Source organism: Thamnophis elegans, chromosome 6 (assembly GCF_009769535.1).
Source record: "Thamnophis elegans isolate rThaEle1 chromosome 6, rThaEle1.pri, whole genome shotgun sequence".
In the NCBI taxonomy this organism is placed as follows: domain Eukaryota; kingdom Metazoa; phylum Chordata; class Lepidosauria; order Squamata; family Colubridae; genus Thamnophis; species Thamnophis elegans.
Window position 1 is genome coordinate 45,635,920 of NC_045546.1, and position 72,089 is coordinate 45,708,008.

At 36.4% G+C, this 72,089-nt stretch overlaps 1 protein-coding gene across 1 annotated transcript; it reads right to left on the minus strand.

The window, feature by feature from the left end:
- Nucleotides 1–1,491: 1,491 nt before the first annotated feature.
- On the minus strand, nt 1,492–43,404 carry SAMSN1 (SAM domain, SH3 domain and nuclear localization signals 1). Its single transcript, XM_032220069.1, has 8 exons — nt 43,243–43,404; nt 21,227–21,298; nt 20,007–20,159; nt 16,456–16,588; nt 13,279–13,430; nt 11,445–11,651; nt 8,747–8,897; nt 1,492–1,849 (listed from the first exon to the last, which is right to left on the minus strand). The coding sequence occupies exons 1-8, from the start codon at nt 43,297–43,299 to the stop codon at nt 1,650–1,652; spliced, it is 1,125 nt and encodes a 374-aa protein (XP_032075960.1). The 5' UTR covers nt 43,300–43,404; the 3' UTR covers nt 1,492–1,649.
- Between the last annotated feature and the right edge of the window lie 28,685 nt (nt 43,405–72,089).

Below are 72,089 nucleotides of genomic sequence, written 5' to 3' on the forward strand. Positions count from 1 at the left end.
ACCCTTCCTTCTGAACAAATCACAATATATTATTTGCAGAGCTATTTATAATTTATGTTTGTTTGAACATTGCAATTATGTCAATAGGGTTAGTCATATCAACTCTGTTGGATTTGATGATGGTGTGGCCAGCATCTGCATTTGATCCTAATGCAGGTCTCCTTAGCTGTAAGTATTAATATAGTTCATTTTTTGAAAGAAAATTGAGACAAACTAGATTCAAAGAACTTTAGGCAAATTCATTAACCAAATTAGATGACCTGCTTTTTAAAGTTCTACGATTACAGAACTTAAACAGATTTCCCAGCAGGAAAAGCTAGGCTATTTTATAGTGTCCTTTGGGGGGGAAAATTACAATTTAGTGATATTATTTTATTCTGAACTATGGTGTTGTGGAAACTTTTGAAAATTCTACATATTATCAAGAAATAAAAAAAACATATTGATCAAACAACAAAGCAATATTCTGTTCCCAATTAAAGTATAAATAGCTAGACTCACTTTGTCATACTTTAGACCAGGGCTGTCAAACTCCCAGCCCACATGCCAGTTATGTCACATGCTGGCCACACCCACACCTGGCTTAGTGAAGGGGGGAAAGTCCTGATACATCGTGTGACACCACTGTGATGATGTGAGTTTGACACCCTTGCTTTAGACACATTATGCAAAGATCCAGAAATAAATATTGCTGGGAAAGATAAAAGAGGATGTTCAGGATCAGATGCTGAGCAGACAGATGTAGACAGATGATTCTAGAGAAGTCTATCTGTATGGTCACTAAAGTGTTGACACTGACTTCATGGCACATACTTAATTTATTTTGCAGGAGAATATTTATATATCATTATAAAATAAAGCTGATATGACATTACAGAGAAATGGACAATAATACAAACTTTTTCAAAAAATTCTTGATAATAAATATATATATCTAAATGTCTATTTGTATATCACACACATTGAAAAAAATTGAGAAAAGAAAATTACTTGCTGCTAATAATTAATCATCTACATTGTATGAAAAATGAAAAATAATGAAAAATATATGGGGAAAAATAAACATATGGACAAAGTATCAGGATCCAGAATTAAATGTCATAAATAATGTAATTTATATAGATATATATTCATTTACCTTAAAGCAATATAAACTGTTTTAACTGATTATACATCATTCTTCACAGTGGATTAATTAAAATAGGCATAGCAATATTTCTATGAAAAAAATAGCTTGTTACATGTTAATTGTATTTGGAAAAAGTACCATATAGAAATATAGCATTACATTAAAAGGATGGCTATATAGTTTTTTTTCAAATTAGATAGTAATTATATACATTTTTACAATATTTAAATATTTAAATTTTTATATAAACAATTGTAAAATAATGTTACTCATATTGTAGAAATATAATTTTATATGAATTCTGTATAAAATCCAATTAATATATTTTAAGAAAGTTGCAAATAATAATACAGGACATTTATATTATTTGTTTGCAAAATCTGATAAAAAGGTAAAATGAAATAATCTCAAAATTAATAATGTATACTATGATTATTGTATACTTGTACAAACAAATCATTTCAGTGCATTTCTTGAAACTTTCAAATAAGTAATAATAAGCTGGAAATGTAATCAAGTTTCAATCTGATTCAGCGATAGAAATTTTCTGGATGATGTCAGACAGATTTTCTGCATCCAGATCTTCTTTACTATTGTCTGACATTTCTGGTGAGATATAGCAACCAGAATCTCTTGGACAGTCATTTAACTGTAGTTTGTTAGGGCTGAGGTTAGGTTTTAACATCTGTGGCATTGGTTCTGTTTCCTGGTCTTGCTCATCTAAAAAATAAAAAACAACTAATCAGCCAAAGATTAAAAATTACTTCAACAAGACTTGAGAAAAAGCATAAAGTAGTATACAAAGTTCTTCCACTTGTGAAATGAAAATTTCTTATTGAATCACAGTTAGAACAAAGAGGAGCTGATATCAGTCATGAAACATATTGCTAATATTCATTTTTCAAGCCAACTTGATTCATAAAGCTTTTTTAAAAAAATTAAGCAAAGGGCACTTTTTAAAAGTCATGTGTTTATAAAGCAACATACACATGATAAAAATACATCTACCAGTATGTTTTCTTTTACAAATTGTAATTGCATGTGGGAATGATCTATATCCGTAATGGCGAACCTATGGCATGCGTGCCACAGGTGGCATGTGGAGCCATATCTGTGGGTACGTGAGGATTGCCCTACTCAGCTCCAGCATGCATGAGTGTGCTGGCCAGCTGATTTTTGCTGGCCCACCTACGCTATCCTTGCCTTCCCAGGAATCTCCATGCAATGCCAGGTAAGTACAGGGCTCATATGGAAAATCTGGGACTGCATTTTTTGCCTCCGGATGGCTTCTGGGGGGAGTGGAAGGCTGGTTTTGCCCTCCCCAAGATCTAGGGAAGCCTCTGGAGTCTGGGGAGGGAGAAAATTTTTGATTTTTAAGTCCTGGTATTTCGTGATTTTTTCATATTCCTTCTCGTCAACCCTGCTATCACCTGGTATTGCAATGTCTATGATTGTAACCTTATTTTTCTCAACCAGTGTGATGTCTGGTGTATTATGCACCAGTATTTGTATGCGAAAATCCCACAAGATCTTGACCATCTGATTTTTGGTGACTTTTTCAGGCTTATGTTCCCACCAGTTTGTTGCTGTTTTAATATTATAATTTTTGCACAAATTCCAATGGATCATTTGTGCTACTGAATTGTGCCACAATTTATAATCAGTCTGCGTGATTTTTTTACAGCAGCTGAGTATGTGATCAACAGTTTCATCAGCTTCTTTGCAAAGTCTGCATTTGGCAGAGGATTTTTCAATTTTGGCCTTAATGGCATTTGTGCGGATAGCTTGTTCTTGTGCAGCCAGGATTAGTGACTCTGTTTCTTTCTTTAATGTATCTGCTGTTAACGATAACCAAGTTTTTTCATTGTCCACTTTATCTTTTATTTTTCCCAGAAATTGGTCATACTTTGTTCTGCCAACTCTCCATTCTTCATTTTATCACATCTTTTCTCTATTCTGGTTTCGTCTGTTGGACCTTCAATAGATTTTTGTTCTTTACTTTGATGAATAGATGTTCTTGACTTTCTTTTAAATAATCAGCCAGTGCATGTTTTTCTTCTTCAACTATTTGATTCACTTGTAATAATCCTCTGCCACCTGATTTTCGGGGCAGGTATAGTCTATCAGTATCACTACGTGGATGTAACTGTGCATTGTCATTAGTTTCCCTGGTTTTTCAGTCTAAATGTCCAAATCAGCTTGTGTCCAGTTAACTATACCAGCTGTGTATCTTATAAACTGGTATTGCCCAGGTATTTATGGCCTTGAATGTATTTCCACCATTCAATTTAGATTTCAAAATTTTCCTAGCTCTGTTGGTGTACTCTCCCTGACAATAGTTTTTACTCTCCATGCTTGATGTTATCCAACTGCAGAATGCCTAAATATTTGTAGGCTTCATTTCATTGCATTAATTAGTTGGCCATTGGGCATTTTAATTCCCTCACATGCAGTGATTTTGCCCCTTTTTATGGATACAGTGGCGCATTTTTTCCATGCCAAACTGCATTGAAATATTGGTGCTGAATACTCGGACTGTGTTTGTCAGTGATTGGATTTCTATTTCTGACTTTCCATAGAGTTTCAAAATCATCCATATATAATAAATGAGAATTTTTTTCAGCTTCTTGGCTATTTGGTAGCCTAATTGCATTTTTTTTTAAAGATTACTGATAGTGGGATCATTGCGATGATGAAGAGAAGAGGTGAAAGTCAATCACCCTGGAAAATTCAGAGTTGTTGTTGTTGTTGTTATTATTATTATTATTATTATGTTAATCTTTGGTGAGATTCACAGCTTTTGGGGCTGGTTGGGAGCTCAACAGCTTGAGTCCTAACCAAGGACATGGGAACTGTTTTTTTAAAAAATAATGATGATGATGATGATGATGATGATGATGATGATGATGATGATGTTGTTGTTGTTGTTAATCTTTGGTGAGATTCACAGCCTTTGGAGCTGGCGGGTAGCTCAACAGCTCGAGTCCTAACCAAGGACCTAGGAACTGCTAAGGTAAAGTCAGAGGATGTAAGCTGTTCCAAGTAGGGTTGTTGTTGTTGTTGTTGTTGTTGTTGTTATTATTGAAGCACATTTATTAAACATAACATAATTTGTATTATTTTATAAATGTTAATGCAGCCATTATATTATTAAATAGTAATTATTTAAATACTAAAATAATTTTGCAGTATAATTATTTAAAATTATCTAAATAATGAATATTGCATTTTAATTCATGAATGAAAAAATAAAGTTAAAGGGCCACCTTGTTGTAAAGCCTGGAATGCAAGACGTGTAAAATATAGAAAATGTATTAATAGTTAATATAATGAATACAGTTAAATAAATCATGATGAGGATTGTTATAGTATCAGACATTTAAGGTATTGGAAATTAAGCTAAGGATAGATTAAATAATGAATATGATTGCAAATTTTAATTGTTGCCACAAAACATTTATACCCAGACACACTGTTTAATGGAAAATGGATTACTTACATCAAAATAAAATTTAAAAAAATTACATAAAAAAAAGAGACAGATTTGAAGATCAATGTCTCAGTTATATGGAATTTTCAAACATTGCTGGGAGAACCTCTGATCAAGAATCCTAGAACGTAAAGCTCACCAATAACTTTAAAGTTTACCTTAGGTAAATGTTTAAAAAGTAGTATAAAACTACCATATCATGCAATTAAAGTTTATCCCTAAATATTTAGTTCAAAGGTATATTTACCACTTTTGAAAAGAATTCCTCTACTAAATGGAGGAACATCCCTCCCCAAAAAAGAAAGGCTAGAGATAACAATATTCAGAGCAAAGTATAATGGTACTATCTAGAGTGAGACTTTTTTTTGCTTCCAAAGGTTGTCCAGCATGGTTGCACCTTCTGCTTGTTCCCCAATACTTTTGTTCTTATAAGAAAGCTATCAATGCACAATGTGACAAAGAGTTCTATTTTTTAGCCTGCTTGTCACAGAGCCTGATGGTGAATTGGGTTGAGAGAAGTGACTATCACTGTCACTGGGAATCACTGTAACAACCAGTTGGCCAATATGATCCAATTCTCTGTGAATCAATTGTGCTCTCAGGCTACAGTGTGGACTTTTCTACCGCAAGACTGCATTTCTCAAAGATGTGACACATTAATCTTCTCATATGGCTTCCTAACTGAACGTGTATTTTGATTTAAAGCATTTTACCACAAATGACAAATGTCAGTTTTAATCTGTAAAATATTAGTTAAAGACGCAGGATATAGAAATAGGTTTTCTTTTTTTTAAAAAAAATCACTACTAATTGTCACTGAATCAGCAGAATATACTATCTTATCAACTTGTAGATGTCATGTAATTTCCCTAAAGTAAAACAGCTTCATAAAAGATAAATGACTTTTGGTCAGAGTTATATAAGATAGCACTCACAGAGCCTATGATATGCATCATTTTGACATGTATATTCTGCACTACTTTAGTCTGTAGGATTAGGATGAGGATATTGAAGCAATATAAAGCTGATACATACATTCTGACACACCTTTATTATAAATATTCATTATATGCATTTTTTACCCTTGGTTTACCCTTGAAACTTATTTTTCTCCTTAAATGTGCAATTTTCTTATATGTAAGTATAATCGCTGCAGCCTTTCCAGACTCAATGAAGCTCTAAAAACTCAGGCTCCCTTACAGCTTATCTAAATAGGTCTATGATATAATCTTGTGATTGCAGATGTGATATATATGCCATATATTATAAGGTGATTCACTTGTTTTGGCATTGTTTAGTATGCAAACTTACAATTATGGACAATATAAAAATGATGACAGTATGCATTTCATGAAGCATGCATAATGTCGTAGATAAACCATTTTCCTGCAGAAGGTGAAAGGTTTTACATAGAATTAGTTAATAAACTTTATTATTGAAGTGCCATGAATTTCAGTAGGACATGTGCAAAGAACATTGTCATGGATATCAGAAGCTCTGCTTGACTGAATCACTAGAATGTGCAAAAATATGCTTCCCTGGTTGGGTTCACTTAGACACTTTAAAATGAATTCCAGTTGAAGCCTGGAGACACATTTATGCTAATGTATCAGTTTAGAACCACATTTTATGTTAATGTTTTAGCTTTAAAAGCTTTATAAATATAGTATTACTTCCTATGGAAGAACCTGTATTTTAACATTACAAATATTTATTTCTATTAATTTTTGTCATTTATTTTCGGTATAATCAGCATTAAAGTGATTGATTATATGAATTTATTATCTCTGCAGTGAAATGACTGAAATCTAAGAGTCTAAACATTTGTACACAGAGAAAATCCATGTCATAATTAGACCATATGTCTATTGCAGATTCTTTTTCAAGCAAAACAAACAGAAGCCTCAACATTTTTGAGAACACTGTCCTATCCAGTTTTATAGGAGATCATTTATATATTGAGGGAAGGTTAAGTTTAATTTTGAGTATTTCAGTATTTTTTCTAACTGATAACTAGCCCTGTTATGAAATTATGCTTCTGATTCCTAAGCAGTACACATAATCAATTTTAATTAGAACCATCATTTTTAGCAGCCAGAATTATAAATATTGACCTTGGAAAGTTGATTTCAAATGCAATCTTTAGTTACACCAAAGATGTTCAGGATTTCACCCAATTTTCCACTTGATTTGACTTCAGTGCTGCGATTTTGCAAAGGTCATGCAGAATTAGTTATTCTGCTAAATGTTAACCCCAGGAATACATTGCCTTGCCTTTCTTTCATTACAAATAATTTAGTAAACAACCTATTATGCATTTTCACATACTTTTCTTTTCTAGTCATCTCCATTACCTTGTTTATTTATTTATAAAATGGCAGATTCCATTACTAATTTATAAAGTAGAAAAACTACTATTCTACAGCAATCTGGAAGGCCACTATGCCATTGAGAACTTCATTTTTTAAAATCTGAATACATGTCTCCTGCTACATGTACAATGTCAGCAAAATAACATAAAACATACATATCTCTGATGCAAGATTTGCCCCAGGGCTTTAAAACTACAATCTCCTCATGAAACAATAACCATCAAAATTCTAGCTCCAGGAAGTTTAGAAATAAACACCAACAAAACAAACTGACTTTTCAATCTTGAAATTCATGGAGAATTATACCAAACTAATGTCTTTCTCTCAAGCAGCAGTCATCACTTTATTTCATGCCCATATATATTATCCCTGTAAATTTTGGAGCCTAGGAAGTTAACATTGGTTATTACTTCTATGTATATTTGGCAGCTCTCATTCCATGTGTGGCTGAAATCTACATAAAATCTTAAAGTTTTATTTGCAAAACTGTAAGCATTATATGCCCAGAATAATCGGGCTGCTGGGGCCTGCAGTATTCCTCCTCTGCCAGCACAGGTGGGACAGGCCAATCCTAGTGGGATGAGATGATCCTTCAAGTAGCCTGGACCTATGCCGTGAAGAGCTTTAAAGGTGATTACCACCATCTTGAATTGCACTTTGAATCAGACTGTGAGTCAGTGTAGCTTATGGAGCAAGGTGTTACATAGGCCAAATTTTCAGACCTCAACAATGGCAGTTCTCCATATATGGCTGAAATCTACATAAAATCTAAAACTTTTATTTGAAAAAAATTAAGCATTTTATGCTCATTTATGCATGAAAAAATATGTTTTTAAACTAGAAAGAAATGCCCATCTAAACCCAAGATCATGCAAATATTGTTGGTGTTGCATATGAGCACTATCTTTGCACTATTCTGTTAATAATTGGTTGATGATTTTCTTTACAAAGTAGACAATTTGATGGTTCTCTGCTGTTAAGTGGCATATTCCAGCCCATTTCAATTTGTTGATTCTCAAAGTATAAATATTCATTTTGACATTTCTGTTTTGATAAAATTAAAGCTGCCTTAGCTCACACTATAAATGATTATGTACATATTTTATTGCATCAAACTTTCCTATTGTCTTTGGGTAATCAGCAACTGAATGTCCTTTCAGTTTTAATTCAGCTATTTTATAAACACCTATATTACACATACTTATCTTCCGTACTTCCCTAGCAGCACATCGAATATCTTCCATCCTGTGACTTATCTTCAATAGCACATTGACATTGTCCTGAATATGTGTATCTGTATGGTTTTCTTAATAAAAATATTGGAGCAAATGTGCCATTTACATCAGCAGTGCATCCCGTGCTTATGATGGGCAATCAGGGTAACTCTGGGAGTGTACACTCTCAATATGATACTTCATAGTATTGTTGAGAAATACATATTCCTTCACCATTTCTAATGAATTATAGGAAGCTATTCTTTCATCAAGATAACTTTAGCAAGTCACAGAATAGCTCAATTAAAATAAAGAAGAAATTTGTAATTGATGCTAGTGACAAATGGATTTGATCTTTATAGTGATATTTAAATATTCTTTACATTATTTAAGTGATTTACACTGCCATTTACATATTTTAAAAATATTTTGTTTTTTCACTCTTAAAAATGGCAATATATTAAAGCCTTCTGAAGCACATCCACAACTGTGTAGCATATCCAACTTGCACCATTTTTTTTTACAGAAATGTAGCACATACTTTCAGAGTCCTGCAGATTCTCAACAGCTGAAAGTAGCCTCCTCCTGTCTTCTGGATCTTTGATGTTGAGTTCAATTAAATGCTTTTCATGTAGATCTTTCAAATCTTCTAATGTCTGATAACCATTTAACAAAAGGGTTGATAAATAGTCCTAGAGGGAAAACATTTAAAATTTAAATTGTAATAAAGATTGACATTTGCTTTCAGCAAGTGTAAGATGGCCAAAAGGGCAGAGAGAAGTGAGGGAGACAGGTGTGTGTATATGTGGGGGGGGGAGTTGAAACACATGCTGCAGTTGTAAATGCAGGTGGGCTGTTGCCAAGTACATGAATTTTGGTAATGTTACCACAGGAGTACAGCAATGGCCATAAGTTTGAGGACTGGTCATAACTACCATTAATTAAGTGCCTCATAATTTCAATCACTGAACAAACTAAAAGAGTACATCCTAATTTGAATACAAAACATGATCATCCTTGAAATAAAATTCATTGAAGTTGTGACATATCAGTGAAAATGTGTCAAAACCCATCAGTACTGTCCCGAGTATAAATAACACAATTATGATAAGGCTAGTAACTTACTCTATACCTTCTATATGTTATTTAAAAGAGTTATGTGAAAGCTTTAATTGACTGTAAAGGTAAATATCTATTGGGCCATTTATTGTTGACTACAACATATGGAAAATTAGATATAGAATATAAGAGAATATATGGTAAAGAATGTGAATTATCAAATGGAATGAAGGAAAAAAAATAAAAATGTAAACTGATTGTAAAAATGAGAAAAAATGGATATATTAGAATGAAGATGCTTTTCTAGATTGGAAATAATGAAGTCATGCAAGAAATTGAAGGTATAGGTATAGTTATGAATGACAGAATTAAAATATTTATCAAGATATAGAAATTCATATTATCTAGATTATGTATTATATGAAGCAGAAATGCAGAGATTGGTAATAGTTGCATACACAACACACAAACACAAATGCATGCAGACAGACAGACAGACAGACAGACAGACACAGAAAGATTATAAACAACAGATCCCACTTCTTCCCACCCTCTCTAATAATATATAAGATAAGCTTTATTATCATTGTTTATTTATTTATTTATTTATTTATATATATATATATATATATATATATATATATATATATATATATATATATATATATATATATATATATATTCATAGATTTTCACGGGTGTAGATATGCTGGTCTTGTTGTATTCGGGTCTTTTCCCGAATCGCCATCTTCAGGCTGGATTTTGGGATTAAGGGCACATATATATCTCACAAACACTATGGGAGGATGGGGGCTATATTATTATTCGATCAACCACCTCCATTCTGATGCTTGGGCCTCAAGCTAACTGGCAGACCCAGGTCTTTAGGCCCTTATGAAAGGTCAGGAGGGCTGGGATCAACCTCACACTGGGGGCAAGATGTTCCAGAGGGCAGGTACAATGGCAGAAAAGGCCCTTCTCCTGGACCCTACTAACCAAAATAATTAGGCTGACAGGTCCCACAACATGCCTTTTCTGACAATTTCATCCTTCTGACAAGGATGAAATTAGCCAATCCCAGTGGGATGAGCTGTCTCTCAAATAGCCTGGATCCATGCTATGGACTTCAAAGATGATTACCAACACCTTGCATTGCATTTGGAAGCAGACTAGTAATTAATGCAGCTTGCAGAGCAATGGTATTACATGGGCAATTGTTTGGGCCTCTAGAACTGTCTGTGCCAGCAGATACTACCCCAGCTGTAGCTCCTAAATGCTGGGTGGTCCCATGTAGAGCGCATTACATAAGCCAACTGTGAGATGACTAGAACCTGAATGACTGAGCACAGAGACTCACGATGCAGAAAAGGCTGAAACTTGTGCACAACCTAAATTTTTCAAAAGCTCTCCTAGCCACAATTGCAACCTGCTCTTTAGGCCAGAGTTGTGAATCCAGGAGAACCCCCAAGTTGCAGACTGGATATATCTGGAGTAGTGCTACCTATACAATCAAAGAAAACAAAGTCCCAGATGTTGGGATCCCATGCGCCCAAAGCCATTTGGTCTTGCCAGTGTTCAGTCAAAGCCTGTTGTCCTCTATCCAGGCTTCCATAGCCTCCAAGCACCGTAACAGGGCAGCAACAGCATCATTTGGATCACCAGCAGTTGAAATTGAATATCAAGTTAGGTATCACTGGCATATAAGTCTAAGTGCTATTGCTAAGTGCTATTGCTATATTGCAGATATCTGAACCCATGGTGACGGACCATCTCACCCAGATTTCATGTATTTACATTTAAAACTAACTATGTATTCATATGGAAAATGGATAACTGAAAAACATGATTGGTTTGATTATGATAAAAGATTGCGAATTGGTGAAGGATGCAAAGATGATAAGCAGATATAAATAAGGGATAGATTCTTATTTGGTAGAATCAAGAATTTTGGGGAAAATTAATATGTAGAAACCAGGTAATGCTACTTTGTTATTTACAGAACAATCAAACTGAATAAAATCCATGAATTCCAATTTAATTTGAAACAAAGTAATTCCAAAAGGTGAGAAATGCTGTATTAGTCTAAAGCAAGCCATGGACGTAGGCAGCAATTTAAACCTGGAAAACAAAACTAAAAGTGAAGAATAGCTCAAGTGCACACATTTCCAATTTTAGCTAACCTGGAGATGGATTTGCTCCAAGAATTCCTGAAGAGAATTAGGCTTGATCCTTTTACTGTTCTTGCGAGGTTTTATCTTTCTGGGTGCAGATTCCTCCTCCTTAATCAGATCTACATAAATAAATTTGAAGTTTCCGACCTTGTTGTTTAGCAGTCCAGTCCACATGCCCATTGGGGTTTTACAGATGATGTCAATTATATCTCCTTTCTATAAGAAGACCAAGAGGAAAATAGAAAACAAAGAATAATGTAACGAAATAACAGATGATTGTTGCTTAATATGGCTGAGCTTTTTCCTTTGAAAGAAGTATTACTTTAAAGGAATATGAACATGCAACTCAATACTTAATGTATATTTTCTATTTTTAAGTAGATCTGCCAACAACTTAACCAAGCCAACAGGGAGATAGGCAGTTAAGAAATAGGATAGATGGATGGATGGATGGATGGATGGATGGATGGATGGATGGATAGATAGATAGATAGATAGATAGATAGATAGATAGATAGATAGATAGATAGATAGATAGATGCTAGCTAGATATGATAGATTTTTTTTCATGTTAAACTGTATCCTGAAAGTTCAACATAATTAAAGCACAAGAGCATGGATGACTACAAAATTCATAATTCAATAGAAATTAATAAATTAACTGAAACGAACATAGACCCTCCATTTTAAAAGCACCAGGAAGCTTAACCTCTACAGGATGCTATAATTTTTATGCAGCGGAAGGGCTGCAGTTAAAAAAAAACACCCAATGAACTATTATAAGCTTTGCATTTTCCATAGTCAACATTAGTAATACAATGCGCAACTCACAATAGTGCACACAGTTGAATTAACTGCCTGCAAAATAAAGTGCATACTATACAGCCTACTCACCCACATCAACTTTAACTTTCCCAGTGCAAAAGAATTGAACAACTACAAACCAGCAGTAACTTACCACGGGCAGGCATTCAAGTATGAATACTAATCTTCCCCCACTCCCTTTGATATCCCCTTTTCACTCCTACATCATCCAATTCAGATCAAGCCAATAGATATATAATTAGAATGTTACTATGAGGGTTAGATTAATTTGGGGGAAAAGTCACAAAAACAGTAGTCCAATTGCAATGTTTGAAATAGCTGAAACACTGGAAAAACTCAGGTTTATAAAATGTTGGATCAACTTAGAAGCGAAACTTTAGAAATACACACTTTGATTCAAGATGGAAACATCTGAGTGGCTGCTTCAAGATCAAAATAATTTGTACAACCCTAGATAGGTGAGAAAAGAGATTGGTGGAAGACTAAGCAGAAAAAGAGAATTGCCATCTCCATATACAATTAAAAATGATTTTCAATGCAGACCAAAGTAGTTGAGTTAGCACATTATGTTGGTTTTGACTTGATCCAAGACATGAATTTATTCCATACTTAAAAACACTTGCATTTAATTATTACACTTTTGGAATGCCTGTGAGTTTTCCCTTCAGCCAGTTTCATATCACTGATAAGCTTAGGGGGAGGGCGGAATGCAATTTAGGCAGAAGTCTTTTTCCCCCAGGTTAAAATTATTACTTTGTTACTCCTACTCAGGAGTGAAACTCCTAATCACACTTTCCTTTGATGATGTCACAAATATAAGCATCATCTTGTTTTTGTTAATACTGTATGGAAAAGCTTTCACAGCGGTAGTAAAGTGAAGTAATATTATATAGCAGTGTCTTTGGAATCATCTGTGAACAGATACTAGCAAAGAAACTATAACAGAATTAGTAAATAGATCTATAAAAACTTAAAGCACAAAGTCATTAACATATGACATAGAATGAAGAAATCTTGCCTTGATTTTTAGAGAGTCTGAATCGTAAGGACTGGGAGTGAAGTCTGTGTGTACTCTGGCTCTGCCACAGAATGGTCCAACATAACTGATTTCTTCATCAAACCTTAGACTGTCTCTGTTGCTTGTTCCATCTGAACAACAAGTTACACCACCTGGAAGCAATAAAAATGATTAATTTTTGTGTAATGTCTAAGATGGGAACCATGTAAAATCAAAATACTGGTACTCCAAAGACAATTTTGAAGAGATAGAATTATATATAAACATCTCTACTACAGATAGAGTCAGCCTATTTGAGGGCTAAGCTGAGGGAGCTGCCTATTGTAGAGACAGTCTGCAAGTTCTATTTCTGCCTCTTTATGCCATGTGTTTACTATGACATCACCAGTGTTAACATTCATCTGCCAAACCAATAACCTTTTTTTTTTTTACAATGAATAGGAGATCCTGTGTTTTTCCCCAACTCAGATAATTTGAATGCTTCAAGGAAGTGAATATAATTTAATTTAATTACTAAGCATTGGTATAGTTCTATTGAATTGATGAGTCATAGTACTACTTAAGTTTGGCTAGATCATTTCCCATAATTTATTCATGCATATTTCAGACTAATTATTTCTGAGGCTATGTTAATACATAAACAATGTGGTCCTCAAAGTCTACAAATCAAAAACACAAATGTCATTAAAATGATCAAACTCTGACTTGGCCAAAAGTGATCTGAGGACTAGAGTGTAGATCTTCCTCAAGGCTGAAAACTAATTATATATATTTTAAATATATTATTTAAGCAATCAACTGCTGAATATTTCTTTTAAATTCAGCCATATGGGAATGAATTTTTACTGCACATGTTACTGAATACACTTTTAGACATAAGGACTGGAATGCACTGTAGAATGAAAGTTTTAGTTTCAAAGGTTCTATTTTTGGTTAACTAAATACTGTAGTGTTCCAGTCAAATGCTCTTTTGATAACAGTGATACTGTGAATATATTTTCTCCAAAACAGCATACATAGCAAGCAAATAATTATACCTGATAAGTATGGTTAAATATATCTGGGAGAAGTCTAAATGGACTTGCTTAATTATGATATTTCTGAAAACTGTACAAGGAAATGAAGTTGGGCAACAGGAATTAAATTCAGAAGTAGGGCAATGATAAAATAAACCTATGCTTTCTTTTGTGACAATAGGATTTTAAAAGAAACTACATCACTCACTGGGTCATCCTACTTTCCATAAATAATATAGGCTGGTACTGTTTCCCCTCTTTTCACAACACTTGTTGAAGATAAACTTGTTGAAGCCGCCTCCTTGGTTACATGCTGAACTGCCTACCAGTTTGCTTGGAGTAGGAGGAACAAAAGAATCAATGGACCTAGAGGTGGTATTCTGTGGTTCAGACTGTTGCCCGAACTGGTAGCGGAAATAGTGGCTGACCCAGTTCACCCGCCCCTGATCTATGGCATCCCATTTAGCCACTTTTTTTTTAGCCAAAGAGCATGTGCAGAATGCTGAGCACATGTGTGGATGTGGCACGTGTGCATGCTCACATTTGTGAACCGGTAGGGAAGGTAAGTGAATACCATCCCTGAATGGACTATCCTTGCTCCTTGCTGTGTGTGTGTGTGTGTGTGTGTGTGAATTTGTCAGTAAAATACATCTTAGTAAAATATCTACCAATTTTTGCTCTTTAATCATTGAGTCCCACCAGACAATAGCTCTTCCATAATTTTTATGTGTATTGACAATCAGATAGTTCAGGTCCTAACATGTACTTTTTATTGATATAATGAAAGAAAAAGAATTTTAAATACCATGCTCATAACTAGACCCCACCTCCAGAACTTACTTCCAATAAAATTTATAAGGATTGGTCTATTTAATTGAATTTATGTTTCCATCCACATAATATTTCGTGGCCAAGGAACCAGGAAGAATTAGCAAGGTGTTCTGTTCTTCAAATGTGTCACTTTCTTTTAGCCTTGTATTGTGGCCAAAAGTTTGTGTTTCATCAGTCAAAAGCACTTTGTTCCCAAACATTTCAAACTAATTCAGACATACTTTTGTAATGCAATTGAGTAAAGATTATATTCTGATAAGTTTTACATGCAGAATATTGCTATGTAAGCAATATTGTATTGCAGATGATTGGACAACAACTCCAGTGTCAGCTAAAATTTTGAGGAGCTTATTTGCCGATCTGTGAGTTCTAAATTGCCGATTTAGCCATTTTTGCACAGATTTTTTTCCTTGGTCTTCTGACTCTTGCCAAGTTTCATATAATTTCAATTTCTTAACACTATATTTCACTGCTGAAATAGCTACCTGGAAACCTTTTACAAGTAATCCTCAACTTACAGTATAGCTATTCATTTAGCAACAGCATGCATTTATGATGGTTGCCTCATCATGGGATCTTATGATTACCACCCTTCCTAGCAAGCTTTCGAGGAGCAAATGTAATAGTGAGCCCTGGATTCGATTCACTTAACAGTTGTAATGATTCACTTAATAATCATAGCAAATATGGTTGTAAAATTTGGTTGTAAATACTTTAACTGCCTTGCTTAGCAATGGAAATTATGGTTTAAATTCTGGCTGTAAATTGAGGACAACTGTACTTAATACCATTTATATCCTATATCTGCTTTGTAACAATACGGTGCTTCATTTTTAATTGTTCAGACACAACTGAGAGATTATGCATTTTTCTCACCTTTGGAACTATCTTCCCCTGACTAATTATAGGTCTAATAAATCAATCACATTTTGTGATATTATTAATGCTTTACTGTTGTAAAAAAAAAAAGTAGTAAATCTGAAGAATTTCCAAAGTACTACATTTGCCATATTTATTTTTTATTATGAACCTGTAATATATGTACAAAAATAGCAAATATGCATTGGTATTATATTATTAATATGCAGAGAGTATACAAACTTTTTTATTTATAAATACACTAAACAAACATAGATTGCCTGGAGGGCATAACTTTTGCATGGAAAAGATGGGAATATTTACTTCTAGAATTCTCTATGAGGCTGATCATCTACAATTTCTGGACTAGAAAAGGATTGTGTTATTTTCAGGAAAATTATTTGAATAAGGTTAACATTTTCAGTCAGTTACACATGCACATATACTTTCTATATAACTATTTTTCACTTACTTGAAGAACTTTGGCCGCTGTTAAGACTATAGAGGCTGTCCATGGAGTCACTTGCCTTTATAGAAACTGTGACTGATTCTCCTCCAGGGTCACTGTCCCTATTTGAAGTAGAAAAACTTTTCCCCCCTTCATTCTTAAGGACGAGAGAGAGAGAGAGGGGGGGGGAGGGAGGGAGGGAGGGAGAGAGAGAGAGAGAGAGTGGGAGAGAGGGAGAGAGAGGGAGAGAGAGGGAGAACATTTCTTTTAGATGTTGTTCTTCATTATACAATGTCCATTAATTGTTTTCAGACAAGGAAGCATTATAATAGCAAGACTTTATCTGGTCATTACTTACCATTTGATAAATAATTGTGTAACAATAGCTTCACAAGAATGTATAATGTATAATGTCAATTACTATTACTAACAGCTCTATTAACTCCTAAATAAAGCTGACCCATTTTTTTCTTAAATCTTAAAACAAATTGTTTTCTATGCATGAAAGTCTTAGTATACTTAAGATTTTCTATTGGAAATCACTGAATATATCTTTATTTTTCCCACAATAGGCTACATGAAGGATTTGTGAACATGCATTTTACTCACAGAGGGAACTTGGGTGTATTGTTTTCTGAATAAAAAACACTAGCATTATTTTCTTTCTCAGACATCATTGTGTCACTTACAGAAACAATTTCTTTCTTCACTCCTTCACAATGCATTTTTAGAACTGGTGTATATTTATATATTTTGTGTTACATATCTTTGCTTTAATGAATATTCAGTCTATTCTGTGTACCTTCTGCTAGACTTATTTTGAAAAATTCCTCGCAGCTACCTTCAGTATTTCCAACAAATCCTGCCCTTTCATTTTACAGACTTTCTCTGAACTGTTTCCATATTATTTTTTTAAATTTTGTTGAGCATTTGTTGAAGAACATTTCATTGAACATATTTTAAACTTTGTTTGATTGTATATGCCTAATATCTGTTTCAAATTTTAATTTGAACAAAGATATGGCTCATACTAGATGCATATATTGCTGAATAAATATATTAGACAATTCTGTAACTACCTCATGAGGAATAAGTAAGATTTCTCAACATAGAACTCTTCTGAAACTGTGGAGCACGTCCTTCTATTTTGCCCCATGTATAACGCAGACAGACCTAAGTTACTGTCTCTTCTTGAAATCGTCCTTTCTAGACCTAATGGTTGTAATTTGTTTGTATATTGCCTTGGAGATATCTTCTCATACATCACCTCTTAGGTTTCCAAATTTTTCTTAAGAGCTGTAACCATTAGAGCAGAATGCTGTAACTTCCCTTAGTTAAGCTCTTGGTGACTGATTGTTATGATGCTTTGATCAATTCTCTTATGTCTCTTTTGTAGTACTCGTGTTTTGGTCTGTGACCATAAATAATGTATGTATGTATGTATGTATGCATGCATGCATGTATGTATGTATGTATGTATATGTGTGTGTGTGTGTGTGTTTGCGTATGTGTGTGTGTGTTTGTGTGTGTGTGTGTTTTATTTTTTTATTTGTGCTGATAAATAAATAAAGGGAGACTAGTATAGATCTATTTCAAGCTATTTAGCTCTCTGGCTTAATGGCTAAGAGGTCTGCCTAATATGTAATATAGCCCAGGTTCGAATCCCAGTAAGGGTATGGCTAGCTGATGAGAGCTAAATAGCTTGAAATAGATCTATACTAGTCTCCCTTTATTTATTTATCAGCACAAATAAAAAAACACAAATATAACAAAGGCAACAGTAAAAATATTGGGTTTCTGTCGTGATGGACTCTTGTGACGAGCTGATTGACAGAGAATGGAAGCAGTTAGCTTCCTCCCATAATTGGGGCATACTAGGGGTTGTGACTTTAAATAAATAAATATATATATATATATATATATATATATATATATATATATATATATATATATATATATATATATATATATATATATATATACTTAAAGTCACAACCCCTGGTATGCCCAAGTATGGGAGGAAGGTCACACTTCCACTCTCTGTCATTAGGCTCGTCACAAGAGTCCATCCAGACAGAAACCCAATATTTTTTTACTGTTGCCTTTTGTGTTACATTTGTCTCTGTAGCTCAAATGGTTAACTCCCTGCCTGGGAGGCAATAGAGCATAGGTTCGATTCCCAAAAACTTGGGTATGGCTAGCTGATGAGAGCTAAATAGCTTGAAATAGATCTATACTAGTCTCCCTTTATTTATTTATCAGCATAAATATAACATATATATATATATATATATATATATATATATATATATATATATATATATATATATATATATATATATATATATATATATATATATATATATATATATATATGAATAAATATATTAGACAATTCTGTAACTACCTCATAAAAGGAATAAGTAAGATTTCTCAACATAGAACTCTTCTGAATATGCTCCGTATGCATTTTTCAGAAAATTTTCTAAATTCATACAGTACAGATGTAACAAGTAAGATGGCTGCTTTTACAAATATTTCCATGAAAGGAATTCCAGTGCAACTTTACCTTCACAATATAAAAAAGTGAGATTCTGGAGAAGGAGGAACAGAGGCAAGGAAAGCCTTAAGCACCTCTTTTGCTTCTCTATCTGTTAGAATTGTATCACTAGTTTTTTGCTGCATGCCTTTCCATCATGATATCCTTACACATAACCTCCTGAGTATTCATTAAAGCTGTAATTATGAGTTATCTAATTTCTGGAACAAATTACTTATATTTATAAATTTGGAGTCTGAAATTGGTCTTTTTGGATAACCTGGATAGGAAGGAGCATGTTTTTCTGTTTTATCTTTGAAAAAAGGAAAGCCCTGAGAGGAAGTTATGGTTTGCACAAAAAACAAAATTTTACTATACTCTCATAATATGATATTTTCATTGGTTCTTTGGAAGAACCAAACACATTTTCTCATGGAAAGCCAGAATTGTTGTTGCATGGCTGTGGTGTGAGAGTATCTATGGAATATAAATAGAGGAACATGCCTGCAAGGATCTAAGATTTAGTCAATGAGTTATCCACCGTTTTTTTTTTTTTTTTTTTTTGCTATAACACAATTACTTTGCTTTTTCAAATTTGGCCCAATAGAAGATATTTATTAATAATCTTAGCTAAAGACATTCCCAGTACCTAGCAGCAGAAAACTTAAAATTCAGGCACCTTATATTAACCCTTAAATTTCTTTTATGTGCCATATATTTAGATATGGAAAATTGCAAGTATGCAAGCAAACCACAACAAAATGATGGTTAAATAAAGTGTGTTTTCTGTCTTCTTCTTGCTTTGTCCTTTTTTGCTTGTTTGTTTGTTTCAATCTTTCTGAGTAGATGGTGTAGTGGAATTGTAAATATATGCAATTTGCATAATTAGAGTCATAGTTGCTGTAGTTGGCTAAATGCTCATTTTACGGAAAGATTAAATTAAAATTTATATATAATTTCCCAAGAACTTGCATAAAAAGGAACAAAATTGGAGCCTGAGTCTCAGGGTACAAAATAGTAAATTAAAAAAGTTTACCATTTCCTCTGAAAGCGCCCTAATGTACTTTTTACCCATCTTTTTCTTCATAGTCATGGAAATGGCTCGCATCTTTTTTCCAATGCTTCCTCCATTGTTGGGTTTGTTTTGTCTCAATTCTGTGGCATCACATGTGGCATACACTTCATCTAGCTATTTAAAAAGAGGGCAAGAAAGAAACACTTTTAATAATTATATATACACACACGTACTATTTGTATATATATATAGAACTGGTTGTATAGAGTGAATTGAAGCAGATCACTCATATGCGTCATAAGAATTCACATGACTAGCTATTGTTTCCCAGTGCAAATTGTAAGCTCTATTCAGATAATATATTTCCCCTCTCTAAATTATGCTGTGACACAGCCAGCTATCCATAAATAATTGCAATTGCCTGCAGTCAGAATTGTATATACACACAGGTTTCCACATGAACCAGAATCCTGTAATCTCAAGCTTTCCATTGTAATCAATTACATTGTATTTGTGAATGACGTGTTTACTCAGTGATGTCATAATGAAAATCATTTGCTGCATTCTACATGGCAACATATCACATGAAATAGAGCTCCACTTCTCTCATAGCAAAAGTTCCATCAGTAAGAATCTACAAATTCAGTCACAACTTTTCTACTAAAAAATAAATGTTTTGCTTCAGTGAGAGAAGAATGTAAAAGAGATTGCCAAAGTACAAAAATCTTCATAATGCCAGAGTAACCCCAGAGCCTACAAGAGAAATATAATGCATGACATTTGGTACAAGAGATTTGTTATCACACCAACCCTTCTTTTCACTTCTTTAGGGGACTTTGAACATTTTAAAAACATAAGATCTTGACCTCCTACTGAAAGAGGGATAAAATTTGGCAAAGTAGCAAAATGAACCAGGATTTGTTGGTTTTATTAAAATTCTTAGGTCATGTGTGACTGTAGCATTTCAAGATCCTCAAAGCAGCAAGCACTAGTATAATTAATTAATAATATCACAGGCCCTTTGATCTTCATGCACTCTGGTTTAACAATTTGCATTTTGATTGGGTAAGGTGGAGTGGGGGTTTATTTTTTTTCTACAACAAAATATTTTTCTCTTTTTAGAAGTCATAAACTTTAACCAAATGGAGCTAAGTTGATTATTTACAAACTATGTCTTCCATTATATATTGAAAACTCAAAGGGATGTGATATAAATGAATTAGATTGCACAATATACAAACCTCAGATGAATCATTTGGTTTTGATGTTGAGTGGTGTCTGCGATGGTCAAATTTTCCAAAGCTGCTTGACCTCTATAAAAAGGAAATCAATGCTTATAGATACTGGATGCTGTTGTTATCTTTAAAACCGATTCACTATAATCTGGAAAATTTATTTGTCATATATACAGGGATTACTAGCAAAAAAATCCCTTAGATAAAGTAACCAGACTTTTGCAGGAAGAGAAATTATCAGTTGAGAATACTGAATTGAACTGGGTGCAAATTGCTGAATTGAAGGTAATTTCAATCATATTCACCAAATGAACTAGTATACTGTATTGTAAGGCTATATTAACCATATAAATTATGCAATTACTAACAACAATATTGTTGTGCACCATCCAGATACACTTTTGGTGAAATGGGTGGCGATACAAGTTTCATAAGTAAACAAATCACACATTCATCTTATTGCCAAACATTGTTACAATTTTAGGCCAATAAACATAATCAAAATAATAGTGATTTTAAAGTAAGAATTATATATTTATTGTTTATATAATGAAAATCACAGCATACTTTACTGAATTTATCAATCATTTCTGTTTCATCTTGTATATCTTCTACGCTGATGCTGAAAGTGTTTTATGCTAGGGGCTTAGAGAGATTGTAGGCATTTCAGCCTTTATGTAACAGTAATAGTGATCTGTAGAATAGTATACAATTGATGCTTATTGTGCATTTTACAAAGTATCATCCTCGCAGAAATTTTACTTTAGAAAGTGTTTCAAACTACTCCTACATCACACATTTACTATATTTGTTAAGCCTAATTTCTTTTACATTCTTTAAAACTAAAAAAGTTGGAAGAATAATTGATAAGCAGTATAAAATTATAATTTCAAAATTATGTAGTTCACAATGATATATAGACCACACTTGCTAGTTTCAACTTTAGTGTGAGTCTTTATTCTAGTTCATAAACCACATTGATCTTTAATTTTCAGAAGGCTAAAAATAATTTTGCAAATGGGGCTGTGTTTCCTATATGATCTTTGCACATCTAACCGAAGGAACACGTTTCTTTAAAACAAACTGATTGTAAATTTGCTATTATTTATCATAAGCAGAGGTGGTATTCAGCCAGTTCTGTCATGTTCTGGAGAACCGGTAGCGGAAATTTTGAATAGTTCAGAGAACCGGCAAATAGGCTGGTCCTGCCCCCCTGCCCCTACTGCCTCCCCACTGATCTTCTTTTGTTGCCCTGAACAAGAGAACAGAGCTAGAAAGCAGGTTAGTGGCGTAGGAAGGGAATGGGGATTTTGCAGTAACCTTCCCCCAGGAATGGGGGGGGGGATGGGACATTTTGCAGTAACCTTCCCCTGCCATTCCCACAAAGCCATGCCCACAAAGCCATGCCCACAGAACTGGTAGTAAAAAATTTTTTGAATCCCATACTGATCATAAGTAGAAACACACAAACTTACCCAATACACATAAATAAGTTATCTGGAGAGTATTATTTTAATTCAAGGATTACAAAAACAAATTGCCTAAAGTCACTTAATTCCTTCATGAGTTAATATCAAATAGGATACAGATTTCTCACTAAATTGCTTGGACTTCACCTTTGTAATTGCAGTCCCAAACATCAGGAACATTGCATATAATTACAAATTGTGTGCCTGACATGCAATATAAAATGATGTAGTCTTTGTCTATTTGTGGACAAAGCTTCATATTAAGCTTGATATTCAGTTTGATGTATATTCATGTAAAAATAAATTCAGTTATATTTCCTGTCAAAGATACATATTTAGTATTCAGGATTTTCCCCCTAATTACACTTACTTGACTGGTTTTCTGAAAGCCAAGCTAACTATGAATCTGATGAGGTAGCAACCAGCAGTTCCTAGGTTGGAAAGAATTTTACAGAAATATGCCTGTAGTTCAGCTCAAGGCCACCAAGTGAACAACCATATGTCTGTTAACCAGTGGTGGGTTTCAAATTTTTTAAGAACCTCTTCTGTAGGTGTGGGCTGCTTTGTAAGAGTGGCTTGCCGACAATGTGACCAGGATGGGAGTGGTTTGGCAGTCATGTGACTGGGTGGGCATGCCAACTTGTAAAATGTGATGAAACTCACTTAACAATGCTCTTGCTTAGCAACCAAAATGTTGGCTCAGAAACTCTGGCATTTGAAGCATGCAAGTCTTAAAGCTGTCAGGTTACAAGACCCTTGCACCCCTAACCCTTTAGAAAAAACCCATGGGTGTTCAAACCTGACAGCTTTAAGACTTGTGGACTTTAACTCCCAAAATTCCTCCTCCAGTCATGTTGGCTCAGGAACTCTGGCATTGAAGTGTGCAAGTCTTAAAGCTGTGAAGTTACAAGACCCTTGCACTCCTAACCCTTTAGCAAAAAAAAACCCAGGGGTGTTCAAACTTGACAGCTTTAAGACTTGTGGACTTCAACTCCCAGAATTCCTCCTCTTGCTCTTCATCTTGATGATGTGTGGACGGGTGGGGGGAAGGAGCTGGAACCAGTTCTAAACGGCATTGTAGATTTCTATAGAAGAGGTTAGAACTGGCAGGAACCCACTCCTGCTGATAACTCAGAAAGATAGAAGAAAAATGCATAGAATGTAAACTTTGGAGCATATACCTTTTTGAAAGCGTTAACTTCTTTGCATTGCAGAAAGCAAACCATTTCTCTCTCTTTGGTTTTATTCTTGCCTGAAGTAAAATCTAATTTAGCCATGTTGTATATGACAGTCTTTGGCCAAGTAATCCAGTTGTTAAGTAAGGGATTAAGTGTCTGGAGAACTGCAATTTACTGCCATGTCCTGATATGAAGGTTGACCCGATGATATTAAAAGCGTGCAAGTACTTAATAAGGAAACTTAAATGAAAGGCATGATTGTCATTGGTGTTGTGAATCCTTTCCCCCCAGATTGTGGCCTCAATGAACATTTCTAATCCTGCAATGTCTTTGGAAAAGCTATTTCTATTTTCATATATTACACTGATGCTTTCCCCTTCCCTAGGCACCAAGGCCTCCTTCTAATTAATTCCTCATGACTGCTACTGAAAGAAGGGGGAATAGAGATAAATTTCCTGTTCATATTTAATGCCATATCCTTAAGGGTAAAAATAATAAGGGTGGGATAGATAGATAGATAGATAGATAGATAGATAGATAGATAGATAGATAGATAGATAGATAGATAGATAGATAGATAGATAGATAGATAGATAGATATAGATAAATAGATAGTTTTGTTTCATGTTAAATTGTATCCTGAAAGTTCAACATAATTAAAGCATGAATGACTACAAAATTCATAATTCAATAGAAATTAATAAATTAACTGAAAAGAACACAGACTCTGCATTTTAAAAACACCAGGAAACTTAACTTTTACACGATGCTATAATTTTTATGCAGTGGAAAGACAGACAGACAGACAAATAATTAGATAGCTATTCCAACAAAACACTGATTGGCTAAAATTGACTGATTTATATATTTGAAGAAATGAGTACAGATTAAACACTTGGAGTAAACAGTTAACATTTTACTTTAAGGGTTTATATACTGGTCTAGTGACCAATGTCTTGAAATCTGATAAAGAACAGCTCAAAAGAATGCTACAGGCACAGGCTCCAGAAATACAGATCTATGAAGCTGTTTTGATACCATCTGCTAAATTTGTCATTCGTGATGACCATGCTGCAGGATATGGGAAAACAGAAGGGAAGAAAGGTCTGAGGAAATCACCTACCATCCTAATTAACTAGACAAGGAGCAAGTTCATGTCATGATACAGCACTTTCTGTATAGTCTGTATGCCTGCCATGAATTTTTGGTTTTTTTTTTAATGCTGGTGTAAATAGTGGTACATCAAGGAGCAAATGGGAAATAATACTTATTGCTGCTGTTTTCATACTCAACTGGAGCTTGGGGAAATCAGTTATCCCTTCAGAGTCTCATATGCTTTCTAAACAGAAGCCTTGGGCCATTTTGACATGTAATTTAGCTTAGTGTTGCTCTGCACTTATTAAACATTAATAAGGATTGCAGGGGGGGGGGGTATCATTGTAGTTAATGGGTTTGTAGCACAGGAGAGCATTAAGCAGGCTTATTTCAGCATTCTGACCCCTAATTTTTTTTCCACTTCCCATTAAATAATCAATACAGCTGTCATTTTTTAAAATGCATTTTAACCCACTGTTTTAGTAAAAAAAAAATCATGGAAGAATTGGGGCACGATAAAATATGTATCTGTTTATATGTGCCTATGAAACATGATTATTGCTTGCTTCTGCATTGCACGTGATTCACAATATTAGCCTCAGCAAATTTCAACTTCAGGAAGCTAACTTAGCAACATGCAAGCTTTCTTTCTTTCCAGTATTAGCTACGTTTTTAAAGCAAGTGCAGTCTCTTGGAAACAAGAATGGCCCATTGCTTTTGACACTGGCATTCAGAATCCCATAAGATTAAGTGATTCCTTTTGGCAGAATGGCTACATTAAGCAAATTAACCTCCCGAAACATAAATTGCTACGGGAGGGACAGGGATTGTTTGCATTCATTAAGAGCAAAACTCAGAAAACCCAAATGTTCTTTCCAAACTCTCAGATCTTTTTGATTGAAAATGCACTGGAAAATCAAAGGTTAGTCATTTGTTTTAGTTGCATTTTCCCCTTTGAAGTGTGATTCAGTGCTTAGAAATTGCCTTTTCCTACTGGTCAACTGATCAGACTGGAAACTGGCTTTCTACTACTATTTATAGCAGGAAATCAAGTCATCTATTTCTTTTCATAGCCAACTTGTTACCTCAATGTCTGCTATGAGGCTACTCCTTGAATTCAGAGGTGAATATCTGGATAAATTGTGTGAGAAGAATTAAGTTAAGGGTGTTCCTGTGCAGGTGAGTGTAAATTGTGAATTGTGTGAAGAAATACATGGACATTTGCTGTCCCAACTCCTAACCTAAAAAGCAAGCATACGTGTGTAAGCTGTTATATGTGAGAGCACTAATAAATTAGAGCATCTATGCAATTTTTACTATGGTTTATTATTAATAATTATTTAATTAGAGACAATTTGAGGCCTTGTCATCTCTTGATAAGTCTGAGAAGCTTATATATAAAAGAGAAACAATACATATAAAAAGAACATGGCAAACCAAAAACAACAAACCCTCAATCCTAAACTAGAAAAAAAAATAACTAAACTAAAATGGGCTCCACACCACCCCATCCCAAAGCTTGTGAAAACAACCAAGTTTTTTGAAGCTTATGAAAAAATGGTGAGAGCCATTTTTCAGAGAGCAGGCACTACAACAGAGTTGGCACACATCTTAGTTTTTATAAGAAAACATTATTTGATGGATGGGATTCAGTGCATCTACAGGTAGAAACAATTGGATTGGATTGATTATACAAACTTATGTAACTCACTAACTGGTAGGTTGAAAAGGTCCTACAATCACATGGTCATCTGATGTAAAACCCATTAACCACGTTTATCTATATTTCAGGCTGAATTGACATCAAAACAGTATACATGGAAATATTGTTGCTTAGCTTGCTACAGTTCTTTATTTTGGATCAATATATTTTATCTTAGCATGAAAGTCTCTAAAAACATCAATATGATTGTCAGTCATCTCTCTCTCTCTCTCTCTCTCTCTCTCTCTCTCTCTCTCTCTCTCTCACACACACACACACACACACACACACCACAAACCCTTTCAGCTTTTCATTTTTTCCAAATCTTTTAACGAAGTGCTATTGAATAAAAATTTATACTGAATGTATAAATAAAATGAACAGATAGTTTTGTGCTGATGTTTTATTGTGTGTGTGTGTGTGTGTGTGTGTGTATACACACACACACACACACACAATAAAACATCAGCACAAAACTATCTGTTCATTTTATTTACACATTTTATTTATACATTCATTTTATTTATACATTCATACATTTATACATATATATATAATATTTTAATTTTAGAAGAATATAGTTCATCAAGTTTCTAGAACTCTTTCCAGTATTATATTATATTCCTTTATTATATTCTTATGTTGTATATTCCAGGAGTTGTCAACATCCATTATTGGGCAAAATTAACTGTACTGCTTATCATGAGATTCAGGACAGCCTTAAAACTTACCTAGTTGTGTTATTTTAATTCTCTATGTATCTCACAAACGTTTTGTGAAAGATATAGTATTAATAAGCTTACTCTGACTTCGTAAAAGTGCTACTGAAATTGGTAAAGAATGAATAAGTATTTAATAGTTTGCAGTTTTGGTAAATATAGTATTTATTTTAGAAAGGATTGGCTGCTGAGTGGGCCATGATCTTATTGAGCCTTAAAGCAAAAAGCAAATATAGCTTGTGCTCATCTTTGAATAGGGTGAGATTTATCCATAGATTTTGTGCTTTATATGTACCAATTCTAATTTAACAATACAAACAAATATATATGATCATCAGATAATCCATACTTACTAACAGCAGTTGGGACCAGCAACTCCATTGCTAAGTGACACAGTTGTATAGTGAAACATCACATGACTGTACTCAACATATCGCTATATATGATATCACATGACTACGACTTGCCACGTTCTGCAGTCTTACTTATTGACTTCTCAGAAATCAGTTGTGAAAGTCATGATCATGTGACTGTGTGACACTGCAATCATCATAAATGTCTGCTGGTTACAAAACCACCTATTCCCAATCATGTCGCTGTAACAGCCAAAATTTGAAGATTGTTCATAAGTCTGCTTTTTCAATGCCATCATAACATCAAACAATTACTAAACAAGCGATCAGTAAGCAAGGATTACCTGTAGTCATTTTTTTTAATCAACATAAATGTTTCTTTGAAACTAAGATAATATCCTCAGACTTCAGTCCTTCCACATTTATTTATTTATGCTTCAATTTTATGGCCTGGATTGCTTTTTTATTGCAAAATATCTGACCATCCTTTTGTTTATTTAAGACACCAAACAGTGCTAAATGTATATGCTTGACTGAAGACCTGACATCAGAATAAGAAATCAAAATACTTCTCAGAATCATCTTCCACATGACAATATAGCATTTAAGAATACAGAATACTAAATGGCAAAAGATGGATACAAGATATATTTTGTATCTGATATATCATATTTCAGCTTTTCAAAATAGCTATTTTACAATTGCTTTTCTTTCCAACAGAAGACGTAATAAAGACATAATAAACATTTTTCTCCAAAAGACAGGCCTATATTATTATTTTGTGATATAGTTAGGAACTGCATTGGATGTTTTGACTGATAATCATATGGCACATGTTTTACTGCATGGCCTCTGCATGACAATGATGTAAGTTTCAGTTTATTATTACACGAGAGATGGAAACATTTTCATTTTGCTTTGAGCTTTTTCTTTTGCTTTAAGTGAGTTCTGAGCAAAGTTTCCAAGTTTTCAACAAAGTAAATTTGAGTGAAAAACAGCTGTTTTGTGAAAACGGCAAACATAACTTTGCTTTCTTTTTTTCATTTCTTTCCCAAATTACAATTTAGTTACCTGAAATCACATTTTACTGTATTGATGCTTTATTTTATGTTGTTTTTATTATATTCCATATTTCATATAACAGAAATTTCTAATAATTTACTAATGTACTAATAGAAACTGATGCTGGGTTCTATTAAAGATAAGTTTATTTCAAAAAAATGATTATTCTATTTATATGTGAATATGATTTTTGCATTGGCTAGTTCAGAAACTATATAAAGTTCAAACTTCCAAGAACAAGTCTATTTCTAGCTAATTCAGAATAGTATAATGTAGAGATATTAATATATATTTCTCTCCACTCTGCCTGAGTTATAACATGGTAACATGGTATGTATAGAGTCAACTTTCAATTGTTTTATTTAAAAAGGCTACCACAAGGAATAAAGAACTAAAAGTATAAATATCTAAGGAATGCCATGTTTTGACAATGAAAGCCATAAAATGATCTAGGAGGAAAATATTATCAAATATTATACATGTCTAAATTTTATGTAGCTCAATTTACTAAAAGACTGTAGATATAGAAATATTGTTAACAAAAGAAACAGATAATCTAATCTTAATCCATTATATTTTCTCCATTAAATTGTTGATAGAACTACTTGCTTATTAATAATGTATTAGTATGAATCATAATGACTCATAATGCCAGTTAATTTCTGTTCATGGAATTTAACAAAATAAGTTCTAGAAGACATTGTTTACATTACATAAAGATCCAACCTGCTCCTTCAATAACTTTCTTCATATCTTTAATACCTTGAAATAAAAAAGTTCAAATCTGACTTTTGTTTTACTGCATCTATGCAACAATGCCCTTGACTGTAAGTGATGGCCAACAATTCACTAATTCTTAGGAAGATTTTTTTTAAGGTATGTGGATAGGGGAGAGGAATTTTACTACTTTTAAATGAATGTTTGATGCATCATTTTGGTTTACCTGATTAATGTGCACAGTAAACTCAGCCGCAAGCATTGTAATGTTTCTGCAAGCTTCCCTAAAGCAAAGCTTAGCCATTAATTCAGTGGCACATGTCAGCTCAGCAGAACAAGGTCACTCTTCTCCTTCAAGGGGAACCTTTTTAGAAATAATAAAACTGACAGAAAGATCTCTTTTGCATGCTTTATATCACCTGAGGTTGAGTGCTGCCATGAATATAGCAGGGCTTATAACAGCTGCAGCCCACAGCCCCCAAACCAGTGGAATCTAGACATTCTGTTGTCTTTAAAGTCATTATAGTTTTATGTGAAGATGTGTTATACATAATCTTCAATAAGCAAGGAATGAGTAAAGGAATAAAGACATTTTTAATTAGGATATTTGGAAGATAAGCTAATGAGTAAAATCATGTTGTAAGTAGAGTAGGAGACTACTAGGAACAAAGGGAAGGAAGGAATTTCGAGTGTGAATGATTCCATAGAGTATAAACTAAGTGCACTGATTTGTTTTTCAAATACTGGATCAACCATGATCTTAATTCCTTTACAAAAGAAGTCATTCCAACATTGTTAAAAGAAAAGTATTTTATCTCTTTTTGTTCCTTCATTGATCAAGGTATTTCAAAGGCTCACTGTACTGAGCTGTATAAGAGCTGCAGACAATTGCTTATTGATTGCTTGTGCTGTTGTCCATATCTTTCTAAGGTAGGGTGATCCTGGCTCCATAGCTTCACCCGTAAACTTGGAATGCAATGCAGAAGTGAAATGGAAAAATATCTTTGAAAAAAGCCACATGATCTATGGCATAACCTCCAATATGAATATCCCAAGATGTAGAGGAAGCAACTTCAGGTATATAGCATGTAACTAGCCATATTTCCTTTTTAAAACATACACTTTTTTCTCTAAAGTGATTTAATGCTATAAAAACACAGATTTTCAATTTAGCAAAGACTTTTTCCTAGCTCTTTTGAGCTAAGCACAGGCATTGTTTTATTAATGTTTTATTTTCACAATTTTTTCTTACATACTTCTACTCTAATGTAATATTACATGATAATTAATGACATTTAATACCCATGTGACTTAATTTTCTAGTTCAAAAGGCCTGCTTAGCTTTATTGGGAAAGCAGGAAATCTGATTTTATTCCTGGTTAATTGCTTTATTGTATTATAAAATACAAACAACACATTGTAGAATATAGATAATAATTGGACGCAGTGATATTTATGCAATCAAAATGGTTAATACTCAGATAATTTAGATAAATTAAACTTCAAAGTTGAGGGAAAAATTAGATTAATGTCAAATATGATTTCTAAATAATGAGCATTCTTGTAATGAAGTAATGAAAACCATTCTTGCTTAAATTGGTTAAACTTCTGTTACAATTACTATAGATTTCCCAAGTTTAAGTTCCCATTCTGATATCATTAGTAATATATTTTCTTTCCAACATTGGGCAAAGTTTAATTATTTGAAAATCTGCTGAGAATGTTCCATTGGCCACAATTTTTGCTGTTTTCTGCTGATATATACTTTTAACCCAAGCTTTGAACTCTTCTCCATGATACGTTTTATTAGTATATATGCTAGTTGTCAAAGAGTTTTCTGTATCCAGAAATGTTAGAAAATTCTACCCTTTTTTGTTGATGTGTTTTGTTATATTGATATAAACTATTATGCTTAATGCTCCCTCCAGAATGTAGCCTATTTTATTGATATGAATTATTTCTGCTATAAATTAATATAACTAACAGTTAATTATTAGTGAATTTAATAAGCAACGTGGAAAAACATTAAGCACACCCATAACTGTTGAAGGAATGGCAATGGCAATAAAACTAATTAAATATGGAAAAGCATCAGGTTCAGATAGCCTGATAGTTAAATATTATAGAGAATTTAGGGAAGAACTGTTAGAAATATTAATAAACACAATGAATGAAATTAAATAAACAAAGTTTATGCTACCAACTTAAGAAGAAGTATACATGGCCCTCAGTCATAAAGAAAAGAATGGCCCAAAGAAACCAGAGTCATATAGATCAATTCTTTATTAAAAATGGATTATTTTAAAAAAATAGCTAATTAACACAATATCTGATGTAAAAATTGCAGTTATAGATATGTTACAGGAAATTTAAAAATAATATACTTTAATATATTTCCTGAAGATCAGTGATGATAAAAGTATAACCTAAGACTATTAAATTAGTATGTAAAAATTCCTTAAATTAAGAACTTACTATATGGCATATAGTATATAGCCGGGATGGCAAACCTATGGCACTGGCCAGCTGAGTTCAGCCTTTTTTAAAGCCATTTTTCACCCTCCCCAGGCTCCAGAGGCTTTATAGGAGCCTGGGGAGGATGAAAATAGCCTCCCTGACTATGGAGGCTCTCTGGAGACTTCAGAAGCTTTCCTGAAGCCTCTGGAGGTCAAAAAATGATCCTATGAGCAGACCAGAAGTCACTTCGGGGTTGCTCGTAGGGCCGATTTTAGTCCTCCAGAGCATTCAGGAGACATCAGGAGGATTCCCTGAAGGCTCCGGAGGACTAAAAACAAACTGGAAGTGACTTTATAGGTGATATAAAGTAGGGAAACTCTTGAAGCCTCTAAAGGACCTCTGAGGGGGGGAGGTTGGGGGAGAATGTTTTCACCCTCCCCAGGCTCCTATAAAGCCTCTGGAGGCTGGGGAGGCTGAAAAAAGCATGCAAAAAATGGGGGGAGCGCCTGTCATGTGCACATGCGTGCTGGGGGGGTCGCACATTGCATTATGGGTGCAGCATGCCCACGCACAACCCCCCTGTGCACCCCCCACTTAAAAAAAGCTGGTATATAATATATGCCATGTTAATGCATTCCTCTAGTAGTTCCCCACTGTTACATTTAAGAATAAAGACCTATTTTCACATGCTGCCAGAAGACTAAAGACATTGAATTAAGTTTCTTGTTTTTCTTTTTATTCTACCTTTAATTTTATGGAACTCAATAATTGAAACATTCTTCAACTGTTAATTATATAAGCAATCACAACCAAGAGGGAGCTGGGCTGACTTCCTGAACCCAAATAGCAATAGCATTTAGACATATTTTTGAATCTCTCTGCTAAATGCTGTTTATTGTCCACTATTTATTATGTAAAAATCTAAATATAATTAGAAAAAAAGTATATAAACATTATAAATTTTAATTTATTGATTCTCCTTTGTTATCCTGTGCCTGATATGCAAATTTAAAAACATTATAATGCATTTCTGATGTCAATCCTTTAGTTGTGGAAAATAGAGTCTTTAAATTCTTATATTTGTTTTGCTGCATAATATATAATATGTAGGGAAGCCATTTTTGCTTAATTTAGTTAAACATCTGTTGTGAATATATGCTGCTAAGTAATTTTGCATTAGTTACATACCCCAAATATAATTATTGTAACTTACCTAATTTCTCGTGTTGTGCTAAGCAATATATTCAGCAATATATATTAATATAGTACATTAGTGTAACTTAGAGATTACCATTAGCAGTGTCCAGCAGTGTTAGAGACAAATATCATTCCTCAATCAGGATTGTGAAAGAAGAATGGAGAAGCCAGTGTGAGTTACATGCTGCAAATGAAGCAACTCACGCCTCCCTCACCATTACTAACTAAAGAAGTCACTTTGAAGAAAAAGCTCAGCAGTTGTGAAGGTGGCATATAGAACCTTTTTACCAGGCTGACCAAAGAAAGTCTTTTATGAATACATTATGAACAGGGCATATATAGCCACATATATTCATATACATATGGCACAGGTGATTACCTCAATGGGAAGAGGTTGAACACTCAGTAGACTTTGGAACTAGCCCTACATCTTTTCTCTTGCTGTTCAGAATTTAATCATTTTCTGTTATATGTTGGAACACAACACAGCAAAAATAATTACATAGTAATGGATGTAACTGGATTTGACTTCAAAATATTAGATATAACTATTCAGTCCTCTTCACTAAGCACCATCACAAGCTTGTTACTGAATAAGCGGTCATAACACAAGATCTACCAATATAATAAATGAACATGTTTAAATACATGAGAAACATGCAATCTTATGAGGAAAATATAAATATTAAAAGAATTAATATGTTTTCATCAATAAAACAGAAAAGCCTTAGTATCCAATGTAGACATTACTGTTCCTAGACTTGCTGAAATAAATGAGAGGATAGAGTACTTTCCAGTTGGTTGTACCTAAGTATTTATGCCCAAGTTATGAAAATAGAGGAAGGTTTATGCCTTCAGTATCTTCTGATAATAGATTGTAGACAAGATTAGTTCTCACCAGTTTAATTTACATGGTGTATAGGAATCAGAAAAAAATCAAAGAAGAAAAAAAATCCCAGATGCGAATAAAAAACCCACAATTTTGTATTTCATATATTTTGATAAATACATACAAAAACCTATGCCCAGGATCCTATATGAGATTGTATAACATGTTGGATTGAAGCCAAAAATGAAAAGTTGTTGATATTTGTGATATTTTTATTTATCCTCTTTTTTCTTCATTTCAGTGCCTGTTCTCATTTTGGTTGTACAGGAAACAGTCTTTTTATAACCATGCAAGTGAAGGCCTGTTTCCACAGGTTATAAATATTTCTCATACAAGCCTACACAATCAGTTATTATCTGATTTAGGTTGCTGTGCAGAAGTTGCGATGCTTTTTGGAAGATTTTATTAAAGATGTTTAATGACACACATTCTTGCCATCTTTACTACCAAACATAGTTCCCATCTGGAAAAATATACAGTTAGTTTATCATCAACACTTCTCCATTCATTACAGTTAGGCTAAAATGCAAGTGAGGAAAACATACTTATTTCTTAAAAATATAAAAACAAACAATGACTGACTTTATTTTCCCCTTTTTAACATTAAGTTTCTGACATATTTTTGCAATGTTAGAAAACTTAATTTAACCTTAGGGCATTTCTTTACGTATTACCTATAATCACCCATAAAGTGCTGATGAGTGCACTTTTGAAACACTTGAAGGACCAGATTAGGGATATATGGTCATGGAGAAAATTACCTATGTGGTTTTTAAGAGTAAAAAAAAATGACATAAGTCAACTGGTATAGAATACCTTGCATGCAATCTTAAACATGTTCTAATCTTCCAGTGTGTGCTGAATGGGTCAGTACTATCTACCCTGAGCTTTAAACTGATTATACGACAACCTGCAAACCAAAGAAATACACTTTCTTGTGTTCTAAAAGGGTTCACATACAGAAATATACTAGGGTACTGAATTTCTTGTATTTTTCTTTAAATACACTTTTCTCTCTTCTGCTACTTTTTCCCTTAACTTTTTAATACCTATTATTGCTTTCATAGTTTGCATTTGTCTAGGGCTTAATAACTGTGAGGGCAAAGGTTCATTCTCTGAGCTTGTGGGTTGCTTTCCAAACATTTTGTTATCAGGCTAGGTAATATCTCCAGTAGAGATTGGGGAAAGTCAGTGTCAGTGGTCTTCTGTTTATAACGACTTCAAGTGTTCAATATTCCATCAACAGACACTTTGACCTACAACCAGCCTATGAACCCTCAGAATTCAAATCAACTGCACACCCACTAACTAGAGACAGCACCGACCCTCAACCAACCTAGGCAAGCCCCCCCTGCAACCAGCACTTCACTTCCCAATGACCCTCACCTGATGTAACCTCCCCATCACAAGACTCCCACTGATGACTCACACCTGACCCATCACAAGACCCTCACTTGACATATCCATATCTGACAAGACCTACTGACTACACAAATGCCTTATAAACAGAAGAACACTGACATTGACATCCCCTAAACTCTGCTGAAGATGTTACCTAGCCTGACAATGAAACATTTGGAAAGCAGCCTACAAGCTCGGAGAATGAACCTTCACTCTCATCCTACACCTGAGCTACATATATTTGACACTATTGCTTAATAACTGTACTGTAAAGGGATCTATATTGGGACGAGAGTGACCACCTTTAAAAAAATGAGGTGTAAGGAGATAAATATACAAATTCAAAAACTGAATTTTACATGTGAAATGGGGAGAATTTTATGATTTCCAGCAGGATAATTAATTCTTTTCAAGTAATTCTATCTTTTATTATTTTTATTGCAAAATTAAATCTGGGAAAAATTGTAATTATGGTAATCAACACAGTAGTTAACATGCCACACATTTGAATAACATTTAGATCGTGAACTACTCTTGGGATTATAGTTGCTAACCTACTGCTCAAACATACAGGTGATCATGGCTCATATTCCTATTTTGAATGATTTACAAGGCTTTCAGGAAATCATTTGTGGAGTTTGTGGAATCTCCTTAAAAACAAATCCCCCTACAGACTTGTGACAAGCCTGTGCATGAAACCTGAGCCTTGCATTCCTCTGCAAAATACAAGAAGTTGAGTGCTGCTGGGCCCTGGGGCTAGGGAAGGGGCAGGCCAAGTTGTAACAGTCTCTTGGCTGACTGGATGGGAAGCAGGTCTTGGCCTATAGCCGGGATGGCGAACCTATGGCACGTGTGCCACAGGTGGCATGCAGAGCAATTTGCCAGGGCACATGAGGCATTGCCCTGTCAGCTGGCCAGCGCATGCAGTTCAGCCTTTTTTTAAAGCCATTTTTCTTTTTTTGTCCTGAAGGTCCCTGAAGCTTTATAGGAGCCTGGGGGGGGGGGGGGCGAAAGAGCCTCCCCACCCCAGAGGCCCTCCTGAAGCCTCTGGAGTGCAAAAAAATGGCCCAATGGACAAACCGGAAGTTTGGGAAGTGACATCCAGTTTGCTCGTAGGGTCAGTTTAAGCCCTCCGGAGGCTTCAGGGATCTTCAGGAGGCTTCCCTGAAGGCTCCGGAGGGCAAAAAAGAACCCTATGAGCAAACCGGAACTCCAGTTTGCTCGTAGGGTCTTTTTTTGTCCTGAAGGTCCCTGAAGCCTCCAGAGGGCCTCCGGGGGGGGGGGCAGGGGAGGCTGTTTTCACCCTCCCCAGGCTCCTATAAAGCCTCTGGAGCTTGGGGAGGATGAAAAAAGCATGCAAAAAATGGGGGAAGTGCCTCTCATGCGGCTGCACATTGCATTATGGGTGTAGCATGACCATGCATGCCCCCCTGCTTTCCATCCACTTATGGCATGTGAGCCAAAAAAGGCTCGCCATCCCTGGCCTATAGGCTCCCTTGGGTGGCTGAATGACCAACTTGGAAGCAGGCCAAGGTATGTTTGTACACACACACTGGTTGATCAATGTAATTAATTTATTTTCATTATTTGTATTTCTCATTTCAACTTGTAGCCTACGATCCATACACATAAAATAAACAATAAAATACACCTCTGCCATGAATAAATATAGAGAAGAGAGCTAAAAGCCATATTGTATTATGCAAGAAGAATATGCAAGAAGAAAAAGTCAGATCAAAAGCCAATACTGAGATATTATAGATCAAGATCTAAATGTATCGAGAATAAATTTGCCTAGTGGCTGAAGTTGGGACTAGCCTGAACACAGTGGAGTTTTCTAGATTAATCAATCAACCAATCAGAATAGAGGTGGAAAGGATCTTGGAGATATTGTAGTCCAACTCCCTGCTCAAGCCAGAGCCCCCAAGCCATTTCAGACAGATGGTTGTCCAATCTTTTCTTTAAAAGCTCCAGGGATGAAGCACCTACAACTACTGTAGGCAAGCTGTTCCACTGGTTAAGTGTTCTCACTGTTTGGAAGTTTCTCTTGAATTCTCCTTAATTAAAGATTAGTCCCTAATACATGTTTCTCATATTTATCATATCATATCATATGTATTCCTAGTATATACAGAATAAAAATGTGCCTCTATTTTCAACTGATGTTAATAGTCTTTCAAATGTCATTAAATAGTGCAAATTTTCCTTTTCTCTTTTGCATAAGTACTGAATGTTTCATACAACTGTTTCACAATTCTCCCCATGCTTGCTTACCCTTTGTATATGCTTATTTATTATATTTATTGTGTTGTAGTGTAAAATATCAGCCTATGAATTAACTTTCTGATCTAAAGCTCTGTCATTTTATGAGAATTAAATTAACACACAAAAATAAAGCACTAAGACCGATGTTATACATAGTTAACTAGAAGTACATCTCACTGAACAGGGAGGGACTTTTTTTGATAAAACTTTCTAAGTATTAGATTGGAAAGCAAGTTAAAAACAAAGGGTTATTGGACAGAAACAAAGAGAAGGACAATAAAGGAACACTTATTGTAACTATATATTCCAAAATTTAAAAAAGAATCAGTTTTGATAGTGCTTTGATTGTACCAACAAATTTACAGTGCAAACCCTGAATAGTTGGGAAAATTCAGAAGGAAGTAAGTTGTGAAATTCTCCCACTCTTTTTATGACTATAGACATGTACTTAAATATTTCCCAATTTTATGGTTTGCTTGTAATAATATTGCCACGAGAAGAAAAATTGCAAAATGCAATTTAACAAATAGAGGAATTTCCACTCAAACAGTCTGTACTCCATTTACTGGAGTGCTTTATACAAAGGGAGCAAAATCAGCACAAAATGATCTGAAACCAGTAATATAATAAAGGCCACTTTATAAAATTAATTTTGTTTGAAAAGTTTTCAAATATTTAATATAACACAAGTATTAAACATATATTGGGTATATATGATGTTCTTTCTGTTTATTCGGATGTTAAACAAACTAATATTTTGCAAAGAAAAAGGGGAACAGAAATGCTAGATAGCCAACCTTGTGTTTACTAAACTAATATTTATCTTGTGGTGGCTAATTAATAGTCACATGTTTGAGTATTTGAGTATTTATTAATACTTATAGGCCGCCCTTTTCCCTGAGGGGACTCAGGGCGGCTTACATAAAATGAGGGGGGGGGGTATACAGACAATAGACACAAACAATACATAGAAGTAAAATAGTAAGCAACATTAATTCATCATTCGGGTGGGGACAGTTATCTTTGTCCCCAGGCCTGACGGGCTAGTCAGGTCTTAAGGGCTGTGCGGAAGGTCTGGACGGTGGTGAGGGTACGAATCTCCACGGGGAGATCGTTCCAAAGGGTCAGAGCTACTACTGAAAGGGCTCTCCTCCATGTAGTTGCCAGTCGGCACTGACTGGCAGATGGAACTCGGAGGAGGCCTAATCTATGTGATCTAATTGGTCGCAGGGAAGTAATTGGCAGGAGGCGGTCTCTCAAGTACGCAGACCCACTACCATGAAGGGCTTTATGAGTGACAAGTAGCACCTTGAAGCGGAGATCAACAGGTAGCCAGCGCAGCTCGCGGAGGATAGGTGTTATGTGGGTGAACCGAGGTGCACCCACAATCACTCGCGCGGCTGCGTTCTGGACTAGCTGAAGTCACCGGATGCTCTTCAAGGGCAGCCCCATGTAGAGCACATTGCAGTATTCCAGCCTAGAGGTCACAAGGGCCCGAGTGACTGTTGTGAGGGCCTCCCGGTTCAGGTAGGGTCGCAACTGGCGCACCAGGCGAACCTGGGCAAATGCCCCCCTGGTCACAGCCGTCAGATGGTGGTCAAAAGTCAGCTGTGGATCCAGGAGGACTCCCAAGTTGCAAACCCTCTCTGAGGGGTATAAAATTTGACCCCCCAGCCTGAGCGATGGAACACTGATCGAATTATTGGGAGGAAAACACAACAGCCACTCGGTCTTCTCCAGGTTGAGTACAAGCTTGTTAGCCCTCATCCAGTCCATAACGGCCTCAAGACCCCGGTTCATCACGTCCACCGCTTCATTGAGTTGGCACGGGGCGGACAGATACAACTGAGTATCGTCCGTGTATTGATGGTATTTTATCCCATGCCTCCGAATGATCTCACCCAGCGGTTTCATGTAGATGTTAAATAGTAGGGGGGATAAGACCGAACCCTGCGGCACCCCATTTGTTAGGGGCCTAGGGGTCAATCTCTGCCCCCCCACTAACACCGACTGCGACCTGTCCGAGAGGTAGGAGGAGAACCACCATAACACAGTGCCTCCCACCCCCACCCCCCGCAGTCGTCGCAGAAGGATACCATGGTCGATGGTATCGAAAGCCGCCGAGAGGTCGAGGAGAACCAGGATGGAGGCATGGCCTCCATCTCTGACTCTCCAAAGATCATGTTAATCCAAAATCAGGTCATGTGCTGTGGTGAATGGAATTCTACCACAGATTTTAACTTCTTCCAACATGAAAATACTCTGCAGAAATCAAATATCTGAGTAGTGTTGTAGAATGCTTGCATGCCAGTCTACCATAACTTTAAAAAAAAGATATCACATCTAAGGTGGGTAAAAATAACAAAGTCAAAGCTGAGTGAGGGGAAAACATTTGTTGATTTATTTTCATTGTACACACTGATCCTTCCTCACTAGGGCTGGGATGTTTCAATTTGAAAACTGGCTTGTTGGCCATATCTTCTGTATGCCTAAAGACCAGAATCCAAAAAAAACCTGTACTATATTGGATACCTCCTAAGGAAAGAGGAAACAAAACTGGACTTTGAAAGCTAGGTATCAAACACTTAAGGAAAATCTTAAGATTATTAATGTCCCTTGGGACAATGCTGAAGATTCTGTGAAGTGTCAAAACCATTGGAAAACACTTGCTGCCTGATGTGCTCTACACAGGACCTAATGATGATGAATAAAGGATTTCAAAGAGATGCTTCATAACATATGCTAGCACTAATGTAGAAGTTAATCATTAACATAATCACAAAACAGTTGCAAAAGTTACTTCATTAATTCAAAGAAAGGCTTTTATTTGCATTCCCATATGTTAAGAAGCAGCTCTTTTGAATTCTGCAATATCCAGAATTTGAACTTGTTCATTATTTTTCATATAAGATTAAAAACTCTTTCTATAAGTTAAGGAAACTAAGATAGAAGTTATGCATGATTTAAGATTTGTATTATCTATATATTTGCTCTACTGTATAACAAATATATAGTTGCTTCCGCCTTTTAGGATTAACCAACAATAGTGAAGGAAAAAGTAAGAAATTTATAATAGACTAGCTCTCTGTGAAGGATGAAGGTCTTGAAAAAGATATGCAAATGTGATCTATCTATCCAGAGTACACACAATGATGTCAAAGATTGTGCAACTTATGTGACACTATGGAAATGAACATTTACATTTAGAGAAGCAGGATAGGAAGAGTATTTACACCTTTAATTGTTAGTATTGGAGAAGACTCTTGAGAATATTGTGGTGCATCAAGGAAAAAACCCAACAGATGATTGAACAAATCAACCCAGTTCTCTCTTGAGGCACAAAAGATCAGGCTCACACTTTCCTACTAAAAAAAATATTATGCAAAGACTCAGCTCTCTAGAAAAGGCTACAATTCTGAGAAAGGTAAAATAAAAAAGAAGAAGAGGATGACTAACAGCAATATGTATGGAAAATGGCACATACAGATGTATTGGAGATAAGGACACCTTTTCTAATAAAAATATAATGGATATACTGAAACATCAAGATCCAGATCCATTATTTGTTATGTGAGTGAAAAGTATCTGAGGTCTGAACTTTCTTGTGCCATTAAATTAATTATTTCCAACAATACAAAAGTTCATAGTTTTAATGGTGGACTATCAGTCATAGTGATAATTTCAGAACAGACAAGATCATCTATAATCTTAAGAAATAATGCGGTAACAATTTGGTGTTTATTACATATATATTTAAACATATAATTATATTTTAATGTATAACTCAAAGTGATGTTATAAGAGAGTTTTAAAACAGAAGAAAATTGTTTGTAGATATTAGATTAAGCACATTTCGGTAATACAGAAAGTTATTATATTAGTAAAAAAGTGGGAAAGATGAATTGGTGATAACAACAACAACAACAACAACAACAACAACAACAACAACAACAACATAACTTCTCTCTCTTCCTTAAGTAATATTCAAAGTTGAGGATAAAAGCATACCATAATCACATTTAAAATGTACTAATTTGAAGGAGATATATCATTCTAATGTTCAGATCAACAAACTTAAATTCTGTTAACTTCATGATGATTAAAATAATGATATTTCTTTAAGGCAGTCAGGTTACTAGAAATGTTCCAGAAAATAAATTATTACTGCAGTGATAAATTAAAGACAGTTATTATCCACACATTTTAAATTTTAAAACAAAATTGTTTTAGCATTATATAACTGCTCGTTTGCTGAATATAATAGTTCTACTTCTCCATTGTTAAGCAACATTAAACTAAATAAAACAAACACAAATTTACTGGTTTACATAAATTAGCTAGCTCTGGTTGGGGTAATGAGCAGGGTTCCCATTTACATGACTAATAATTTGCATAATATTTTCTAACGCAATAATTTCTGAATAATTGCCAACTTTAGAAATCTATGTATACCATCCCTATATCTATAGCTACATCATCTTTTTTCCATACACACATGCACGTATGCACACACGCACACACACACAGAATGTCCCTCTAATTCACCCTTTGAAGTGTGATTTACTCTGTGATTGAACGCAAGACTGAAAATTTAAGTTTTTCAATAAAGTAATAGAATTGAATGCATAAAAGTAATAGATAATAATATGAAAAGTAAGCCCCTTTTCTGTAATAGGGCTGGAAATCAATGTTTAATTATTCTTTTTGTAATGTAATGTTTAATGACAAAGAACAGCTACCTATGTAAGAGTTAAAAAGGTAGAAAAAATCTGATGCTCTTAAATTGCTGCATAAGATCATTTGTATCACAGAATATTAGTCTACAAAAGTGTATAGACTATGGGTGAGAGTAAAGGTAGGTTGAAGTTATTACCTATAGAATATGTATCTACAATATAGATTATGGCTAACAACAAAATGTTGTTATGACTCCAAGATTCTTGCATTAATCAGCTTATTATATGTAATATTTTGAGAACGTTGATTTGTTTTTATTTCATCTGTAATAGTTTTAAATCAAATTAAAATTGGTTTTTGGTAAAGATATTTTTTTATCTCTGTGCTCGATTTAGAATGAATATTTTGTAATTCCAGAGACATACACTCAAATTCACAAACCTGTTTTTGAAAAAGATATTCATTTGAATGATAGATTAGTACTGGTAAATTAAAGACAGACACCTCTTTGAATTAAAACAATGGTACATTTTCTAGACTTGATTGATCTTTTAGCAGAAAAACATAAAAACAATTTCTAGCAATTTTTTTCTCTTGATATTTGAGAATGAAGTAAAAAAATTTACTTATCAACACACAACGATGTTTGCCACCCAGTTTAATGTGAGCAGCAGTTCATGAAAATCAACATAGTGAACCTATGTACAGTCTTAGTGAAAGAACAAAATGTGCAAAGCTTTTGAAGCCTGTAATTGTAAAACTATATAGACTACACTACCTCAGATATCTTAAGACTGCTTTCCAATCCAATATTCAGTCTTCAAATGTTAACATTTCTTACCTTTGTTTTTTGTGATTTCTCCTTATCTGAAACATTGGAAGGTTTTCTCTTCAACATCTTAAAATTCAGACGTATTAAATGTTACAAGGCAAGTGTTGCTTGTTTGTTCTCAGACCCAAAACACTACTAAATGATATACACATAGCTCAATCAGCTAAAGAAAGCTTCCTTATTCTATTTAGGTTGTGGCTCAGCTCTGTCAAGATCTTCAGTTGATATATTCAAGACAGGAAGGAAGACAAAAAGAGAAGTAAAAAAAGAAATGGGTGAAGAAATAGAGGCTTAGGGTACTTTATCAACACTAACTTTTCAACTTCAACACTTGCACTGCAACATTTGTTTTAGGATAACTTTAACAACAGTTGGCTACATCTGTTTAATGGAAATGTGATCAGTAAAGGAATCAGAGGTCCATTTTAACAACTTTATCATTCATGTAGAACAGCAATCTATAATCAGCAAATTTTATTTTCAAGATTATAGCTAATCTATTTAAATTCCATTTTAAAAATATATGTTAATCTTGGTTATTAAGAAGGAACAAGAGTTTGCTTTGTGTTTGACTTCCTTCATTTGCCACAGTGGAAGATAGGATGATGGAGTATTCAGAATGTACAGGTTCCCCCCCCCCCCACACACAGACATTTATTTAAATCTTCATGCTGAGGTCCTGCACAGAAATGTGTATCTATGTGCAAATATATTCATAAGCCATGCAAAAAGTTAAAATTATTCATTTTTGTCTGAAAGGAGATTACAAATAAGCAAATATTTTTAATACTGTGAAAAACAATGAGAAAATGTTAAAAAATCATATTCTTTTACATTTCAGTCAATATTTACTATTATTTGTTTATAATGCTTGCACTAATAAGAACTGCTCTTGTCTCCACCCATAAAATACATAAAATTCATTGGTACCTTTATTTACAATATATATTTTCAGGTTAATACTGACTTCAGAATTTTTTTTAAAAAAAATGCATAGTTGAACTACACTGTTTAAATACTACTGGGAGAGTTGTAGAATTGGCTTGTTGGGGAGATAAAGGGCATATAAATTTAGTAAATAAATAAAGTTTATTTTTCAATGTACTATCACACACCATTAGTGTTTATGTATAAAACTGAGTGTATATAGATTTCTATACACCAATAAGAACTTAAACCAATTGGTAGTTAAATCAAAGACAATTTTTTCCTCACCTCATTTTCTTCCTATACAGATCTGAAAATCTAAAAAAAAATCTATCACATAATTATTAATTCAACCCTTCTGCCTTGTCTTAAAACAGCTTATATGTACAACTATACAGAGATTATAACTCAAAATGTATAACTTATAATTTATAAACTAATTATAATTATTAGTTAGGATGAGCAGAAATGTGCATTCAGGCTTCATTCTTTAACCAAACTTTTCCTAAGATTTGTAGATTGTAGAAGTAGATTGTAGAAGTTTATTTATATGCCACCCTTTTCCCTGGGGGGACTCAGGGCGGCTCACAACCCAAAGGGGAGGGGGAGACAAACTTTTAACATATAAGACAATACATAATAAAAACACAACATTCATACCATTCGGGCGGGTTACAGTCTTAGCCCCAGGCCTGACGGGATAGCCAGATTCTGAGGGCTGTGCGGAAGGTCTGGAGGGTGGTGAGGGTACGAATCTCCACGGGGAGATCGTTCCATAGGGTCGGAGCTGCCACCGAGAAGGCTCTTCTCCACGTAGTTGCCAGTCGGCATTGACCGGCAGATGGAACTCGGAGGAGGCCTAATCGATGAGATCTAATAGGTCGCGTGGAGGTAATTGGCAGTAGGCGGTCTCTCAAGTACCCAGATCCACTACCATGTAGGGCTTTATGGGTGACAAGTAGCACCTTGAAGCGCACCCGGAGATTGACAGGTAACCAGTGCAGCTCGCGGAGGATAGGTGTTATGTGGGTGAAGCGACGTGCACCCACAATCGCTCGCGCGGCCGCATTCTGGACTAGCTGAAGTCGCCGAATACTCTTCAAGGGCAGCCCCATATAGAGCACATTGCAGTACTCCAGCCAGGATGTCACAAGGGCACGAGTGACTGTTGTGAGAGCCTCCCGGTTCAGGTAGGGGCGCAACTGGTGCACCAGGCGAACCTGGGCAAATGCCCCCCTGGTCACAGCTGACAAATGATGTTCGAAAGTCAGCTGTGGGTCCAGGAGGACTCCCAAGTTGCGGACCCTGTCTGAGGGGTATAATGTTTGACCCCCCAGCCTGAGAGGTGGAATACTTGCCAAATTGGTGGGAGGGAAACACAACAGCCACTCGGTCTTATCTGGGTTGAGCACGAGTTTGTTAGCCCTCATCCAGTCCCTAACAGCTTCAAGTCCCTGGTTCATCACGTCCACCGCTTCATTGAGTTGGCACGGGGCGGACAGATACAACTGAGTATCGACCGCATACTGGTGGTATTTTATCCCGTGCCGCCGAATGATCTCACCCAGCGGTTTCATGTAGATGTTGAAAAGTAGGGGGGACAAGACCGAACCCTGCGGCACCCCGCATGTTAGGGGCCTAGGGGTCGATCTCTGCCCTCCAACTAACACCGACTGCGACCTGTCCGAGAGGTAAGAGGAGAACCACTGCAAAACAGTGCCTCCCACCCCCACCTCCCGCAGTCGTCGCAGAAGGATACCATGGTCGATGGTATCGAAAGCCGCTGAGAGGTCAAGGAGAACCAGGATGGAGGCAAAGCCTCCGTCCCTGGCTCTCCAGAGGTCATCGGTCAATGCGACCAAAGCGGTTTCTGTGCTGTAGCCAGTCCTGAAGCCGGACTGGAATGGGTCAAGATAGCTAGCTTCCTCCATGGACCTCTGGAGCTGAAAGGCCACCACCTTCTCAACAACCTTCCCCACAAAGGGGAGGTTGGAGACTGGACGATAATTGTTAAGAATGGCTGGATCCAAGGGTGGTTTCTTCAGGAGGGGTCTCACCACCGCCGCTTTAAGTGCGGGGGGAAAGACCCCCTCCCAAAGGGAGGCGGTAACAACCGCCTGGATCCAGCCCTGTGTCACCTCCCTGCTGTTAGCAACCAGCCAGGAGGGGCACGGGTCCAGTATACATGTGGAGGCACTCACAGCTCTCATGGCCTTGTCCACGTCCCCAGGGGCAACATCCTGAAACTCAACCCTGGGGTGGTCTACCAGATTATCCCCTTGTGCCTCGGCTGGATCTGCAGAATCAGAGTCCAACTCCGACCGAAACCGAGCAATTTCACTTGTATTTAAATCAGACGTAATAATCTATCTGTATTTTTGAAATGAGTCACAAATGAAATTCTTAGAAGACAAAATAACTCATTCTCATACATAGTAATAAGTCAGTTGAAATGTCTTTGTAGAGACCTGACAACAAAATAACCAGAATAAATCCAAAGAGAAGACTATCCTACTTGCATATATTTATTTTACAATTTGAAAATACACATTCCGAGTATAAAGACATTAAAAACTCCAAATCTAAATGTATATTCCATGTTCCAGTATTTAAACAGGAAACTGTAACCAGAAAAGAATCTCTGATCATTCAAAGATTACTTCTTTTTCTGTGCACCGTTAATATCTGTATGATTAGCAAAAATGACATTCATATGTAGACTTATACATGAGCTCCTTTCACCAGATTATTTATTGTTAAATAGGAAGAAAGACGCCATTTCAGGAGATATAGTACCCATCCATATCTATTCTATTTCTTCATGCATCAGAAAAATTATAGCAGTTTGAAGGCTGACCTGATTATCTCTTTGTCCTTGAAAGATTAACCTCTAGTTGAAGAAAATTCCAGAGTTTAAACTACTTACTGGTAATATCACAAGCACACAATTTGCTTAAATGGGAATTCTGAATGAATTCTAATAATATAGAAAATAATTTACTTCTGATAGTTCAGAAACTATGTTTTTAATTTTCAAATGGTTTTTAAAAAGAAGAATGGAATGCAAAATATTGATTGAAAGATTGCTCAAGAGTTGAAAGTTTATGTAATATTATGGATTGACTCAGAGAATGCCACCAACATTCTGTTGTAGCCCAACAGCTGCTGGTTGAGCTGTTGGTGGAATATGACAGCAATAAACACTATGGGACTGCCCTAGAAACTGAAGAAGACTCTGGGGGGTGTTCGGAGTGAGAGCAGGGACTAGAGAGGCCTGTTGGCCACCAGGCGGTGTCTGAGTCAGGGAGCAGTGAGGAAGAACACAGGGAGGCTGTCCCTGACGTACGTATGCATAGGGCTGCGAGGAGGAGGGAGCAGCTTTGGAAAAAGGGTCACAGAAGGGAATAAGAACAGGTGGCTACTGATTGACCACTCCCGGAGAGCTTATAGGTGGGGTGACGGGAGGGGAATTTTGCAAGAAACAACAATTTACTGATCCAGCCGTAGAGAGAGATTGGGAGAATTTCGTGAGTTCAAGCCTTGTTTCATAGATAGCTTTCTGGGCTCCTAGCCAAGGGGTTGCTTATCTCCCTCCTTAGTTGTGGCAGACAGCCAAGTCTGCATCCATATATATTGTAGAGACTTGGGACAGAACACATACATAGATTAGTTTTTTAATTCTTTTTTTCTCCTATTCATATGCATATATTACATGTGCAACGTTGTCTGCTTTAATGTGTGTGTTTTTAAATCCTTACACTTCTATAATGAACATAGCATTATCACCTCTGGTAAGGCTGGCTACATGGAAATTTTTCCCTGAATACTGTACTAACACATATAAATGGAAAATACAGTGACTGATGTTAGAACAATTTTAGTTCAGTGTAGCTACTTCAGTGTAGCTACTCAAATTGAAACAACTTCCTCCTACTTTCTGTAGTGCACTAAAATAGATATGCTGAAAGTTAGATTAAGAGATAATTGCCACTAGAGGTTTTTGGCTATTCATAAGTGACAAACATATCATAGACCTACTCCAAATGTGATAGCAGTAGTTTTTAAATATCTATGGCTAATGTATATAAATAAACTAGAATTGCTTACCAGCAGTGTTAATTAACTAATGTGCCTATTATTGGCTTAAAACAGTAGTAATGGTGAAGATTTCAGGAAGAAAAAGCAAACAAATGGAAAAATGTCCCAATGTCAGTCTTTGTCCTTTGTTGATATTCCTCCTCCTCCTCCTGGTTCTCTAGCACTAATTCCTTATCACCTTTGAGCCCATGACAAGTTACATTTTTAATGTATTTTAGATGTCAGGATTGCTTTCAATTATCCATATGCCACAATTATTTGCATCATACACTGGTAATTGCCACCGTTTTTGTTTGTTTTTTAGAAACGATAAGTGTATTCCCTAAAGTGTTCAGCCAGTAACATTTGGCAGCTACTAGTTGATTTGTTTCACAGCAACAAAATTGAGTTTCAGCATTGTCAGTGACTGATGAAAACTGTATGGAACTAAATAAACAGGTCCACAGCTGATACTTATCCTTCTTTCAAAAAGGATCTTTGCTAAATACTTTTTTAGAAAAAAAAAGAAAGCTAAATTAAATACACACTAGACCGCCTGCAACATTATCCAAATGGGTTTTCTATTACTTAGTAACAATTCTCATGATTTTTCAGCTTTATTGTTAAACAAGTTTGTAAAATAAAATCCTTGTTGAATTACAGCACTCTATTCTCACCACCGTAATGTGCTTTAACTCCCTGTTGCTGGGCCCCAGACCAAAACAGATGTCAGCCCAGATATACTGGAAATAAAAAAAGATAATAGCAGTATCAGGAACTGTCGTGCTGGTTGAGCTCCCCACCCCCCAGGACCGTCTCGTCCTGAAGGAGGTGCTTCTTGCCCTTTTTAGGTATTGGAGAAGACCTTGCCCACAATTCTAAATTTGTTGGTAATTTAGAAATCAGAGCACTGCCATATAATAACTCTTAGCAAAATACATGTACATATACAAGGATATATTATTTCATAAACATAATCTGATTTTTTTTTAGTACTGACTTTTAAAAATACATTAAATGATTTATATGACATAATTATACATAAGATAATAAAAAACCTCATAAAGTCGAAAACAAAAGTTTTCCTTAGAGTAGTCAAGAAAATGGAATTCTCCAAAACTTCATAAATGAAGTCTATGTAAAGTCATGATAAATTTTGTAATCGAGAAAGTGTTTGATGGTCAAGGAATTAGAGCCATGATATATTACATTTTAGTAGTAATGAAACAAATTTGTTTGTTCTTCCTTCTGCCTTCCTCCACAGTTATCTCAAATGCTCTATAACTAATACTTCTGATCTACAAGAAATCCAGTGCTGCCAGGAATAAGCTTACCATGGAATGGTATCCTGCCATCAGACAAAGGAATGCGTTTCATAATACTATCTCCCAATAAAATCCTGGTCCTTTCTACCAGATCTATCCTATGTACACCAAAAAAAGTATGAGGGAACATCAAAATATTGTTCACAACTAAATGAAATGAACAAATGCCTTTGGAATTAGAGTTCTCCAAAATCCAGATGGCGTCCACTCTACTGTTGCTTAGAAGGGCCATGAAGATTTGATTCATCACCTAGGCTTTGGTGGGTTCAGTGAAACACTATGGTTTATTTATATGCAGTCTATCATCTTTGTTATTGGCTTTATTGCTGTTGCTTCATTTTGATTGTTCTAAGCCTTCCAGAGTTATTGGGAATTGGGCAGCATACAAGTTTAATATAAATAAATATATAAATAATTCAAAGGTTTGTATTACTTCCATAAAGCTATTTTAATCATGAAAATATTTATTATTACTTTTATTTATTAATTAATTTAATTTTTATGTCTCTTATATCACTAACGATGATAAGAAAAGCTACAGATACCTTTAGGTACCAGTTCATTGACAATTTGTAATGTTTGTTTACCTCCTGATGGAACAATTCAATTAATTTCTGACTATATATTAAGCCAAAATGCATAGGAAAAACAAATGTAATTGTCTAATAATGGTTTAAATTTGAAGTTATTTTAATATTGTGGATATTCTGTTACTAGAATTAAAATTAAACAAAAACCAACAAGACACCTCAATGGCACATTATTTTTAAGGCTGGGAATAAATTGTGGAAATATTTGCAGTCATTCTTTCAAAAAAACATTTAATTTTCTGCTTTTTAATACAGTTTTATGTTCTATAATATAAAGTGTGATGTTGAGTTATCTGTTTGTGATCAGTTTAGTCCTTTACTGGCCTTTTAAAACTTTTCTTTTAATACTGAGAATCTGCACAAATTATCCCCAGATATGTATTTGCATGATGGAAATAGAGGAAATGCCAATTTTTACTTGGTCTACAACATACATATACAACTAAAGAAGGGAAAAATAACAGTGAAATGAGAATGAGAGCTAATACTGATATTATATACACTCCCCCAATTTATTATTATTGCTTCTCTTAATTGTTTCTTCTATCTCACTAAAACCAGCCATAGGTATTCCTTTGATATGGCAATGATGGTTCTTGGTATCTATTTCTCTTCAAAAATATGCTCTCTGCCTTGGTATATTTATTTGACAAATATTGCTTGAGGAAGAAAGATATTTGACTTTTTAGTGATACAAAATAGGCTGATGGCAGATAAAATTCACTGGACACCATATGATAATGAACATTTGAATGGTTATATAAAATTGTCTGCTCAGGATGATATGCATGTAATGTGGTGGCTGAAATGTTCAAGCCAAAATGGTGAAGACCCAAATTCAAAACCACCCCATGTAAATTCATTAGGTGACTGGGCCAGTTGCTATCTCTTATCACAAACATGTGACACTTGCAGGGGGAAAATGGAGGAAAAGCTCCTTATTTTGAGCTATTTAAGTGTCCCAAAGGTGCTTTTTCAAGAGGCAACTGGACTTTCTGGTTTTTCTTTGAAGATGTTTTGCTTCTGCTCCAAGAAGCTTCTTCAGCATTGACTGGATGGTGAGGAATGGAGCTGAAAAAGTTTCTTGGATGAGAAGCGAAATGTCTTCAAAGAAAAACCAGAATGTCCAGTTGCCTTTTGAAAAAACAACCTGGATGACTAAGAATCTCCATAGACATTTCTATTTAAGTGCATGTCCTTAATAGGTTTTATACACAAGAAGCATAGAGTGCAGGTAATTGGTATAATGTTCATATTTACATATGGGAATCATAACAGCTTGAAGATTTTAATTGTAGTATTTACTGTTATGAATTTTAACATTATTAACTGTACTAATATTGTATCATCATCATCATCAACAACAACAACAACAACAACAACACACACACACATACACAGATTTGATATTTCTCTGATTTAAGGGACATCCATGCTAATAAACAATGAAAAATAAAACTATCTACATTTTTGTAACTTACCCATGAATTTGGGAGATCCATATCTGTGACAGAGTTTCTAAGTTGTGGCTGATGTGAACAACAAGTACATTTTCCCCACTCTTCTATCCTTGTGGTGAAGAAATCATAGGAACCCAGCTGAGTATCTGGGAAAGGTTTCCACTCACTCCAGAGGTGAAATTCCATTTCAGAACAGGTGTCATTATTTCCTAGGTTGTTAACTCCAGAAATGTAAGTTGTATCCAGCAACGCTGAGAAAAGATCTGATCTTGGCTCAATTTCTGCCTTTAATCTTGAGTTGTCTTTCAATATTTTTTTGTCCTGGTATTTTGTTAATTTCATACATGAAATTGGAGCTTCATCTTCACTTTCAGAGAATCCAGGATCTTGTGGTGATATATCTTGAAAAGAATATTTTTTAAAAAAATAATGGTTTGTTTATTTATTTTTACATACTTACTTAGTTAATTTATTTAATATACTTGTCTTCTGCAAGAACAGATATATTTTAAAAGTAATAAACTAAAAATAAATAAATAATAAAATAATAAAAATCTGGTCATTTCAGAGAACATCTAAACCTCATCATTAATTGATTGATAATGGTTATCTTGCCTATTCTCAAATGTTACCAAGACAATATACAGTAACTTGGATAAACACATAAATATAAATTATATATTTTAAAAAGATCAATGTACCATATTAGTAAAATATAATTAAATCATTACTAGAGATATAAGCAGACAAGTTGAAAGGGTTCAACCAGAACTAAGATTTCAGCTGGCATATCTAGGTTATATAAAAATCTTTACATGGATAAATCATGAAAGTGAAAAGATATGTCAGTTCCACAAAACTAAATTGAAAGTATCAGTGCAGATATTTTCTGCAATAACTCACATATATTGTTCTGTTGAAAAACTTATTGTCTGCATGTACGGTATTTTGAGTTTACTTGGTGCTAGTCAACACAGTGTTTTAAAGTTTCATTGGTGGTTGATGATTGATTGCAATTACTCCCAGAATCTTATTTTCTGAAGCTATGGTTTTGATTTGCTGATTAAATTGAGTATTTTAATCAGAATTATGGAGAGGGAATACAGCTCAGAATCAGTTTTGACTGCACCTACCTATAAATCCTGTAAAATAAATAATATATTTATTCCTAAACTATACTTTATTTGCATAGTATATACCTAGTTTGTAAATCTGTGATGAGAATGCTTGCATTTTGTTGTTGGTAGCTTTTTAAAATGTTATGCCTATTTGCAGACAGAAAGACTTTTGGATGCATTTTTTAATTTATTTATTTATTTTTACAAAAATGCATAAATCTTATTGGTTGCTTAATGTTTTATTTGAGCTGTGTCCATAGGTTAGAAACTATATTCTAAATTTGTGTTGAATATTGAAATGAATTTTATGAATACATTTAATTTCATATAGATTGAAATTAAATCATTTTACTTACTGGATGATAATATATGCTTGATGTCATCCAAACTGTGTATACTGTCTTTCTTATGTCGAACTAACTTCTGCAACCGTTTCAAAGTTCCCATTGTTTCAGCTTGATTTTCATCTGAATCTGTAACCTAAAGTAATATATTTAAGTAGGTTTTTTTTCTTCTAAGATTTTAAGAAGGAAAGATTTCCTATATATAATTTCCTACATATAATAAATTCAGCTTGCTCATTACTTTACTAAATCCAGGATTGCTTGAAACTAATTGCAAAAGGGCAATCTAAAAACACTGTAGAAAAATATGAAGTCCCATGAATCTTATTTCTATGTGGATTAATATAATTTTCCAAATGTCAGAGCAAGTTCTGCTGTGAAATGACCACCAATTTGAGTTTTTGTGACTGTGCATACACAATTCACTGTAAATTGTTCTGCGCATGTGTGAAGAACAATTTACATCGAATAGCATGTGTACACATTGCACGAATGTTGTGAACTGGTAGTAAAAATGGGAGCAACCCACCCCTGGCCTCTCCCCAGTGACATCTACCTGTCCCATCAGATCTGGTAGGAGAGGCATGTTGTGAATCCTGTCAAAGGAAGTTTTGCCTGTTGAGTTCTAAAGGGAAATCTTTTTCTGCCATAGCCCTCATCCTGTCCAACACCATTCCTCCTAAGGTGAGTTATGCTTTTGGCCTTCTGGAAGGGCTCCAAAACTATCATCTAACCATCCAATCATCCATGGTAGAATGAAGCCTATTAGATGGTTAGATGATTGTTAAATTATGACTTTTTTCTTTGAAATATCACTTTCAGAATAATAAATGAATGTTTCTTAAGATATTGTAATTCATTTTTCTGGAAATATTTTCTTCCTGGCCTATTAAAATATTTTTGAAATGTTCTGCTTTTTTCCATATTGGGAAACAATGAATTATTTCAGTTTCAGGAAATCATAATTGGAAAAGACTATTATAATGAATTAAGCCAACCATTAAACATTTTGCTGTGCCATAATCATCATAATATAACACAGTTATTTGAAGTTTTCATGGTTGTATAATTTTGCAGAAAGCATGTGAACAGTTATACAACGGTTGCTGCTGCAACAATTTTTGATTAATTAGTTTTACTTATATTTCACTTTTCCATTACAATAGCAGAGTTGGAAGGGACCTTGGAGGTCTTCTAGTCCAACCCTCTACCTAGGCAGGAAACCCTATACCATTTCAGACAAATGGCTATCCAACATCTTCTTAAAGACTTCCAGTGTTGGGGCATTCACAACTTCTGGAGGCAAGCTGTTCCACTGATTAATTGTTCTAACTATCAGGAAATTTCTTCTCAGTTCTAAGTTGCTTCTCTCCTTGATTAGTTTCCACCCATTGCTTCTTGTTCTGCTCTCTGGTGCTTTGGAAAATAGTTTGACTCCCTCTTCTTTGTGGCAGCCCCTGAGATATCGGAACATTGCTATCATGTCTCCCCTAGTCCTTCTTTTCATTAAACTAGACATACCCAGTTCCTGCAACCATTCTTCATATGTTTTAGCTTCCAGTCCCCTAATCATCTTTGTTGCTCTTCTCTGCACTCTTTCTAGAGTCTCCACATCTTTTTTACATTGTGGTGACCAAAACTGAATGCAGTATTCCAAGTGTGGCCTTACCAAGGCATTATAAAGTGGTAATGAGTGATGATAATAATGTAAAGTTACAGTAGGCCTATATCAGATTAGAACCTATTGAGGATATGTCCAGATGCTTTCCAAATCTAAAGCAGTCAATGTCAGATTTCTCTAGTTATATTATTGTTACTTTTGTAATTGTAAACATCTATATAATAATTCACCAAATAGGTCAGAAAGAAAAATGGTAAGAAAATGAACCCCCAGTATCTTTTTCTCATACCTCCATAAATTTCTGAATTATTAATAATAGTATCAGTAACAGTACCTGTTTGTTTTGTGCAACTTTGTCCCTTAATGTTCTCAAACTGAATTGTTAATTAGTTTTATATTATTATACAGACCCCCTAGGGTCAGGGTTGTTTAATTTCTCATACTAGTGGATTAATTAGTGTAGAGTGCCTAGAGACACAGCATATGTTTATAAGCGTTGAAAAACATTTTGGACACACATACACCAACTCAAAGCTTGCCAGATTGAAATTCCAGCGTACTGATTTAATGGCACTCCAGTTTATATATTTTTAAAAGGCTGCATGGAAAACTTGAAATTCATATAAAAAGAAAGTAGCTCACTAAATAAGATTAATGCTTGCCACACATTGGCAATCACCACCCCCAAGCCAATGCTGTCCCAACCTAATCCATTTGCTTTCCTGCCTCAATCTGATGTCCACTTCCAGTCTGATCATCTTCCAAATTGCACTTGGCATGTTGCCTTACAGCCTGTGATTCCAGTTAGGAAAGCACAGTAGCCAAATGTGATAAGAGGGTTGATTCCTTGTTTATGCCTTGTTTGTTGTCCTGCTTCCTTACTTTGCTGCCTGCAAACAGATGTCTGTTTTGTCCAAAAACTCGTTTCTAAGTTTATTTACAATCTTACTAAAAAATTAACATATGCACCCAATATAATCAAGAAAACCTGCCAGTATCTTGATCTATGGCTAGTAGTGTGCAGCTTTTCAAAATAATTAAGAAAAAGTGCTTCAGAAATCATATCTGTACAGAACCTTCTGCTCATGGTAGCCCATAAAGCCTTATTTTACAAAAATGGATTTCTTAAAGCAATGACAACCCCCCCCTCTTATAAAAAAAACTGGGAAAAAAATTGGGATACTTCAACTTCAAAGTAAATAAAGAAAAGCTTATTTGGAAGAACCAAACAATTCTACTGCCAAACATAGAATGGCCCAAGGAAACAATATTGAACAACTACAGAGAGAGGGCATGGCTACAGCAGTTTAAAGTGACTAATTTAGTTAGATCCAACACCCTAATTGCATTGCCACCACTTCTGCCTGCTATAGATATTGTAAGGCATATATCCAGCAAAGAAGGAAAGTGTTATTTTAAAATTGGAGCAGGTAATTTTAAAAAGGCCATAAATTTGTGAGTTTCATTTCACATCCAAATCTTGACTACACATCAGTCACATAACCCCATTATTAAATACAGTATTGTTTCACATTGCAGAAAATTAACACATTGCATAAAGTTCCAATTTTCTCAAAGACAGGAAAAAAAATCTTTAAAATATACCCTAATTAAGACAAAGGACTTACATGGCATGCTGTTTCTTCTTTCCTTGGTTCTTGTAACAGATAAGACTTTTCTCCTATAAGGAAATCTTCATTTTTTTCTGTCCATGAAGGATGAAAATTACAAATAGTTATTGTGAGGAAATATATTCTTATCTATTAAATATTTGATATTTTCTATTAAAAATATTCATTTTATAAAACTGTTAACAAAGAAAAACTGAAACAATAAACCAAAGATGTAATGGAGAAGATTTTATCAAGTGGCTTTAGTTCTATTTTCCTGATTCTTGAATTATTATGGTCATATAATCCATTTTTGCAAGCATAGCTTCATTATTTATTTATTTATTTATTTTTGTCAACACTTAAAATGTTGTGACGATAATATATTCTAAGTGTACCAATTGCCTCTACTTGGTCTGTGGGTGAGGTGGGCAATAGAATGTTCACTTGTAAATCCAGATTAACAGAATTGGAAGGGCATTGTAGGTCATCTCATCCAACCCCCCACCTAGCAGGAGACCCTACACCATTTCTGACAAATAGGAGTCCAATCTCTTCTTGAAAGCCTCTGGTGATGAAGCTCCCACAACTTCTGAAGGCAAGCTGTTCCATTGGTTGATTGTTCTCACTCTCAGAACATTTCTCCTTATTTTTTATTGATCAATTTCCATCCCTTATTCCTTGTCTAGTCTTTGGATGCCTTGGAAAAAACCTAGATACTCCTTCTCTCGGTAGCAGCCCCTCAAATATTGGAACACTTCTATCATGTCTCCTCTGGTCCTTCTCTTCATAAGACTAGCCATGCCCAGTTTCTATGACCGTTCTTCATATGTTTTAGTCTCCAGTCCCTAATCCTCTTGGTTCTTCTCTGCACTTTTTCTAGAGTCTCAACATCTTTTTTATAGTGTGGTGATCAAAACAGGATGCAGTATTCTAGGTGTGGTCTTACTAAGGCTTTGCAAAGTGGTATTAGTACCTCACTTGATCTTGATTGTATCCCTCTGTTAAGGCAATTTAGGATTGCATTGGCATTTTTGCCTGCAACCACTCACTGCTGACTCATATTTAACAGTAAAGGTAGTTTTAGGTTTGAAAACTGAATAGCCAAATACTTTGATTGAACCTGACTTTACAGATCAAAATGCATCCAAAGTGACTGGAACTGTGGTTTAGCATTAGTAGGGAATGCTGTAGATTGTGTTGCTATGAGTTGGCAGATTAATCATCACTTTTTCTGTCTTACTAAAAAACCATATAAAAGTGGCAATTGACTAAAATCATGAGCAAGTATAGGGAAAACTGTGACTTGGAATTCAAGGGGAGTAAATGCAACCATAATAAATGAATGAAATTAAAGAAAAAGAAATAGAAAGGTATAGTAAATGGTATTGGTGTAAACTACATTTAATTTTATTTCCTTTTATCCTCTGCCTTTAATTTCTTTTGCTCAGTAGTGTACATTCCTTGAGTATAATAAACTTTTAATATGAGAAATCCTTCAGTCTATTTCTGGATATTGTCATCTGTGTGATTTTCATAATATTTTAAAGCAACATTTTTGGTTTATTATTTGTTGGGGTTTAAATAATCCAGATTTTCCCCTTAAAATAATGCCTTTACTAAGCACTGATAGAATTGGCTGATCTAAATCCTGCAAAAGCTGCACAGTTCATGACCTCAGTGGGGCCACCACCATTTTTGCAGCCTCAAAAATTTCTGTACTGAAGTTTCATGACAATATGTCCAGTTTTAAACATGTTTATTATTTCAGAATTAAGGATAGAAAAAGAAGGTTGAGACCTAGCCACTAGGAGGCAAACTGCTTCCATTCTCTCTTTTTTAAAAAAAAACTCTTCAAAAACCCTTACAATCTGCTTTCATACATATTATTCTGGATAGAAAATCAGTATCATGATTTGGATCATTCTTTACATTTGAGGAGATTTTGCAAAATGGGAATGTAAGTATTTTGCCTCATGGACATCTGACATTCCTTTTTCAACTATTGAAATCCCCCAACGTGTGAGAAATCCTCCCCTTTTGTGATGTTGTCACAGTCTCCTGCAGTTAACCAAAGATTAGGAGGCAGAGTTGCACCCATAACTCTCAATTTTCAATCCTATCTAAACACTTTTTCTTGCTAGCAAAAATAATAGGTGTGTTATTACAGCTATCTCACCAGTCTCACTTTGAATTGCACCAGTGCAGCTCATGTAACAGTGGTGTTTACATCAATGTACCATGGGGTACACAGTATTGCACGTGCCACTGTATTCTGAATCAGCTGAAGTTTTTGAATGTTCTGTTTTGCAATGGTTCAGTCAGAGGTGACTAGGGTATGAATGGTAATGAGCAGTGTCTCCTCATCTAGGAACAGACACAATTGGTGTACAAGATATATTTATGCAGATACTTTTCTAGCCATATCTACCAATTGCTCCTCAAGCAGGAGCTGTAAGTCCAGAAGGATTTCCAGGTAGTGTACCAACTCTGCTGGGGAGTGTCACCAAACCCAGAATTAGTGATAGAAGTTTACTGGATAGAAATGGCCATAAAACCCACAGTTATTCAGTCTTATTAGGGTTGAGCTGAAACCTCTTCCTATCTGCTCAGATCTGCACAGCTTCCAGGCACTGGGATAGCATCTCAGGAACATCGTTTGAGTGGCTTGGACCTTACAGATATCATTAAATATCACATGATATGTAACCCTCTGCTGACAAATGATCCTACCTGGTGATTTCATGCAGAGGTTAAGTAGGACATCTCCTCAAAAGCAGACGCTTAGGGCTAGATCTTTCTCCCATTATGAATGCCAAGCAGAATTGGCCTCAGAGAAAGAAAGACCATACTCATACCATAATTGGTAAGCCTTTGAGAGATCAAAGAATGCCAGAATGAAATGATCCTACAAGAGGTCACCTACAAATGTAATTAAAACCATCTCATTATTATAACTAACCCTGAAGCCCACTTAATCGGCTTCCTTCAGAGTTCTTTTTGGAGTGCTTGTCAGGTCAGACTTCTTTATCAGCTGTATAATCATAGATAAGGAAACTCTTATGATAGAACTATTTTATATCTATTATGAATAAACTATATTAGAGTTTATTAGATTTTATTGATCATATTCTAGTGTCCAATGCGGTCAAGTATTAATTCTTTTATCAGTTGAATTTGGGAAAGTGGGCAAGGAAAATAGAAAAACAAGGGAAGTGATCTTAAAAAGACCACTCGATAGTACGCTACAAGCCCAAGGAGTGCAGATTATTATTACCACTTCACTATCTTTACAGACGTTATTTAGACTTTAATCTACATTCATACTCATGTTTGGTCACATTCGTGCCTTTTTTTTTTCATGAAATGGAGGGGGTGTTGGGCAATAAATATATAGATGTCAATATGAGCATTTATTTTCTCCCCACCCCATAAAATGGGGAATTAAATCCCAAAATATAAGGTATTACATTACTATACACAACTCTAAACTCTCCCTACAAGCAAATTAACTGAGTGTAACCTGTTCCTTTACTATTATGTTAATATACATTTGTCTTTTGAGAATGGAAACTTTTTTTGATGGCATTTGGATGCAGCTTAGTTATGAATAATTCTGCAAATTTGCAAATAAGAAATCATTTCTTATAGAGGAAAGCTTTGTAGTGAATGCAGAATGATAGCTCAGCATGACCCAGTAGCTTTTCAGAGAGATCTTTCCCATAATTAGGTTATGCTAGGACAGTTCCAGAACTCTGTTACCCATGAAATTCTTCTCTAGCAAAAAAGGAAGCTGCTGTTTATCCAGCAGGCAAATTAGCTGTAGCATAAAGAAACCACATGTTTGTATGATATGATAACTTTATATTTACAGTTTTTACACAATACTGTGTCATGAAATATGGCAATTTTGTGCACAAAAATATAATTATACTATTAGAAAGGACCATTAAAGTGAATGCTATACACTCACTGTCACCTATTTAGGAGAATTTGAAAGAATGCAAATCCTGCTGAACTGCAAAATCCAGCGTTCAATAGGCTTTTGATGATGGATTGCTATGGGTTATATATCTGTATTCAGCAAAAAACTGTATTTTAAAATTTATGAACAATTCAGCTACATGGCTTGGAATGAGCAGAAAATTATCAGTTTGTAAAAGCAAGCTGTCAAAAACCAAAATGTTTTTGAACATCATAATTTAAATGTCCTTCATCAAGAATTCCAGAAATTGCACCAGAAGTGCAAAACTAATGTTTTCTTGTTGTTTGGGCTAGCAAGTAAGAATATATGGACAGTTATTTAGTTACCTTAATTTAAAAGGTGTCCATGTAAAGGTTTCCCATGTCCTGTCATGTCTGATTCTAGGAGGTGGTACTGATCTCCATTTCTTAGCTGAAGGAGACAGGGCTGTCCGAAGACACTTATATGGTCATCTGGTGAACATGACTATACACCGAGGCACATGGAACACTGTTACCTTCCTACTTGCATTTTCAGGCTTTCAAGGAGCTGGGGCAATAATGGGAGCTCACCCTGTCAGGTTATACTTGGATCTTTAACCTGGGCTGTCATCTTTCCATTTGACAACCTCAGTGACTTTATCATTGAGCCATCATGCCCCCTTCCAGGTAATGTACATGATGTAAACATAACAAAAGGGAGACTCATGTCATGATCCCCATCTTCATCATCTATTACTACTAGTAGTAATATTAAAATAATACAGTCAACCATTAAGGTATTGAGCATGGTGCATATTTAACTTCCAAAGATCTTCCAAACTAGCCAGTCTTCATTCGCCTTTAAAAAACCATGAGAAAATGGTTGCCCTAGCCTTAGGGACAAGTTGTGTGAATCAAGATGACTACTACTGTTATCCTTCCCATCATACCAGGATGGCTATTAAGGCATAAGTTTTGCTGGTAATAATCCTGAATGTTAATATTTCTCTGCCTGGAAGTCTACTTTATGGTAACACAGGCCTCATGGGTGTGCATGGTTTAGTGGTTCACCTATTGAAGTACAGCAAAGAATTTGCAAGGAATCTGATGGGTAAATTTCATCAGAATCACATTATGCTGAACTCTGACTTCATAGCAGGTCCTGTGGAAGGGTTAGTTATCTGGCTTAGTGACCTGGGTAGAGTTTATTGCCATTTGATGTGATGAAATGGAGAGGGTTTTGAAAGATGTAGCTCAGCTACCTTGGTGTTAGATCCATATATGTTCCTGGTTGCACAGTGGTTTTGAAGGATTCTAAATTACCTGGACTATAACTAGAGGTGCTATTTAGCAATTTCTGACCAGTTCTGCAGAACTGGTAGCGGAAATGTTGAGTAGTTTAGAGAACAGGTAAATACCACCTCTGACTGGCCCCACCCCCATCTATTCTCTGCTTCCCAAGTCCCAGCTGATCAGGAGGGAATAAGGATTTTGCAGTAACCTTCCCCTGAAGTGGGGTGGGAATAGAGATTTTACAGTATCCTTTCCCTGGAGTGGGGAGGGAATGGATGCCCACCAAGCCGTGCCAGGCCCACCAAGCTGTGCCAGACCCACCAAGCTACGCCCACAGAACCGGTAGTAAAAAATGTTGAATCACATCACTGCCTATAACAATTCAGGCTCAAGTTAAGATATTAGTAGATACTATCTGGTTAGATGGGAATTGAGTGCTCTATTTGCCCTTGCTCTACTTGACTTCTCAGCAACTTTTAATACCATTGATCATGGTATGGTTCTGGACTGGCCTTAGGGATTGAGGGTGGAACTTATTGTGCTGCTTCTCTTCCTTTCTCCAGGGCCAATGGGTGTTGATAGGAGTTGAGAGCTCAAGTAGCAGCCCCTGCTATTTGAGTGTCACAGGACTTGGTGCTTTCTCTTTTCCTGTTTAATATCAAGATGAAGTGACTGGGTAAGGTCATCTATCAGTTTGGGATGAGATATCAACAGTATGCAGATGATATCAGTTATATATCACCATGCCAGCTGTTTGAGTGATGCCATAGAGGTGTAGCTTCAATCACTACAGTCTATAGTAGACTGTATAGTAGAGAGGAGTCCCCCTCGTAGAGCTGTGCCCAGACGGGTTTCAGGTGCTTCATCAGCCGAGAGCCCAGGGAAGGGGTGGCGGTGTGGCTATTGTAGTCCGGGAGTCTTTAGTTCCTCGTAGGATCCCTGCTCCGGAGCTTGCCGGGTGTGAGTCCCTACTAGTGAAGTTGGACCTCAAGGGTCAAGCGGGTTTGCTGCTAACGTACCTGCCTCCCAACTGCGTTGCAGCGGCCCTCCCTGCGCTCCTCGAGTCAATAGCCGAGCTAGCAATTGAGTTCCCTAGATTAATGGTTCTGGGGGACTTCAATTTGCCTTCGCTCGGCGAACACTCTGACGGAGCGCAGGAGTTCATGGCCTCCATGACAGCCATGGGCCTGACCCAGGTAATTCGAGGCCCTACCCACTTGGCGGGACATACACTCGACCTCGTATTCCTCTCGGAGCAGTGGAGTTATGATCTTGGTCTGAGGGGAAATGAGACCATTCCCCTGTCGTGGTCAGACCACTACCTACTGAGGCTAGACTTCCGGAGGCCAAACCCCCACCGTGGGGAGGTGGAACCGACCAGGTGGTTCCGCCCCAGGCGACTGATGGACCCTGTTAGGTTCCAGACGGAGCTTGGGGTCATTCCAGACGCTCTCGCCCACAGTTCGGCGGAGACTATTGCTGCGGCCTGGCACTCGGCGGCATCGGAGTCTCTGGACCGAATTGCGCCACTACGGCCCCTCCGGGTCAGCGGCTCGCGGAGACCCCCTTGGTTCACCGAGGAGCTCCGCGAGATAAAGCGCCGGAGGAGACGCCTAGAGCACCAGTGGAGGTCCGACAGGTCCGTATCGAACCGAGCACTGTTGACAGCTTGCACCAAGGAGTATATTTGGGCATTGAGAACCGCCAAAAGATCACACATTGCCTCCTTGGTAGCGTCCGCCGAGTCTCGCCCAGCCGCCCTGTTTAGGATAACCCGCTCCCTCCTAGATAGGAGGGAGACGGGGAACCCCCTGCAGGGTAAGGCTGAGGAATATAGTCAGTTCTTGGCGGACAAAGTTGCTCGGTTTCGATCGGAACTGGACTCCACCCCCGCAGATCCAGCCGGGACACAGGGGAATAACTTGGTAGACCATCTCTGGGTTGAGTTTCAGGATGTTGCCTCTGGGGATGTGGACAAGGCTATGCGAGCTGTGAGTTCCTCCACCTGCATACTGGACCCGTGTCCCTCTTGGTTGACTACCAACAGCAGAGAGGTGACACGAGGCTGGATCCAGGCGGTTATTACCGCCTCTCTTCGGGAGGGACACCTCCCCACCGCGCTTAAGGCGGCGGTGGTGAGGCCCCTCCTGAAGAAACCGTCTTTGGATCCAGCAGTTCTTAACAACTATCGTCCAGTCTCCAACCTCCCCTTTCTGGGGAAGGTTGTTGAGAAGGTGGTGGCCTTACAGCTTCAGCGTACCTTGGAGGAAGCTAACTATCTTGACCCCTTCCAGTCTGGCTTCAGGCCCGGTTACAGCACTGAAACCGCTTTGGTCGCATTGACCGATGATCTCTGGAGAGCCAGAGATGGAGGCCACGCGTCCATCCTGGTTCTCCTCGACCTCTCAGCGGCTTTCGATACCATCGACCATGGTATCCTTCTGCGACGACTGCGGGAGGTGGGGGTGGGCGGCACTGTTCTACAGTGGTTCTCCTCCTACCTCTCGGACAGGTCGCAGTCGGTGTTGGTGGGGGGGGAGAGATCGTCCCCGAGGCCCCTAACCTATGGGGTGCCGCAGGGCTCGGTTCTGTCCCCCCTGCTATTTAACATATACATGAAACCGCTGGGCGAGATTATTCGGAGGCACGGGATTAAGTACCACCAATATGCGGACGATACGCAGTTGTATCTGTCCGCCCCGTGCCAACTCAATGAAGCGGTGGACGTGATGAACCGGGGCCTTGAGGCTGTTAAAGACTGGATGAGAGCTAACAAACTGGTACTCAACCCGGAAAAGACCGAGTGGCTGTTGTGTTTTCCTCCCAAAAATTTGGCTAATGTTCCATCAATCAGGCTGGGGGGGCAAAATTTACACCCCTCAGACAGGGTCCGCAACTTGGGAGTCCTCCTGGATCCACAGCTGAGTTTTGACCACCACTTGTCGGCTGTGACCAGGGGGGCATTTGCCCAGGTTCGCCTGGTGCGCCAGTTGCGGCCCTACCTGAACCGGGAGGCTCTCACAACAGTCACTCGAGCCCTTGTGATCTCTAGGCTGGAATACTGCAATGTGCTCTACATGGGGCTGCCCTTGAAGAGCATCCGGCGACTTCAGCTAGTTCAGAACGCGGCCGCGCGAGTGATTATGGGCGCACCACGGTTCGCCCATATAACACCAATCCTCCGTGAGCTGCGCTGGCTACCTGTTGATCGTCGGGTGCACTTCAAGGTCCTACTTACCACCTATAAAGCGCTCCATGGTAGTGGATCTGACTATTTGAGAGACCGCCTCCTGCCAATTAGCTCCCTGCGTCCCATCAGATCGCACAGAGTAGGCCTCCTCCGAATTCCATCCGCCAGTCAGTGCCGACTGGCGACTACGCGGAGGAGAGCCTTCTCAGTTGCAGCTCCGACATTATGGAACAACCTCCCCGTGGAGATCCGTACCCTCACCACAGTCCAGGCCTTCCGCACAGCCCTCAAGACCTGGCTATCCCGTCAGGCCTGGGGATAGGATTACTCTCACCCCGCCCGAATGTTGAGTGAATGTTGTGTTTTTATGGATAATTTTCTTTTATTCACGATTTTTTTTTTCTTTTAAGTCTTGTCTTGCACCCCCTTCCCCTCATTATTGTAAGCCGCCCTGAGTCCCCTCAGGGAAAAGGGCGGCATATAAATCCTTAATAAAATCCTAAAAAAAATCCTATACATTTCTATATGGGAACAACATGCTTCAACTGAACCCTTGTAAGACCAAGTGGCTTTGAGTTTTAGGACTCTCTTTAATCTTTAGGGCCTTCCATCTCTTGTTATGGATGGGGTTGAATTGTCTCAGGCAGATCCTATGCTCAATTTGGGGCCTCAACTGCATTCATGGCTTCTGCTCAAAGAAAAGGGTCTTTGAGCATCTTCATATTGTGTGCCCATTCCTGAACCAGGAAGCCCTGTTCATAGTCAGAATATTCAGAAGTTTCAGCAGGTGCAAAATGTGGTAGCTTGATAAGTTATGGGTGCTGATTGTTTGGCACAAGTGACATCTCTGCACCGTAAGCTGTGTGGCTGCTAGTATAGTTCCAGGTACAATTCAAGGTGCTACTGGTTGCCTTCAAAAACCATCATGGCTTGAGGTTGGCTTACTTATGGGAGTGTCACTTTCCAATGGCATTTAACTGTTCCATTATTTCTGGTGAGAGTGTACCAGGATCCATAATAAAAGTCTTTTCTGCCCTGTCACTCCTCCTCCACCTCCTCCCCCCTCTATCTTTCTCCCCCCCTCTCTCTATCTGTCTGTCTTTCTCTGTCTCTCTCTGTCACTCTCTCTGTCTGTCTACCTCCCCCCCTCTCTCTCACACACACTCCAAATGAGATTTGCTGCAACCCTGCTACCTTTCCTCAAGACATTAAAAATCCTGGCTTTGCTGTTAAGTTTGGAGCCCTGATACTGTGAGAAAATCTGCTTCTTGGTTATACTGCTTGGGAAGTGTTGCATTTGTTCTTAGCTGCTATTTTATGCTGTGTTGTGTTATTTATGTTTTTAATTACTGGTTGTGTTTTTACTCTGATTTTATTTTGTTTTCATTTTTAGCTACTCAGAGTCATGTATACAAAGTAAATAAATAACACATGGCAGGAAGAAATCTTCAGCAGACATTATTTGCTTCTGAATAACAAAATAACAGAGTTAGAAAGGACCTTGGAGGTTTTCTAGACCAACCCCCTGCTCAAGCAGGAAACCCTATACCAGGGGTCCTCAAACTTTTTAAACAGGGGGCCAATTTGCAGTCCCTCAGACTGTTGGGGGGCCGGACCAGCTGGGTAGGTTTGGGTAGGTGGTCATGGGCCTGAGTGGGCATGGCTAGGTCATGTGACTAGGTGGGTGAGGTTAATTTAACAGTCCATTAAACAATGCACACAATTAAACTTTAATTTGTTTTGCTCCTGAGGGTGTTTTATTTGCTTTTGTTTGCATGCTGTTGCCTTTTCTTCTTTTCATCCTGGGGCTTCTGTGTAGCCCATATTTGACCTCCCCCACAACCAGAAGCATTCTGCAGATGAAAAATGGGCAAAACCAACCCACTTTGGGGCAAAACCGGGGCATTTTCACCCATTTTTTGGCCTCCGGGGGCTTCTGTGCACTCCGTTTTTCACCTCCCCCACCTCCAGAACATGTCTGCAGGACAAAAGTGTTGGCCTTACCTTTCAGTTCCAGCCTGCGGGGCTCACGAAGGTAAGCCCTGTGCTCAGCCAAAGGGTGGATGGGGCGATGTGGGTGGGGCAGTCTAATGGTCCTGATTAATGGCTTCAGTGGGCCACATGCGGCTTGCAGGCCGGAGTTTGAGCACCCATGTCCTATACCATTTCATACAAATGGTTGTCCAATGTGTTTTTTTTTAAAAACCACAATTTCTGGAGGCAAGTTGTTCTTTGAATTAGGCAAGCAGAAGCTTTCTTTGTGAGCCCACAATCTACAAAATGCTTTATCGGTAGTGACTACCAATTTAATTGCATTTGGTAATTCTCAAGTAACTAATACAAGTTTCTGTATCAATAACAGAAACACTTGAACTGCACATTAAGCCTCTAGACTGCTGCGTTTTGGATCACATGGGGTTTTTTTTGGATGATTTTCAAAGCAGCCTTATGTGGCCTTATGTGGAACAAATTGCAATAATTCCCTTTCGAGTTAGCAAAAGCTTGAATAATTATACTCCATGCCTCCTGTTCCAGATAGGGCTACAACTGGTATATCAATTTAAACTGGCCAAAGCTTCTACTTGTTCTTCCAGCAACAGCCATGAATCAAAGATGTCCTCCCTCCATCCCCAAGATACAGGCTTGCATCTCTAGGGATCACAACTTCATTAAAACTTAAATTTGATATAATTTTGAATCAGTAGCTTTCTGAATTACCATCTACTTTGTCAAAGGGTTTGGAATGCTTATTTAATGACATGTTAAAAAACAAACACAACAACACAACATCTAAAATGGGACAAAATTGAAATTACTGACCAAATACCTCATTTTCTGACATTGGATCCTGGATGAACCTAAAAGAGTGGAAAATAAAATGATTTTAATAATACTTGGGAAGGACTCGATAGGTGGATAAAAAATTCCAAATCCAATGTAAACATCTGGCTAACTGTGCAACCAGATATACTAGCATTCACTTAATTATTCTGAAATTTAAAGAAGAATTTCACTATGTTATTTGATATTACATTGTAGAGTTTAAACACCATGACCATTTGGATTAAATAAGCTATGTCTACAAAAATGCATATCCTAGAAAATTTGATAAAGGATTGTATCATTTATCATAAAGCTTTGGATGAGTAAATTATTTTTCAATTTCTCTATTATAAATTGACACAAAATTGCCAAATAATTAGGAAGAAGCTAATTCATTTGAGTCCCACTTCATCCTTCAAACATATGGTTGACTTATATTATGCACTGTATGCTGTGAGAAGAGTTCATTGACTGTAATACAAAACTAAATTCAACTACATAGTTTAGCAAAATATTATTTGATATGAGATACTTGTAGAAGAGTGGTCATAGTTTGCTGCTCAGTAGCTTAATATGCATTAAAGCTTTTTTTCCAGGACTGCAAATTTGTATCACCAGTAATTGGATTGGAATATTTATACAAGGGCCTCAAAATTCTACAGTAGCAAAATCTATCTTCTCCCATTTGCCAACAATCCAAGTAATCATTTTAATGCTTATGGGACCTCGTAGAGACTATTCTCCACTGCCTGTGATCAATTTCTTGCTCAGCACACAGGGCTTGGCTAGCTTCCAGCATCAGACTAGGAGAGGCCAACCCTATGATTAGACAGACTGAGGCAGTACTTGTTGGGCAGCACACATAGTTTTATTGGATTGCAGAACTATGCATGCTACATTATTTGAAATACACTGTCTATACTACCGTGATGTTTTCAAGTGTGGTGAAGGATGCTATCCTATTTACTATGTTAAAGCAGAGAGCAAAAGTAGAAATGAAGTGCAAAAGAAACAGATGGAAGAGAGATTATTGCAGTGGTAAGGACCCAACTGAAACTCTCCAACTTGGGGGTGAATGGAATAGATTGTGTTGTTGGATTATTGGGAATGTATGTGTTTAGATGTGTTGCTTGTGCTTTGGTAAATGCAACCTCTTAGGACAGTAATGGTTAAACTTTTTGTTGCTGGGTGCCAAAATGTGATTGTGCGCACCAGCACTCATAATGCAAAGTGCGCCCTCAAATGCACATGAGCACACACACACCACACTCCCCCCTACGTGCGCCACACTGCTTGCCTCCAAGCTGAGCTTAGTATTTTCTCTTGGGGGCTGGGGGAGGCTGTTTTCACCCTCCCCAGGCTCCAGGAAAGCCTCTGGACCCTGGGGAGGGTGGAAAAATGGGCCCAAAAGACCTACTGGAAAAACTTATAGGTTCGACATTATGGCCTTAGGAAAAGGGAATCGGATGGGGTGGTTAATTGGAATTCTTACTGCCAAGGATCCTGGTTTTGGACAAGCAATGCAGATTGAGATAATGATGTCTAGAGACCAAAAAGGCAAGCTTATACTCTGAGCTTTCAGTTCACTGTTATCATTCAAGGAGGCAGTTTATCAGTAATCAGTTTCCTTGTGCTATGATTCCTATTATTTAATGTCAATTATCAAATCCTGGATGGGAATTTAATTCTGGCTTGCACCAATCAAGACCCATAAGGGCAAAAGGGGAGGAGATTCCTCATCTGGGTTTCAGATTTGGCATCAGGCAGCAGCCCAAAAGAAAGAAGAGGAAGTGGCTTTTGTCTTCTTTTGGGAGGCTTTGCATGTGACCAGAAACAGTACACTACAGATAATGGTGTGTGGCAGGCTTTTCTACTGACATTGAATCAGAAATACACAAATTATATCAGGTATTCATAGTTACCATGACAACCATTGGTTTATTCCAAATCACCATGGCCCTGACTCATGGTTACACCTCACTTTTGTCTCAGAATGGAAATGATATGTTCTGAGACCAAAAGATATTAACATCTGTCTCTTATCATGGTCATATCATTCTCTGACTGTTAAACAGCTGACAGATAAACCAATTGTTTCACCTCAGATTATGCGCTGTACAAAGTAATTAGATGCAAAAGAGAAGAGGATCGTTTTTATATGTAATAAACAGAAAAGAATATTTTAACATCTCATTATGAAGATGTACTTTTTCAAAATGCTATACATTCATATTACCTCTGCTATTTAACTGCAGCTTTTTCAAGTATTAATTTAATTATAGTGTTAAATAACATAGGAGACTGCTTTAATCTAAATCAAACCATTACTCTTTCTAACTCAATATAATTCTAAGATTTTTAGATACTTTTGCTGGTGAAAAGTTTTCACTACAGTGAAACCTGCACATTTGTGCCTTCAGGTTAGTCTTGACTGCTGGCACCTGCCTTGTGTTTGAGGCAGGCCAGGAACCCACAATTTCTATCCCAGTGTCTTTAACCATTATGTTAGATTAAGCCTTGTAATACAACCAATAACATGCAAAATAAATGCAATCAGTGGTGGGTTTCAAAATTTTTAGAACCTATTCTGTAGGTGTGGCCTGTTTTATGGGAATAGCTTGGTGATCATGTGACTGGGTGGGCGTGGCCAACTTGGAAAATGTGGTGAAACTCACTTAACAATGCTCTTGCTTAGCAACCAAAATTTTGGGCTCAATTGTGGTTAGAGGTTCTCTTTCTTTTTCCTTCTCTCTCTCTCTCTCTCTTTCCTTCCTTCCTTTTGTCTCTCTCCCACTCTTTCTTTCTTCTCTCTCTCCCACTTCCTTTTTCTTTTTTCTCTTTCTATCTTTGTCTCTCTTTTTTCTCTCCCTCTACCTACATTCCTTCCTTCCTTCCTTTCTTGTGTGTATCTCTTCCTTTCCTGTTTGTATCTCTCTCTCTCCCTTCCTTCCTTCCTTCCTTCCTTCCTTCCTTCCTTCCTTCCTTCCTTTTGGAACACGAACCGGTTCTGGCGTACTGGTGCAAACCGGGAGAAACCCACCCCTGAATGCAATGTTATAAAGCTTTCCTTTAAAACTATGGACACAAGTCTTCTATGCTGGGAATTTGTGGGAACTTCTACACCAGGGGTGCCAAATGGCACCCTGTGGGTTGGATGTGTCACACACAGGCCATGCCCATTCCAGCTTCTCAAATTGGAAAAACATTGCAAAACGTCATGTGATGACAACGTGAATCAGCAAGTTTGACACCCATGTTCCACACTAACTGCATAATTCCTCAAATGTGTTAAGATCTTTCTTCCCCAACTGATATATATGCCCAAACCAGGGTTTCTTCCTTTCACCCCAAGTGGAAGGCTTGAAACTGCTATGGCCTAGAAGTGGTGCTTTCGCCTCGCAATCAGAGGTTGTGAGTTTGATCTTAGGTAGAGGCAGATGTAGAGCCGCCTGCTTGGGCAGGGGGTTGGACTAGATAACCTTCAAAATCCCTTTCAACTCTTAAAACCTTCTGCTGTTTAGAATGAATCTATTTGTAACCATGTAGATGATGAGATTTTAGTGGGAATAGATGGCACCTATTAAAAAAAAGTATTACAAGAGAACCACATTTTTCAAGTAATTACCATTTGTTAAGACTTAACAACCACTTTGTCCAAACAAAGTCACTACTTAATAAAATAAAATAGCTTAACAGTTAATCTCAGTTCATTTTGCAAACTGATTTGTGTTTGGTTGAAAACATATCGGAAGATTATCAGTTTATTGATGTTGTGGTAGACATTTTCTGAGAAATAGTTTATGACTATATAATCGCCAGAACAAAATGACAGGGCCTACAATGTGAACAAGCAGTACATAGCAGCATAAAGATACAAAAAGGTCTACATCTTATGCCATGTAGCCAGTTTTTGCACCCTAGACATGGTAGCCCTACTTGGGTAAACCAAAATCAGATTAATATTAACTATTTGAAACACTGTTTCAGCCCATGCATCGAATTGTATGAAATAATTGTAATAAATGCAAACCATTGTAGTACATAAGCCTGCCAAAGCAAGTTTATAACTGCAAACAAAATGATAGAAAGCTGACAATGAACTGAACATTTATTTTAGTTTTCAAAATTCACTTGTGCAGAAGATGGCTACCCATTCCATTAAAAGAACAGAGGCTAAGTAAATAAACAAGTCTAAGATACCAAATGGAACAATCCAGTGCAAATGATCTCCACTTACTTTCTTTCTTTCATTGCTGTGTTTTCAGCATTAGCACATTCCTTTGAGAAAATGAGAAGCAGCAAAAAGGTTACTTCCAAGTTATTTGAAGGAATAATAAATAAAAAAATTGTTTATAAAACACTTCTTTAACATAATACATTTTTGTTCCCAAGATTTTTATTATTTTATCAAAAGATAAAATGCAAAGAAAAATTAAAATAAAGTAGGGGAAGAAATAGGGAAGAGGAAAAGGTCCAGGGCAAAGGGGGAGAAGGAAGAAAAGCATTGGCTTCCAAATCTTTTTAGCCCAGTAG

What these genes read in the sequence shown, in the direction of transcription:
- SAMSN1 (XM_032220069.1), bottom strand. Translation starts at nt 43,299, where the DNA reads ATGTTGAAGAGAAAACCTTCCAATGTTTCAGATAAGGAGAAATCACAA. An exon ending in GGGCGCTTTCAGAGGAAATG is followed by an intron (nt 16,589 to 20,006) that starts GTAAACTTTTTT and finishes CTCGTCCTTAAG; the next exon opens with AATGAAGGGGGGAAAAGTTT. An exon ending in CAGCGGCCAAAGTTCTTCAA is followed by an intron (nt 13,431 to 16,455) that starts GTAAGTGAAAAA and finishes TATTGCTTCCAG; the next exon opens with GTGGTGTAACTTGTTGTTCA.